At 37.6% G+C, this 65,497-nt stretch overlaps 1 protein-coding gene across 1 annotated transcript; it reads left to right on the top strand.

The window, feature by feature from the left end:
• The first annotated feature begins 32,778 nt into the window (after positions 1-32,778).
• On the top strand, positions 32,779-43,528 carry TYRP1 (tyrosinase related protein 1). Its single transcript, XM_027670579.1, has 8 exons — positions 32,779-32,943; positions 33,483-33,952; positions 36,724-37,046; positions 38,321-38,525; positions 39,508-39,675; positions 41,220-41,399; positions 42,548-42,694; positions 43,221-43,528. Exons 2-8 carry the CDS (start codon positions 33,574-33,576, stop codon positions 43,424-43,426), a joined length of 1,608 nt encoding a protein of 535 aa, XP_027526380.1. The 5' UTR covers positions 32,779-32,943; positions 33,483-33,573; the 3' UTR covers positions 43,427-43,528.
• Positions 43,529-65,497: the final 21,969 nt, after the last annotated feature.

The following is a 65,497-nucleotide window of genomic DNA, read 5'->3' as shown; positions in this document are numbered from 1 at the left end:
CCCTTCCCTTCCCTTCCCTTCCCTTCCCTTCCCTTCCCTTCCTTTCCTTTCCTGAAATTTCCTGAAATTTCCTGAAATTTCCTGAAATTTCCTTTCCTTTCCTGAAATTTCCTTTCCTTTCCTTTCCTGAAATTTCCTTTCCTGAAATTTCCTTCCCAAACCTTCCCTTTCCTGAAATTTCCTTTTCTTTTTTTTTCAGTTTCTCTGAGTTGTTGAGAATCATGTTTAAAGACATGTTTAAAAAATATTTCTTCAGTATCATGTCCTGTTGTAGGATATTTCTTGTTTGACATGTGTCAATTAAGACCAATCTCTTCCTTTCTCTTTTACCCATGCTCCACGAAGGTACCATGATGGGTCTGTTATTCAGGGATGTATGCTTACAGCACCTACCTTGGAATACTTTTGAATAGACTTTCTCGCCAGAAAATTACTGTCTTGTTGAAATGGAAACACTTCATGAAGACACATCAACTTCAATGGACTTTTTGAAGGAAGTTTTCCTGACCAATGGGAAAGAGACAAAGAGAGACCTGAATTGAGAAATTGACAGCTCTGTATGACAACAGACTTTTAAAATTTTTCAGCTTCTTTAAAGCAACCAATAATTCTGGCACCTCACAGAATCCTACTTGTGACAATCACAGAATGAGTTGTACTTGGATGGGTTTCTCCCACCATCAGTCACAGGCAAAGCAGTCTAGAGTTGGAGTATTTATTTGACTTACTGGCAGACAAAGCAAACCTCCAACCCCTGACTCAGTAACTGTGAAAAGAAAAACAAGAACATAACCATTTAGGTGAACACTTACATAAACACCTGTCTCCTCTACATTTATAAAATTTTCCACAATTTTTCTGCAGGTTATGCCTGCAGCTTAGGTGACAGGCATCATAGACAGTGAGGCTGGGGGAGTAAAGGCTTCTTTTACCCTTGGTCAGATTGTCACATCCCTTTGTCTTTCCCCCAGCATGGGTCAACTACAAGTCCCCAGGAGATATACTGCCCTGGCATGTGTCACCCATGAACACAGTCCCACAAGGTGGATGTGTTGGAGAGTTAGGATTTGGTGTCTGACCATTTTCTTTCTATTCAAACTTAATTTTCAAATTACAACCATAGGAGCATGATATGTCTTCATATTCTAAATTAAGGAGCCTTTGTAGCTAATTTTAGATGGACTCACATTCCAATGAAATAGTCCTGTAAAATTAATAATAAAAGTTGTTCAATTTAAAATTAGAAGGCATTCTTTCTTTACAGTAGGTCCTTACAGATTTTTCTTCTTTTCTTTATAAAATCTGGCAATAATATCAAGCAAAACATGGTTAAAAAAGAATAGGGTTTGAGTTTTTTAGTATATATAAAAATAGTTTTATATAAAAAAATTTTATATATATTAAAATATATTTATTATATTTTTTATCAATTCCCTAAATTCATTTCATTTCTTCCACGTTTCACCAACAGGGGTTTTTTTGATATAAAGGTATCCTCCCAGAACATTGCATAGTTAAGATATCCCTAATGCCATCTTCATCCATGACACAATCTGGATGATAATAAATTGATTAAAATGCAATTGCTCCTATATTCATAATAAACCATGTATCAGTGACCTGCTGCTATTGAATAGCATTTCCTCTATCTTTAGATCATCCCTATTGTCAGGGACTAACTTTCAAGATATTTGGGTGAAAAAAACTTATATTGACTTGGAAGATGTACTCAAATAACATACTTGGAGATGAAGAACAAAAGCTGGTGTATCTAGTAATTTGGCCAGCTTTAAGCAAAAGTATTTCACCTTTAATTTTTACTCAAAGTTCTTATCTTTTTTAATAAGAATGTTTGATATAAAGGTGCTTTCCTTCACAGTAATGCTTCATACAGTCTTTATCATTGTTTGATACAAATTGTCAAGCTACTAGATTGCATTGTTACAAAACATATTTTTTCAATCTTTTTTTTATTAGATGGGCTAGTAGAGTTTTCAGGAATATTCAGGTGACTTTTGTAGCTTTCTGTCCGCTGAAACTCCTGCTGGAGAGGCCTCTGTCAACACATGAAGGGCAGCAGAACAGCTCACCTCCTTTTCATTCACAGTAGTACACTTATGCTAATTTAAACCCTTTTGATTTCCGCTCATGTTTGGAGTCGGGAGGGGAATTTTCTAGAACCATGGAGAACATTATCAGAAACATCCATCGTTTCAGGTAATTCAGAAATAAAGTCAGAACACTCTGCATTGGTAGAACTTATTTTGTGTTATATATTAGAAAAAGGTTCTTCACCCAGAGAGTGGTTGGGCACTGGAACAGGCTCCTCAGGGAAGTGGTCACAGCACCAAGACTAACAGTTCAAGAAGCATTTGAATGATACTCTCAGGCGCATGATGTGACTCTTGGGGATGGTCCTGTGCAGGGCTAAGGGTTTAATTTGATGATCCTTATGGGTCCCTTCCAACTCAGCATATTGTGAGATTCTGTGATTTACAGGTATGTTCTGACCCATTGTGAAATTTTGCTTCCTTTAAAAGAAAAGACATATTAAAAATTATTGTCACTTTTCCATAAGAATAAAAACAGCTTGGCAAATCATCAACAGAATCAGAAACATCCCTTATCCAAGTCCTCAACAAGCAACAAAACTCCCTAGAGAGTAATTCAGGTCAGAAAATTGTTTTTTCTCCAGTTAGAGGAAGACTCCCAATACTATCACATACACTCCTCTTGGTGCTGTTGCAGTGTTTGGTCTCAGCTAGATCTGATGTACCTTCAGGCTAAGCCTTCTGTCACTCATCTACTACTAGGTTCAGTGCCCTGATAGCAGCTGAAGGGAAAAGATAATTCTGGTCAGCATATGATTGTCATCAACTCGTGCCGTCATCCAAGCTGGCGTCAACATCAAGGTTTTGGCTTTTATGATCAGAGAACCTTTGAGTATCAGGGAGTGCCACGGAGAAATATAATATCTCTGGCAAAGTGGAGCAAGAACACTTTTGTCAAGAGGCCGGCCAACCTGGTCAAAAGAGCTTTACACTAGGAAAATGGAGTAGTGAGATTGCAAAGCACAGTCAAGTAAAGAGATAAACAGTAGAAAGAAGTGGAAAGCAGAAGGTGAAGAGCAATGGTAACAAGAAAGACCTAAAGAATGATGAAGCAGAAAGTGAGGAAACCACTCTGAAGTACATGCTCACAAATATGTGCACCCTGGAAGCAAGTGGAAGTGACTAGAACTTCAGCCACAAAACTGGGACATTGTTTGAAAAACTGAGGTATTGTAGGACAGCTAGCACAGTTGCACTGAGTGATGGACAGGTTTAAGATCTTCAAGAGGGACAGAACAGGGAGAGAAGCTGCTCTTACTGTGAAGGAGCATCTTGGGTGCATGGCGCTCCTCTGCAACATGTGCAAAAGGTGGTCTGAGAGCTCATAGGGCCAGGCCAGAGACCATGCCAGTAAGGATGGTAGGATTGTGTGAACCCAACCAGGGTGTGGAGGTCGACAAGCTTCGACCATAGGAATGCCAGTGTCACAAATACCAGTTCTCAGGGTGAACTGTAACCTCCCTGACATCTGCTGGCAATGCAGTGCAATAAGCTTCAAGAACTCACGATTTCCAGAAAGTGTTGGGCTGACATGCAGCTGAATCTACTGTTTGATAACAAGGGATATGAGGTGGTAGATGTGATAATCGGTGACTGGCTTCCCTGTAGTGAGCATGATATCTCAGAATGGTTACGAAACATGATCTAAACTAATTTAATCTTCCAGAAAATCAAGACAGTGCCAGAGCAAATAGCGTAAAGGTATGTGTTATTCTGTGAAGGGAGCTGACTTTTTTACTGTGAAAAATTGCCAAGTGATCACATAATTAGAATGATGTGCTCAGATCATGCTTTTCAAGACCTCCTAGAAGTCACATAGCATTTAGAAGGACAAAATAATTTTTAAAAATAAATAAAAGAAAATAATAAAAAAGAAATGTTCTTCTTGGAAGAAGAATGTCTTTCACGTACCAATCAAATGAAAATTCTGACTTGTATATGGTGCCGAAATAGCAGGCCTCTTTTCTTGCTCTGTATGTGGCCATGGTGCGTGTTGTATTTTTAATAATTTTTATTTTAACAGCAAAGATTACTCCCTTGAGATCACATCAGAATCACATGACATGGATTTTCATTTTTTTTTTGGTGCATTTAAAGTTTTGTCTAAGTGAAATGAACTGTGTTGACTGCTATGTATGAGATGCTAAACATCCATCTTATTTTTAGCAACAGAAATAAGACAGTAGAAGAACTTTTAGGGCCAAAGAGACTGTGGAAGTGGGTAAGGTATAAACCAGCATAGATGATAAAAAGAAAAAAATACTTAAGTATACATATGTCATACTATGTTAATGTTAATTCATTATCAGTAATCAAAATATTTAGTAACTGCACAAAAATGAGTAAGCAAACTATTTATTGATCACTCACTTGACAAGCTGTTTGCTCATAGAGCAACATACTGTTACTAAATAAGAAGGACCACATAATTACAGTGATTTTGAAACATAAATTTAAATAACAACTCATAAAACGTATAAAATAATACAAAAATTGGAAATACAATTATTTATACTTACATATGAATACATTATACCCTTATATGAAATCTTTAACTGTTTGTGGTAAAGTCTTAAAAGGTGTTAAAAATCTTATGAATTGTAGAATATATTGTGTTGGAAGGGACCCTTAATGATAAACTATTCCAAACCCCTGCCATGGGTATGGCCTATTTCACTAAAACAGCTGTTCAAAGCCCTGTTCAATCTGACTTCAAACACTTCCAGTGATGGAACATCCACTTCCCTGGCCAATCTGTTCCACTGTCTCAAAACCCTTATCTTAAAAATCTCTTCCCGATATCTAATCTAAATCTACTTTCTTTCAGTTTAAAACCATTACCCCCCGTCCAGTCATTACAAGCCCTAGTAAAAATTCTCTCTCAATATTTCTTCAAAGCTGCTCTTCAAACAGTGAAATGCTGGAATGAGCCTTCTCTTTTCCAGTCTGAACTCTCTTAGCCTTTCTTCAGAGAGAGATGTTCCAGCCCCTTTGTGATAGTTTTCACTCTAGGCCTTCCTGGAGACCAGCTTGTAACTGGGAAGGAACTAGGAAGGTGACCACAGAAGTATTCCATGGTATTCCTTTACTTAACTTGAGGTATAAATAAAGCCAACAGGAGGGACCTCGCTCTCTTCTCTTCCAGCGAGGTTCGAGAACAGTAGATCCGTACGTGGTCCTGCTTATCTGAAGTTGAGGCCTGTATCGACTACTGTTGTCTGCCACACGTGAGGGGAGAGTGCTGGGCCGCATCCAACCGTCCTGCTTCTCTCAAGGGAAGTGGTGAGATTTTTCCAGTTCTTTAGTTTGCTGGTTACCGAGATTTTTAGATTGTGTATACCTGTTTTTCATCCAATTTTGCCCTTTTTCCCTTCTCCCTTCCCCTCTTCCCTTTGGGAAGCTATTTAGGGTTTCTGGGGTCATAGGTATATAGTATTTTCACTGTATATATCTGTTTTATATGTAAAATATATTTTCACTATAGCTTTGGCTGTTTGGTTTTTTTTCTTCCCTTCCTGGGAAGCAGGCCCTGTTGTCAAGTTTTGGAGACTTGCAGGAAGCCAGCTTGAAACTTGCACACCCCTGATCATATTTGTGGCCCTCCTCTGGACTCTCTCTAAAAGATTCACGTATTGATGTGGATGCAGCATTTCGAGTAGGATCTCACAAGAGCAGAGTAGAGACAGAGAATCACCTCCCTTGACCTGCTAGCCACAGTTCTTTTGATGAACCCAAGGTTACAGCTGGATTTCAGAGCTGCAAACAGACATTTCCATCTCACATCCAATTTTTCATCTACCTGCACCACCAAGTCCTCCTCTGCAGACTTGCTCTCAAGCAATCCATCACTCAGTCTGTACTGATAAAGGGAATTGACTCAAACAGGTGCAGGACCCTGCACATGGCTTTGAACTCCATGAAGTTCTTGTGGGCCCGCTTCTCAAGCCTGTCAAGGTACCTCTGATTGACCTCTCTTTCCTTAACCGTATCAACGGCACCACTCAACTTGGTGAGGTCTGCAGAGCTGTTAAGGGTGCACTCAATTCCACTATCTATATCCTCACTTGAGATATTAAATAATGTTAATCCCAGTATATACTTTTGAGAGACAGCATTTATCACTGGTTTCCATTTGGAGTTTGGTGTGTTTGCTGTTCTCTTTGGATGTCGACATGAATCCAATTCCTCTTCTGTGTAACTGTCCATCCATCAAATCCATATCTTTTCAATTTAGAGGAAAGAATTCTGAGCACCATATCACAAGTCCTGCAGAAGTCCATGTAGATTACATCAGTTGCTCTCCCCTTTTCCCTGACTGATGTAGTCATTTCATTGTAGATAGCTACAAGAGTAGTCAGGCAGGATTTGCCTTTTGTGAAGCAATGTTGGCCATCTCTGATCACCACCTCATCTTCCAGATGCTTCAACATAAATTCCAGGAGGAACTGTTCCACGATCTCAGTGGGAGCAGAGGTGAAGCAGACTGGCCAATATTTCCAAGGTCCTCCTTTTTATTTATTTTTTATAAATGGGTGTGAAGTTTCCCTTTTTTTCCTGTTGCTGGGACTTAGCCTGACTGCCATAACTTTTTCAAATGTGTTGGAGACCAGCTTGGTAAACACATCAGCCAGTTCCCTCAATATCCTGGTCTACATCTTATTGGGTGTCACAGACTTCTGTATATTCATGTCCCTCAGGTGATCTTGAATCTGATATTCTCTTCTAATGGATGAGTCTTCCTTCCCCCAGTCTCTGTCTTAAGGTTCATGGCCTTGGAGATGTGAGAAGAGTGACTGCCAGTGAAAACTGAGGCAAAGAAATTAAGTACCTCAGTCGTCTTCATGTCACTTTCACTTGCTTTCCTGTGAATAAGAAGACTACTTCCATTAGTAAAGTCTAAATATTTACTCTCGTCTACATCCAAACAGAACTTCATGATAGAATTTAAACTGTTTGACACAATGTTATTCTCCATATTCTCTAAGAGAGTACATTTGCCTTCTCTGGGTTGACACAGCTTTAGGTGCAGGGAAAGTTTGAGTAGGAAGCTGCTACTACATAAATACAAATTAGGGTATGTTCATTGATAAGACAACTACAGCTGTTTAGCAAATTCCTACCTCTACCAGGAATTCAACTGAATGAGCTCAAGAATGTAAAACCATGGTTTGGTAAATGTCATACTAGAAAAAGAATAAAATCCACAAAGTATTTCACAACATCTATAACTTTTAACCGCAATTATATTCTAATTTTATATTTTTTCCATTTAATTTGGAAGATATATTTCAGTTATACTTATATCAGTTTAAAAAATACTGAGAGACTTTCGGTTCTGACTCTTCATGTTTATAGTCGCATAAGTATTCCTTGTTGATACAAGAAATGTATGGAGTTACTTATGCAAGAATTGATGATTTGCATAAACATTTCAGTCTTAGTCTCTTCTTTTGTTTTGAGCCATCATCAAACTCCTTTTGTCTTCCTGTTTCACAGATAGATTTCCCATAAGAAATTAAATGCACTTTTCCCTTTTGGTATTCTTGACAAGAAATCCATTTGCTTGCTTTTATGAGAGATTATGTCCTTGAATGGAATGAGCACAGTTCATCATTCTGTTCCCCACTGAACTCATGATCTTGAAGTATATTTGGTCACAATGACAAATCCCACATGGTAAGATTAGAAGACAGTATATTGATAGCAATCCGTTGTAAGTACTCAGTTTTTATGAAGACTAATCTTATTACACCTCCACTGAAAAATAAACTTTTCATTATTGTTTTTCTTGTTTTATTATTATTAGAATTATTATAATATTCCATGCATTTTTACAGGATGATTACTATACTGGAAACAACAACGGAATTATTCTTTTCCTAATTTTTTTTTTATTTTTTTGAGTAGAGTGTTTTTGAAACCTCTCCATTCATATATTTGACATCTTCTAAAGCTAACATATGAGTTCTGAATACATTGTAAAAATAGCCCCAAGCATTACCGTTTCACACACAATCAGGATCTGACTGGTTTTACTTAACAGTTGGTTTCACACAATACTTTGATTCTTGCCTAAAATACACACCACTCCTTTGTCTGTAATGTATTTTATTATACATTGCAGCTTTACTTAAATGCTGCTTTGGAATGACAGTGCAAAAACAAGCTGTTAATTGAAAAAAGTTTCAAGTTTGAATGCTCAATATCTCTAAAAATCAGACCTTCGGTGTTGTTCAAGGAAGAGAGTAGAACAACTTACAGATTGAAATTAAAGTAGACACATGTAAAAAGCAACCTGTAATCATAGTTTGCCCAGGCTCACTTCTATTACTCAGAAAATAATGCTCATTTTCCATCCTTGTGATGACTTCAGCATGGATGATATTACCACAGAGACCACTTTTGTGGAAAATAAGTCAGATCTTATCACAGCCATAAAACATGGATCTTTGTTACAAATGCCCTTTCATAAAAATAAAAAAAAATTGCAATGCTTAACTCAGTTTTCAATGAAAAACTCTATTTTACATGTTTCCTTTTGGTGTTCTGCCATAAACCTTTTCCATGAGATAAACTCATGACTGGTGTCAATGCCTGCCCATATCTGTCTTAATACCTGCAAGAATTCCAATCTCCTACTCCAGCCATCACATGACCCAAAAAAACCTCTAAATGTTTAATATCTACAGTGAACATGTATAATTTCTGCCAGTGTTCAGGAGTTTAAGACCCAATGTGACATTTTCGCAAAATACTGAAATAAAAAAAAGTAGTGGAGCAATCAGCTGTTTCAATACTCTTTTAAATATTTCATGATATAAAATGAGACAGAGCTTTAAACAATTGTATAAAGCTCCAGTAGTTTTTCTCCAAACAAATATGTTCTAAAAGCTTTAAACCAAGATGATATATATTTACCACAAATTTTCTCTTGCATCTCATTCTGCTGCACTTTAGCTTAGCCTGAATCAATTTACATATAATCTCTACATGTTGGAGAAGAAACTATCTTTTTTCCTATCTTACTTAAGATCAGGGAATATTCCTACTTTGTTTCAAACTTTATTCTGCTCCTGTTACATACAAGTAATCACACAATTTATTTAACCTTTTTTATTCTTAATGTCTGCAATTTAATAGCGGGTATTTTAATGTTTATAAGTTCCAGTGGTTTTGTCTAAATAAGTTGTCTGTTTTTCAGATATCATCTCTGGGAAATGGGAGTGCCTAGGAGAAGATACCACATGCATAGTGGATGGGAAATCTGAATGCAGGGAAGCCTGTGCTGCTGACAGGTACTAAGTTGACACCATTGTAATAATCAACATGCCAGAGATTTTGTTTACACTTGGATTTTAAAATAAATATGATTTTGTTGTCTTCTTTCTTAGTTTCCTGAGCATTTGCATCAAAAAACTGTTTCTGAAAGAGGATTTGCACACATTAATTTATTATTCAGATTTATGTTGCAGCTACACAGTCTTTGAGCAACATGCTGATTAAAACAAAGCAGGACATTATATGGGGGACTGAATAGAAATAGTTTTTTTTCTTTTCTTGCTTGTGCTTGGACCTGCAGAGGACCAACTTGGTCTCTCTCTCAAATTAGATTTGCCTCAGGGATCTCAAACTGCATCACCATCAACCTCTCAGCCTTGACTTTATTGTGATGTTTGAATAAAGTATCTATTACTCAACTATATGCTTTATTTTAATGTTCTTATAAGACTTTGCTACCTTAAAGCATTTTTTTTTCATTTCCACATATAGTTCAAACCTATCACCATTCCTATTTTTAAAGAATATAAATATTCTGCCTACTCTTTGAGTTTATATTTCATTTCTTCATTTTAATTTTTCCACTATTGCAACATGGTTTAGGTGAAAATCAGGTAGTTATACACATTTCATTTCTTTGGGATGCTTAGTCATAATTCCTGTCACTTAATTATTGAGAATTAGGTACATTTTCAAAAATAATAATGAATTCCATTGGTAAAGAAAATCCTTGCTGGAACTATTTGTTAAGTTATGATTAATTTGATAAAAAATTTTGATCTAGATATTAGATCTAGAATAAAATGGAAATAAATTTCCTAGAATTTTACAGCTGTGTAAAATATGAATTTGTAATATCATTGCTGCCCAAAGGAATTCAGACCTGCTGAAAAGAACAATGTGAGGAATTCTTTAATGATTTAAGTCCAATGAATGAGGCTGCTTTTTGCCTAGTCATTACTTTTATGCTGTGATTAGAATATGATAAAAGGGCTGTTTACGTCAAAAGTGTGGGAAAAAGACCACAGTAGTCACTCTTTCCTTTTAACTCAAACATTGCTATTTTTCAATATGTTTCAAGTGACTTTGAATAAAACTGATAAATGTTCAAAGGATTTCCTTCAGACTAGAATTATGTATATGGCAGTGCTTTAAGTAAGACAACTCTATCTCAACTCTATCAGCCTTTGTGTTTATTAACATTTCTAAGCCAATACAGAAATTTGTTATAGAAAATTGTGTCTCTTCCCCAGCAAGGAAGCCTCTCGTTGTTTGACAATTCCTAGATAAAAATTTGGCCTATTCTCACTTGAGAGATATACACTTGAGAGAGAGTAGCCCTTACCCAGCTGAGCAACCATAACAGTGAAGAGTCATCCTACAAGGCTGACACCGGCTTGCTTTTTGAAAATTCTAATACCACTTTCTCAGTGAGTAAGACCTGCAGGTTGGGCAGGGAAGTGATTGAGAATAGCCCTGTGGAGAAGGACTTGTGTTTCAGGGGTGACAAAATGCTCAACATAAGTCAGCAACATGTTTTCGCATCCCAGAAAGCCAACTGTGTCCTGGGCTGCATCAAAAGGAGGCCAGTGGGTCGAGAGATTTTTCCCCCTCTACTCTGCTTTTGTGAGACCTCACTTAGAATACTGTGTACAGTTCAGGTGCCCACAACATAAGAAGGACATGCAACTGTTGGAGCAATTCCAGATGAGGCCATGAAGGTGATAGGAGGACTGGACCACCTCCCCTTCAAAGACAGGCTGAGAAAGTTGGCGCTGTTCAGCCTGGAGGAGAGAACATTGTGTGGAGACCTTAGAGCAGCTTTCAGTTTGAGCAACCTTCTGTAGTGAAAGTGTCCCTGCCTATGGCAGGGAGTTGGAACTATATGATCTTTAAGGTCCCTCCCTAAACCATCAGAAAAAAAAAAAAAAGGGACTGTCATCCTCCAGCAATCTAAACAGAGAGCTGTTCTGGGACTTGTAACTCATAAGTTTTGCTATTTACTAACAGGTGGAAAAGCATGAAAAAACCTCTAAAATTACTAACCTATATTGGAATTCATTAGTTAAAATATCTGTGTGCTTTATGACTTAAGATTGAATTAAGACTGTTCTATATGTCTAAAATAAGGCACGACAAACCTCAGGAATATGTATTACTTATGATCATTTCCTTTCATGTATTTGATGTTTCAGACTTTGACTTTTTTATTTAAATTGTGGGTATTATCTGGCATTATCACAATGATAAATAAGAAAAAAATAATAAAATTAAACTGTTGTCATCAACTACTATTATTCATTGTTGCATTCTTCAAGTAATACTTTTTCAGAAATTTGTAAGGCATATTTTACAGACTCTCAAAATGGCTGATGTTGGAAAGTACTCTACAGCCTCTGGTGCAAACCTTCTGCTCAAGCACAGTCACAGAATCACAAGATTACAGAATATGCTGACCTGAAAGGTAGCCTTAGCCCTGCACAGGACCATCCCCAAGAGTCATACTATGTACCCAAGAGTATCATCCAAATGCTTCTTGAACTCTGTCAGGCTTGGTGCTGTGACCATTTCTATGGGGAACTTGTTCCAGTACCCAACCACACCCTGGGCGAAGAACCTTTGCCCAATATCCAACCAAAACCTCCCCTGACACACCTTCAGCCCATTCCCCCAGGTCCTATGACTGATCACCACAGAGAAGAGATCAGTGCCTGCCTCTCCTCCTCATAAGGAAGTTGTAGACTGCAATGAGATCTCCCCTCAGTCTCCTCTTCTCCAGGCTGAACAGAACAAGTAACCTCAGCTGCTCCTCATCTTCCCCTCAAGGCCTTCACCATCTTCATAGCCCTCCTTTGGACACTCTCTAAGAGCTTAATATCTTTCTTATATTGTGGTGCCCCGAACTGCACACAATACTCAAGGTGAGGCCGCCCCAGTGCAGAGCAGAGAGGGACAATCCCATCCCTTGACCAAAGCTGGTGATGCTTTGCCTGATGTCCCTCAGGACACAGTTGGCCCTCCTGGCTGCCGGGGCACTGCTGACGCAGTTCAACTTTCCATTGACCAGGAACCCCAGGTCCCTTTCCATGACACTGCTTTCCAGGATCTCATTCCCCAGGCTGTACAAACATCCAGGGCTGCCCATCCCAGATGCAGAATCTGGCACTTTCCCTTGTTGAACTTCATATGGTTGGTGATTGCCCAGTTCTCTAATTTGTCAAGGTCTCTCTGCAGGGCCTCCCTGCCTTCGAAGGAGTCAGCAGTTCCTCCCACTTTTGTGCCATCTGCAAACTTGCTTAGTATGCCTTCCAGTCCTGCATCCAAGTCATTTACGAAGATGTAGAAGAGCACAGGGCCTAAGATGGAGCCCTGTGGAACCCCACTAAGTGACAGGTCACCAGTCTGATGTCACTCTCTGTACTCGACCCACAAGCCAATTGCTCACCCACCACATGATGCGTTTATCCAGCTGTGTGATGGACATTCTGTCCAGAAGGACCCTGTGGGAGACAATATTGAAAGCTTTCCTGAAATCCCAAAAGATTGCACGAACTGTCTTCCCTTGATCAGCTAGGTGGGTTACCTTGTCATAGAAGGAAATTAGGTTTGATAATCAGGACTTTCCTCCTATGAAGCTCTGATGGCTGAACAACAGCAGTGCTGTCTTTCAGGTGTTTTTCAGTATCTCCCAGAATAATCTTCTCCATAACTTTACCAGGCACTGAAGTGAGACTGACAGGCCTGTACTTTCTGGGGTCCTGCATCTTAACCGAAAATCGGGACAATTCCAGTCAGCTGGGAACTCTCCTGATTCCCTGCTCGAAAACCATTGAGAGGGGTTTTGTGATGACATCAGGTAGCTCTTTGGGGATTCTGGGGTGGATCTCATCAGGCCCAATAGATTTGTAGGGATCCATCTGGAGCAGCAGATCCAGCACGATTTCAGGGTCAACTGGGAGTTGATCATTTTCTCCATCATGGTCCTCCATGGCACTGAGACCCCCTTGGTCCATCATGTATGTTGAAAACAGAGGCAAAGAAAGCATTAAACGTCTCTGCCTTATCTCTGTCCCTGTTTGTGAGGTGACCATCCTCATCCTGTAATGGGCCAGTGATATTTCTATATTGTCTATTGATATTAATATATTTGAAAAAACTCTTTTTATTATCTCTTACATTTCTGGACAGCTGGAACTCCAGTTGAGCTTTGGCCACATGAATTTTCACCCTACAGCAGCAAGCAGCATTTTTTAATTCTTTCCATGTCAATTGACCTTCCACTGGGCATGCACCTTCCTTTTTTGCCTTATTTCCAAGAGAAGATTCCTCTTCAGCCAAGTTGGCCTTCTGCCTCACCTACTTGACTTCCAGCATTTGGGAATTGCCTGTTCCTGTGCCCTTAGGAGGTGATGTTTAAAAAGTGACCAGTGCTGATGGACCCCAGCACCTGAAAAAAACATTTTCCCAGGGGACCTTACTTACTAATTCCCTGAGCAACCTGCAGTCTGCTCTCCTCATGTCCAGAGTTGAGGTTTTGCTGGCACTTTTCCTCCTGTCAACAGAGATTTTAAACTCGATCACTTCATGGTCTCTGGTGGCCAAGATGGACACCAATCTCCACTTTGCTCACGAGATCCACTCTGTAGACAAGCAGCAGCAGATCAAGGAGAGCACCTTTTCTGAGTCGGGTCCCTTGGAATCTGTTCCATAAAGTTGTCATACAGGTTTTTTAGGAATCTTCTTGCCCAGATTGTACCAGCTGTGTGATGCTCCCAGTTAATTTTTGGCAGGATGAAGTCCCCCACAGGGACAAGGGCAGTTGACTTGGAAGTGTCCCTTAGTTCCATAGAGAATAATTTGTCGGCGTCATCATCCTGGCCGGGATGTCTATAGCAGACTCCCATGATGACATCCACATTATTTGTTTGCCTCCTGATTTTTACCCAGAGGTTCTCAACTGTGCCATTGCCAACTGTGACCTCCACACATTCTAATCATTCTATAACATACAGTGCCAACCCTGGACCTCTTGTGCCCTGCCTATTCCTCCTGAAGAGCCTGTAACCATCCAACAGTCACCTGGATCCAATTCCCCAAGACCACGTCTAGCTGGCTTTTGAATATCTTCAAGGATGGAGAGTCCACAATGTCCACAATTTAGTCTAGTGCTCTGTGACCCTCACTGTGACAAAATGATGTTCAGTGGGAACCTCCTCTGTTGATAGTTGTGCCCATTGCCTCTTTTTCGGACACTGAACACCACTGAAAAAACCCAGACTCTATCTTCTGTATTCACTCTCTACTATTCCTAAGCTAAGCATAAACATTGACAGGATAGCACTGAGTCCTTCATTTCTCCAGGATGAACAGCCTCAGCTCTCTTGGCATTTCCTTACAGAAGGCGATGTTGTAAGTCCCTTCAACATCCCTTGAACATCTCCATGGCCCTTCACTGGACTCTATCCAGTGTGTCCATGCCTAACTTGTACTGAGGAACCCAAAACTGAAACAGTACGCCACATGCAGCCTCACCAGTGATGAATAAAAGGGAAGGATCACCTTGACTTGCTGGCAATACTGCACTTAACGCATTCTAGAATTCCATTTAGCTTATTTGTGGCAAGGGCAAGTTGCTGACATATTTAACTTGGTCTCCAGGGCCTTCTCTGCCAACCTGCTCTCCAGCTACTTGTCATGTTTACTAGAAAACCTCCTTTAGTCATAGATTTGCCAGTGATATCACAGACTATCACCAGTGGTTATGATGCAAATCTTGCATGTACCACCATACTGACTGTTAATAAAGGGACCAGATAACTTTTGCAAAAAATCTAATACTGCAGCCTGCCAAACTATACTCTAACTGGAGTATGGCTTCACTAAAAGTAAGAAACTAATTGATCTTCATGAATAATTGCTTTCATTGCAGAAAAATATATTCAATCTAGTGTTACAGAAATAATTTGATAGAAGAAAAGTACTTCAAACATGTTAAAGAGTCACTTTGTGTGATGATTGTAGAGTCTAATCAAAATTTTAAAAATTTTATACATGTAAAAGGTTGTCAAATATACAGTCTAAATAAATGTCAGTAGGAATTTTGAGTAAACTTCTTTGTCAAAAGCTTAAGGTTCAGTTCATGTCAGCTAACTTTGATCTTCGACATTCAAATTAGCTATGCATGGCTCTCATTGCAGGAAATGGTGGGAAATAGATGCTGTTCAAACGTCTTTATTTTGGTATGAGCTGCATTGCATTATAAAAGTATTTGTTTCTTTCTATAGACTGTAAAATGAGCCTGCCACAATTAGTCCTCATGTTGATATCTACGGCTAGACATTGTAAATCCTAGCCCTGGTGCCTGATCTAAATTGGTCATCATGTTGAGCCTTAGCAGTTATTTCTGTTCACTTACGTATAGTGCATCATTTTCATTCCATTCAACACTTAACAGCCAAAAATGAGTCTGAAGAAATAGATAACCTTGGAAAAACACACAAAATCAAAAGACCTGGAGGCTTTCAAATGGAAAATTGCCTTTCTGACTTAATAATACAAAGACTCCAAAATTCAAGCATGCTAGTAAGTCTCAATTGTCAGAACCACCTTGCAGAAATTGCTGATCATTGATACACAGCTACAATTGCTTTTTTGTGTCAGTTGAGCTTCCAGACTAATGTTGAAATACAACTACAAAAGTATTTCATTGCAATTTGAAGAGATCAGGGCAACGAGGAAGAGCTGGTCTGAATGAAAACTGCACCAGCTGAGCAATCCTATTTCCAGGACATCTCGCTGAAGAGGTCTTCATGAAGTGTAAGAGGATGCTGTCTATACATCTGACTTCTTTAACTTCCCTCCAACTCGCTCTCTAGATACTCCCTAGAATGTCATGATTTTGAACAGGTGGGTAACAGGCCACATTCTCTCTCTCATTGATTAAACTGTTTGTGATGGCATCTCTAAATTCCTGTTCTTTCAATAAATATGTTTTCTGAAAGATGATACAAAGCACGGTTATCATCCTTTTTCTCTCTATTCAGTAAGAGTAAAAAAAAGTACATATATAACCTGTATTTTCTTTGTTTCACATTTTCTTACTATGTTTATTTATAAAGGCAGATGTAAATGTAACGCATTTGGTGAAATATTGTGTAAAAGCCTTGCAGAAGTGCATCTGATCATCCAGTCTTAATATTTGTTGAACTAACAACCTAGGTTTGTTACATTATTCCTGAATGTCAGCAGCTTATTGTATGAACTTTTGCTGCCAAAATGACATCACTGCAATCAGAGTGCTCTGAGCCCACGGAAGTCCAAGATAACTCCCTCCCTTGGAAGCATCCAGTGAACACAATTACAAAGCACATGACTTTTTATTTCTGAAAAGCTGTACCCTTTGTTTTATTCTGAGTGTCATATATTGCCATAACAAGTATTAATTGCAAATATATACAAAATTAAGTGTGCTATATTGAGCTTTAAAAAATTGTTAAAAATTTTGGCATCAAGAGTAATTTACAGCCTCTGTCTTTCCTAATGAGCATAGATGTTTTTGCATATATGAAGTACACACACAGATATGGTGCAAGAATTGTTAGGTATTTTTAGGCAATACATTTTGTTTCTCTTTATAAAAACAACATACAGTGTTTAAATACATTGTCTATGCATGGTTTTATGCTGGAAGACAGTAGAATTTTTTCTGTAGGAGAAAAAAATCTAGCTTTTTTCGAACTCAGTGAACAATTTTCCTTCTTGCAAATTTATTTTGTATTTAATATACCTGTTGTAGATGTTCAGTGACGGACTTGAATCCTGCTCAAACCCTAATTCAGCTTTTCCATTACTGAACAAGGTTTCAAATAGTGAAATATTAAATCTCACATATGTTCTCAAACATTTAGGTATTTTTAAACTGAATATTACTTTCCCTATATTTGACATAATGTTATTCCCTTATATACATTGTGTTTCTTTATCAGCAAGACATAATTAAATATATTTCTTTAAATTACTCAGTAGTTAATACTACTTATTCTGGGAACAACAGAGAATAATACTTAGAGCAAGTTGAGAACCAAATCCTCTTGTATTTCGCATAGACACATTCTATATTGTTTTCAACCCCTACTTTGCAATTAACCATTTCACAGGGTGACGGTTATGGAGATTTTTCTTTTCAATATGAACACAGGAAGTCTTCAGATTGGAATGATATTAAAACATTACATGGTTTTTGCTAATTGCACAACAACAATTTTTCATCCTTTGCATTGATTTCTCTATCCAACAAAGGCTAATTTTCTTCTCTTGGAAGAGCTTTCCCTGCCTATTTCCTTCCCTGCCTATTTCCTTCCCTACTGACCACGTTTCTTCAGTACTGTGAATAATTATGGCACCTATTTTTATTTCCCACAAGATCAGACACAATTTTTATTTCTTTGAATGCATTCTGCTTTTCCTTAGGCTGTCATTCAGACTTGCTGGATCACCTATACCCACATATAATACTTTTTCAATTATTTCTTTCACACTTTCATAACTGCAATGTCCACTAAAAAGATTAGTAATTGCTGATTTGCTATTCTGCTGAAGCTACACCCTTCTATCAAGACAAGCATTGTCCTGCGGGGGGATTCTGTACTTTTATTTTCTCTTATCTTACATCAGGTTTCATTTTGTTCAGTGTTTTTTACAGTATATGACACCACTGGTTCCTAGACAAGGCTTTTAAATGCAATAATAATAAAAATTAATTGATCATTTTATCAATAAGACCAGTGCCACCCACACCTTGCCTTAAAAGTGTAATATGAAATGTGGTTGATCCATTTGCAGCCTTATGGGAGGACGCAGAGTAGATTAACAGTGAGTCGAGAAAGGAACTTTCATCTGGAAAATTAAGAATATTACCTCCAAAGTGCTGCAATGCATTCAGAAAGACTCGGAAAGTGTTAAGAAACTGCAACATTTGAAAGGAATTTCAGTCTTCTTCTTTTTCTAGTGGAAATTACTCTCTTGTTTACTAGATAAATTTATGGAAAAATTGTCTTACATTCCTTACATTTGACAGTATTTTGTTTAGAGATTAGGTCCTTGTTTTTCCTGCATTCAAGTCCATCCCTAGATGAATACAAAATATTATTTATATACTCCGAAAAACTGTGTGGATTGCATTTAAGCAGCTCAATTCATTGAAACAGGATGTTGCTGGTGGTAAGAACTCTGCAAGTTTCAACAACAAATTGTTATTGCTACTAAAAATGACTGAAAATTCTGTGAGAGATCATTTCTGCTTGAGATGATCACAGGCTGGAAGGGTGCTGATGGTGAAATACCATCACGCAAAACAAAAAATGAGGATGATTAGGCTGGCCAACTTAACATTATTCTCCCCTCAAAAATATGAAAAACATAATGAAGTATCTATTTAATAGAAGGTGGAATACAATTAATAGAAGTCAGTATCAATATAGTAATCTTAAAAAGAGGGGGCTTTTTCTTCCAAAATCTATCACAAGCATATCAACAAGTTCATTCAAAAAATGCAGAAAGACATAAGGAACAAACTATGGCTAAATGTCCTGTCATTTATGTCTGATACATAATCAATGACAGAAAGATTATTACCTAAAAAGATCCATTTACTCTGAAAAAGCTGAAAATGCATTAACAGTAATCAACCTTTTTAGGAGTACTTCATTCAGCAAGTAGCTTAAGATTTTCTATAGTTATAAGTGTCTGCACTCATTAGGCAAATTTGCCCTACATGCTTGTTTGATTTTGAGTTCTTTCTTCAGTCATTTTCTTGAGAAGTTATCACAGAGCCTTCTAGTCAATAGATAGTATTGTGAAGTTTTAAAGGATATCTATGACATACCAATAAATCTTTCTGCATATTGGGTCAATCTCACAGCGTTTAGAAGTAGCCTGTGACCCTTGCCTGAAATGCACATATACAGTTTTGACTTCCATTATTCCACAGTAATGGAATCAATTTTCATAGCCGTTCTTTTTTATTGGGATGTGAGACCCCCCCCCAAGGCTCATATCCTAAGGCTCATATAACATTAATGTATCCTCTCTAATTTTTAAATCTTCCTTCGATTAAAGATTTCTAAGCAAGAGGTGATAGTTTCATCAAAATATTCATCAAAAATATTTCAACATGTTGTCTTTTATTAACTGCTCACAGAATCGAAGGTTAGTCAGCATTTCTCTCTCGTTTTCCTTTGAAGTACAACTGAAGGAGGACACTAAATCCACATAGAAAACCCAAAAAAATGGACTAGGTGTGTAGAGAAGTTGAAGCTGTATTCCTAGCTTGTTAGATTTTAATGTATAGGGTTTTTTAGAAGAAACAAATTTTTTTGAAGGCTAATAAGATAGCTCATAGTATTCAGGAAGGGATAATGTGAATATCCTTTAGAGATTATCAGGTACATCAAGCATTTTAGTTTGATCTGTGACATTGAGGATATCAAGCATTAGTGAGATTTTCAGGACTTGTCTGAAATGAAATTCCTAAGGGCTTTAGTTAGACTTATGAAACTTTGTCTATTAACATCAGTTAGTCCTTAACATCAATTTGTCCTTAGTGCTTAACACAAACATGTCACAAAGTTTGTATAAAACCAGAAAATCTTCACCTATTTAACTCATAAATATTAAGTGATTGTCATCAAAGCTATTAAGCTAATTTATAAAGCTCATTGAGGGGCTTAAATATTCTGTTTCTTAGAGCAAGACATTTGTGGTTGCATGTTAGGAATCCCTGTCATGATGGGTCTGGTCTACAGTCCAGAAAAGTCAAAGGAAAAACTGATATTAATTTCAGTGTGCTTTGGCAAAAACACTGACATTATTCGGTTTTCTCTTGTCTATAAGTAGCTAAGAGGCTTTCCTTGCACTGACCTGTTTTCCACTTACTTTGCAAATATGTCAGTGATTACTCTTTAAAGATAATTTACAAAACAATTAGGTATTAGCTTGGTAGGATAATTCTCTACAAAGTATTTTGATCTGTGAAACATAAGATATTGAACTATATTAACCAGTGCACAATTTATTTTCTTTAGTTAAAAGGCTATGTGTCTATCAAAGGAAAACCACAATTTTAAGAAAAAAATTAATCTTTTACCAGTATTTTTCACATTTTTCAAAACCGGGAACAAAATTCCACATGATAGCATGTATAATCCAGCAGGTCTCTCAATTTATAACATTGAAAGATTGTTTTTCATGAAAAAAACACTTTGTTTCAGCAAAGAGAAAAATACAGATTCAGTTTCTTGAAGCACAGAAGACTTGATTCTTACTAAATATAAAATTCCAAAACTTCTTGGAAGTCAATGGCCACATCCTGAACATTATAATTTGTTGGAGCTACGACAGTTTACTCCAAACAACAATCTGGCCTCTTGTGGTTTCAATTTTGTGACGTTTTATAATGGATAAGATGTGTTAGAAAAACATTATCTTTGTCCTTGAAGATGACTCAATCTGTAAGGGCAGAAGAGTAGATAATATAAATGAACAGAATCGTTTACTTTGTTTTGGGTTTATTTTGCTTAAGGTTTGTTTGCATAATGGCTTTCACATTGTTAACTTTTAAGTAAGCAGCAAAATTCCCTTTTACTTCAGTAGCTCGTGGTCTTGCCCTAAATGCATCTATGATACCCTCTTGATAAGTAGCTCCCCAGAGTGGGATCAGAGGAGGAGGAATTTCCTGAACCTTGCATTGGCAGTTGAATAGATAAGATCGTGGGGTAGCATGGCAGATGCAGAGCACTGTTGGTGATGGACGCCTTAATTCCTATAAACTCTGTATGTGTGCAGAGACACTCAGACACTCCCCACCCCCAGGTTTCACTGACAGCCATTTTGGGTTCAATGCCCATAGGAAAGCATGTTAGACAGTTTCCTGTTCTATGGTTCAGAGTTTTATGTGGCTCATCTGCCACTGCAGTGTGACAATCAAAGCAGTATCTTCACACTATATGCTCAACACAAAGCCAACTTTAAAACCATGTCTGTCCCTAGGACCATAATGTACCTTACTTCCTCCATCTTAGGCTGCTAAAAGAGTCAGATTCCATCAACAATGACTCATAAGTAAAACTTCTGATTCCCAGCTCAACAGCACTTTTTCTGCTTTCTGGAAGCTCTATATAATCTTGTGCTTTTGTAAGTCTGTTTCTCTGAAATACTGCTCTCAAATCTTACATACATTTTCAAGAGGCAATAGTGATGTGTGCTATTTTGCAGCTATTTCAAACTCTTAGACAAGTGCTACTTGTTTTTATGACTATCTGCAACACTCTTTTAGGTCTCACTCATTTCTCTGTAGGCAGTCATTTGTCAACTGTATTGCATCATTTTGAAACTGCAGATGTCTCTCTAGGTACTAGACTGTGTTTGGTGAGGGCAATAAAGGCTCTAATTACTTATATGTTTCCCTGCTGAAGGTGAACTTTTGAACTACAAAGATGAACTAAATTTTCTGCACTTAGCTTTGCAGAAGCAAGTGCTGGCTAATTTCATCTTTCAGCCGTACTTCAGCTCATTGATACGATTCCAGAACAACAAAAGTTGTAGAATATGGAGGGCACATTCAGAAATTATTAGCATTATTATAAAACACATTTATCATTATTTATTTATATAAATTCATTTTAGTAGTATATATTAAACTGTTTACAGCATATGTAAGACTAATTATGAAAATTAGATACTTTAAAGAAAAGCAATATCAATTTGTCTAAAATATTGCTTGACTTGATTTAACATGTTTTCCTTAGTCAGGTTATCAAAAGTTCAAATAAAATCTTGTCCTTTGTTTTCTTTATCTTTCCTATATATGAATTTATAGGTCAAGCTTTCAAGAAAAGTAATACCATTTTTCTTCAGGTCAAAATAGAATTTTCCTTATTTATCGAAAAAAAGACAAGTACTATGAGAAAAACATCATGCAGTCTACTGGATGAAGATGAGAAAATTGTTGCCAATAAGAGAATTGACTATTTTAATTAAAATTAATCCAGATTTCAATCTTACAATAATGTACAGTACACATGACTTCCTGGAAAAATTAGTAATATTGCTCCACATATGGGGCTTTCAAAATCTGACACAACAAAGGAAAGACACAAGGAGGAGACTGAACAATTTAAAGAGTGTGTAGAAACCTCATGCATACTCCAAACTGTGTAAAAAGAAGTATTTTTATTTCCCTTCTTTAGAATGGTATTTCCAGTTTTTTAAAGTTGTTCTGAGTGTAGTTTCATGTTGATTACTGGTTTGGCTTTCAATTGTCTAACAAAAAGAAAGATAATATAGACTAGTGCAATACATAACAGAATTAAGTGGGAATGTCTAGGACTTTCTTGTAACAGTGTTACTTTTGTAGCATTCTTGTCAGCAAATAAGCCTGATGAAGGTTAACCTACACAAAGGAGCCGACTCTTCGTTGCAAATGAGAAAATCTCCCTCAGGCTCCCTGTACTTCTCTTTGTTATTAAAACCAATAGGGTTGTGCTGATTTGCATTAGCTGAGACTGGCCCACTGCCTTTCTACTGCAGCAAATTGGTTATTTAACAGGGTGCTAAGGTTTAGGTGTCTATAATTGCACTCAGTAATTGTAGCTAGAAGTAATTTGATAAAACCCGCGGTTTGTACAGATAGGAGAAATGAGATTATATGCCGCTTATGATTATGTACTTCCACAATTTGCATGGCAAACATCAGTAAGACCACCTTGTATCAGTTTCATTGCAAGTACTAATCTAAGTAAAAGATTTCCAGTAGAAAGTTTCTCATTGGCTGTGTTTCCAGTTATAAATAGAAAATTCTCTGCTGCACATCAAATGACATCAATGTGGTTTGTTGCCCTGTCATTTCAGAATTTATTTATAAATTAATACTCTTTTGCCTCCACATGTTCAGTTAACGAAACTCCAGTGCGATATCCTGAAATCTGAGTAATTGTTGCGAACTCTGCAGCTGTCTACTGATGCCTTGAGAAAGTAGTTTTGAGTGCTTTTTACTTACTATAAGCTAGAAAAACACTAAAATGATAGGCTCTTATTTTCTTTGTTTTCCACTACTCGTCAGGGGAAAGAAATTCGGTAAATTTTGCTCTCTTTTACATTAATCTTGCTCTGTACTGTTAGAATGCACCAGCTAAAATAGAAGAAATAACCCAAAATTCAAAATATAATGTGCTTATTCAAATGTGTAGAACTGAATAAGACTATGACAACTGAAGAATTATGAAGAGACAGTTTACCTGAATAGGCAACCTTGTTCCATCATATACTCTCCATGAGTTTGGTTGATAAGGATCTATTTCCTGTCACTGACCTTTAATGCTTCTTTAAAGTACTCTTTCACAAGAATAAAAACACATGTAGCAGTATCACTACAATCATATGTCTTTTCATGTGTCAGAGAATGGAGCTTCTGAATGAATACTGTGTTCTCATACTTTAAACAAACAGATGTCTGTATTTCAGATCCAGATTATCTGCCTCCTTTGAAAATGTCCTAAAAAGCCTTTTTCAGTAGGCTGCTCTAGGAAAGAAGAGCATTTCATTCAAGCAATATCGATTATTCCAGATCCACTCTTATTTCAGAGAGAAAGTGACCTTAGACAGCAAGCCATCTGTGGTATTCAGAGCTGTCCTTCAGTCCTGTATAGTCCATTGATCTCAGATGTTTATGGTAAGACATGCTGAGCTTATCCAAGATGAAAGTATTTGAGCACACAACAGCAAACTCTTTGGAAGTCTGCTTACATTTTACTGTAAATCGATGAACCTAAGCAACTGGAGAAGAGAGGGGGTGAAGATACTACAAATTACTTAAAGTCTGGTTTGTACTTCAGCATATGATGATTGGAGAATTTCAAGAGGGAAATGTTAAAAGATGGTGATATATGAGAGGAGCAGGAGACAGTTTACTTGTCTGCCTTGAAAACTTAAATTTTACAACTAGTGTAGTATCCAAATAGTTTTGAAAGGGGAGAAAACTCTGCTAGAAATGTTTTCAGAGTATATTGCACCTAAGCACTGAGCATAGGAAGAAGAAATTGGAGATGACAGTGGTTGGATGTTTTCTCCAGCAGGTAATGAGTCACCTGCTACTGACCTGGCATGTTGTCACAGGTGACTTGCTGATTGCCAGATGCTCAAATATGGGATGTTAGAGAGATACTTTCAAGTTTTATCTGAGTCCAGAATGATACTCTTTGTTGGTCGTCCACGTGGACAACAGTGGTGCTGTCAAGGGACACTTGCACTAAATGGAAAGGTATTACAAAATTCTGGAGGCAAACAGACTACCAGAGGTGACTCAAAGCCTGAGTAGTGTTCATCTACATCCTGCAGATGAAAAGGAAAAGCTTGAGTAGAAAAGGACACAACTTGAAAACTGACAATTTTCTGAAGGGCTGGTATTACAGGTAGCACTTTGGCTTTTATAGTCACAAATGCCTGTCTGAGGCATTAGGATCATTATAAACAGAATGAATCTGCTTGACAAAGTGGAGTAAGAATATGTTTTACAACAGTTATCCAGCCTTGCAAAAAGGATTTTAAACTAGGCAGCAGGAAATCTGATAATAGCTGTTTGCAATTAACTCAAGAAATAGACATCACAGGTGATATATGCAAAGGATAGGAGCAAGGCAGTTTTTGAAAAGGATGAAATAGGTTTCAAAGAGACTTAAGTGCCTTCACACAAATGAACACAATCTTGGAAACAAGCAGGAGGAGTCAGAGCTCTTGCTATCACAGTATGTTGTATGTTGTCACAGAGCTATGCTACCACTAAAATGAATATTAATGTTAATACTAATACTAAAAGTATTCCCTGATGGTGGGATACAGGCTGTTCAGAAAAGACAGACAGACATGACAAGGAGAATGACAGGTTGCCCTGTATGTGAAGGAAGTGTTCAAATGTATGCTTTTAGTGTGATGGACTACAGGCTATGTGATTTAGTCCCAGAGCAGTAACAGTGACATAGTGAGATTGTTGCCGCACAAACAGGGTGAAGAAGTGGGCAAAGACTTCTTCAAGCCACTGGAGGAGGCCTCAGAGTCAAAAATCCTGATTTACATGGGAGACTTTAAACTCCCATTACTACTGGCAAAGCATCACGGTCAAGAAAATTTCTGTATAAGATATCTGGATATGGAGAGATTGCCAATGGCACAGCTACTCTATGGGTCAGTCGGGGTTTCCACACACAGTTGGATCTAGTATTCACTAATAAGGAAGAATTAGTTGTGGATGTGACAACCACTGATTGTAGTGACGATGAAACAGTGGAGTTTGAGGTCCTGAGGAGAGAAATGAATGAGAACAGCAGAGCACAGAGCCTGGATTTGAGGAAAATGTTGGATTATTCACAGAATGGGTATGGTAAATCCCATTGAAGGCAGCACTGAAGGGCAAAGAAAATCTGACAGGTCTTGAGAACAGTATCTTAGAGTCACAAGAGCCATTCTTCTCTACGGAAAAAGGATATACAAAGCAAAACAGCAATGTGAAAAAACACAATACTCACAACAGCTGTGACAGAAAATTAATGTGTATGGAAGGTGGAAATGGAGACTGGCAACAAAAGAGGGACAACAACTGCCTAGGTATTCCAGCATGGTATTAGGAAAACCAAAGTCCAGCAAAGTTGAAACCTTGCAAGTGACATGAGGGGCAAGGAAGAGCTTCTACTCTCACTCTAACAATAAAAGGCAAAACCAAGGAAAATTTGTCATGCTCTGGTGGGAAACAAGCAGGGTGCCACAGGGCCTAACCTGGAAGCTGTACTGCTTGACATTTCTACCAGTGACCTAGAGAAGGTACTAAGGACAAGTACATCAAATTTACAGCTCACACCAAGGGGGAGCAGTCACCAAATTGAGAGCCAAGCTGCAGTCCCTGCAGGACCTGGACATGGAGAGGAAGAAGCTGAAAAGACCTCAGGAAACTGAGCAATGAGGCCAAGTCCTGCCCTGGAAAGACAGAGCTAGGTGTGGGCTGGGGCCAGCAGGACCAGGAAGTAGCTCTGGGGGATGACTGTGGATCATCCTCTCTACTCAATACCTGTGAGATCGTTGCATTAGAACAAATTCAGTGGTGGCCACCGAGGTGGTAGGACCAGATCCTTTGTCCTACAAGGAGAAACTGCAAGACTGGAGCTATTTCAGTTAGGTGAAGGGCATGGCTTTGAGGTCACTCAACAGCAGCCTGTCAGTGTTCACATCGAAAAACACAGGACTTGCTCTGGTCTGGAGTAAGAAAGGAAAAATAGTCACCTCAAGGGCAGGCCAGAAGTGGAACAGCAGCACAGACAGATTGAGCCATTTCCGTCCTTTGATTTTTCCAATATCCAGATGTATATTAGAAGATTAGTATTATTTTATTTTTATTATTTCTTATATTATATATATTCCATATATTTTATATAATATAATATTACGTATGATACATAATACAACGCAATATTTGTCTTATGTATCCATAATAAAATATTTATTATATTTCTATAAATTCCATAATATTTTCTATTATAATTCTAATATGTCTAGTAACCTGCACAACCTGTTCAGAATACAGTGTCAACCCCTCTTTAAGCAGCAGGTTGGACTAATCAGACCAGGTCCTTTCAAGCCCCAGTGATCCTCTCATTTTGTGATTTTCCTCCCTTGGACCTTGGAACCTAAGGTTCTAGAAAGGAACTTCTGTTTATTTTGTAATCCTTCTTAAAAATAGTCCAGTTGAAATCACTGGTAATATTAAATTCAACAATTGGAGGAAAAAATAAAAGTGAAATTCTTACATGTTGAAACATCATCTTAACTACCTCTAATGTCATTCTATGAATGCATCTCACTAGTACAAAGTCTAAAAGGGTGTTACAAGAGCAAGAAAAAACAATTAAGGGCTTGTAAGACATACATATGAGGAAAAAACCTAAAGAGTAGAGAATTTAGTTAGAAAAGGACAACAAAAGTAGAGATGAAAGCCTAATTTAATCATATCTGATACTATGTTTCCTAAACTGTCAAAAAACCCGGCTGATGTTGTAGATAATACAGAACCGCTGCATTGAGTATATGTGACTAGCTCAGTGCTGCACCCACAAGTGATACTGAACCCACATTGACCTGAGGTGAGTCACATCCTATTCAAAACTGGAACTAGATCTTCAGAAATGAATGGGGCCACCAAAGAGTGGCCAGAAAGGTCTATGAGTGCTATAAATCAAAAGAGGAAAGAGCCCTGTAGGGAAAAGGGGTAAGAAACTGCGCAAGGCCCAGGACAGTGCTTGCAACAAAAAAAAAATTTTTAAGCATAGAATGGAGCTGTCAACATGAAAATGAAAAGGATATACTAGAAAGAATGAAGGAAAAAGAGCAGATCTAGAAGAAAACTGGAAAAATAACACTTTTAAAGTGAGTAGGCTGGCATCAACTAAGAAATGAAAAAAATAGAAATGCCCCTGATCCAAAAAAACCACAATTATAGGATCCAATATCACTACTGTATGTGGACAGCTTATTTCTAATGATGTAGATGCATGTGACAGGGAAGTCCTTCATTTTGAGCTGGTACACATCCATCAATGGGCATTAAGCAACATGAAGTGTGAGAAAACTTGGCTTGTACTGTGAGCAGCCAGATTTTGTTTTTTCAATCCTGATTCATACGAAGGAGACATTTCTTCAAAGGTGCCAGATGAAAAAGTAGAAGCTGAAAAAAAAGTAAACAAGAAAGGAAATAAGTTTTGAAATATTTGGGTTGTCAAACTCAGTATCCTGACATCTACTAAAAAATACATTCAAGTCCTCTGAAAATGTGCTTAGTGCTGTTATGATCTACCTGTGCTATCAGTCTCTATGTGTTTATGAAAAATTCTGCTCCTTTGAAAACTCAGAAGTTTGGTTGTTTATTAGTGTATATCTTCATTGTTTCTAAAACAGCTTTTTCATTAAACTTCTTATTTTTTAAGATGTGAGATGTCAATTGATTCCAAAGTTTGCCTAGTTTATTTCTTTAGTTTACTGAAGTAGAATGGAATTATCTTAGAGTTAAACCTGTAAAATCTATTCAAATGCATTCATTTTGAAATTTCTTTCCTTTCTTCCCAAAACTGAAATTTATGTAATTCTTAACTTTTTCAGACATGTGCTTTTCCAAGAAACATTACCAGAAATCATACTAAAATTTACTATCCCAGTGGTTGTAGCCAGGATATCTCTTGTAAAAATTATTTCTGTGTTTGCTGTGAAACTAGTACACAGTTACACCATGTATATACAGTTATTCTATGGCTTAATATATGATACTTCTGTTGCAGACATGAACATTTGTTTGGGGATTGTTAAAGCAGAAGTTGTTAAATTCACAACTTGAACCATTTGTTTCCTGTGTTCTCACACACTCTTTATCTATTTCAGATACCTAACAATGCAATATTACACTGTGATGATGCATGTAAATAGGCAAACTTTGCTACTGAAGGATGCCTAAGCACATTCCAAGAACAAGCACAGGGTAGAGTCCCAAATTCTTTCTCTACATAGCACAGAGCATCCACTGGGCATATGGCACAGGGACACCTTGCAATGATAGGGACACAAGGCTGGAAAGTGAAGGTATCAGGGAGGAGCAAGGTCTGGCTGCTATGGCAAGGGAGCCAGGAGCTGAGGGGAAATGCCAGCCAGCTGGATGCAGGTAGGGCTGCTGAGCAGCTGCAACATGGCTCTGGCATGGGAAACAGGGACAGACTGCTGAAAAAGAGCTCCCCAGGGAAGGAGGGCACCCCAGGCTTCTGGCTTCTCATCAGTGACAGAGCTGACCTTCAGCTTGTCCTACTGAGCACCTTAACCTATGGCACTGAGCCCCCAAACTTATTCCATTGAGGCCTCTATGAGAGGGTAGGTACCCCAGGGTGCTGAGAGAAAATAGGATACTACTCAGATTTTTCACAAATGTTTCAGAGGTTCTGCCAGCCTTACAGGAGGTGCTACTCTTACATCTTGCCTTTTAATTTCCTTAGAAGAAGCACCGCAGCTTCAATTGAACTTTTTTTTCTGTTTAGGAGGGGAGAGGAGGAGGAACGATTAAAATGACCTTGTTTCTTTAGTTTGAATGTGAAAGCCACACTACATCAGGAAAAAGAAAAATGCCATTTCACATTTTAGAGTGTACACATCACATGCCATGACAAATCTCAAGAAATACTGACATTTTCAAGAGGCAAAGGTCTTGCAAGACTATATGATCCAGCAGCAAACTTTAGCATACTTGCCATCTCAGGTAATTACTTTCCATTAAAAAATACAAGTTTAATTTTAGAAATTATTACAAGAAGCAGGGGGGGGGTTTCCAGTATTCTTCTGACAACTTGCCTGCACCTTCAATAAACCTTATTTTATATATGTGTAGTTATAGAACAAAGAAATAGTAAGCCCTCTGTGTTAATAGCAAAAATTTCTTTATGAAACAATGTATCCTATTCAGTGAATCAGAATGTCAGTTTTATTTACAAATATCTGAAATTATATTTCCCATTTCGAATGAAAATATGACAAGGGTTTCTCATATTCATTTTAATATTTGTGGAATGTAATGAGTTAAAACAAACTTTCCTTGAACTTTATTATGTAACACATGTAGTTGCATTCTGGAAAATTATATTTTCATGTTTTCACACCTAGAGAGAGATGAGGATTAAATGTGTTCTCATAATTCACTTTTCATGAAGAAAATTCCCCTGCATCACTTGGATTTCTTTGCAAGCCCAAATTTTCTGAATATTTGTATTTATACTGAGGTGTTTGGATATGGGAAGAAAACCAATATATTTAGAAGGTCAGTTCTGACTGCTCTTCAAAACACCCAGTTATCACTGAAGTTTGTTTTGTTTTTCATATAATCAGTATTATTTTCTTCCAGTGGGAATGAAAAAGAAACTCAAAACAATTCAAAGCTGTCTTCGCAAACTCGGGGGCTGGATTATTTTGTGAAATGATTGAATAGTGATGGTACTTACAAGGAAAAAGAAAATAGAAAAATAAATCCAAACCAACACTAACAAATAGAAGCTAAGACATTTGAGACCTAGCCAAGACTGACAGGTAATGTAAATCATGGGTCGGTTACCACCAGTTGAAGATGAGTCTGTTACCTTCATTTCAGCTGCTCATTTGCCAGCTGCCAAATTCACCCACTTGACTGCTCCAATATTCAGCTGAAAAATACTTTCAGCTTAGTGTCATCACACTAGAGGAGATATACAAACAATCGTAATAATACCAAACTATTTCCCATGCAACTTAGGCAAAGTTGGCAAAATCTGCTATTTCTAGAGGTCTATGTGTCTTGTGATTGGGAATAAAATTTTTAATGAACTGTGGTAACTCCCGAAGTATATACTATTTTAAAAAATGTGTACATCTTGGGCACTTAGCAAAAACCCTGTGGTAGCTCCCAGAGAAATGATATTTGACTGTACAGCTAACAGCATGAGGTCAGTTAGAATAAGTACCTCAGCTTTCATCACCACTGAAGCTCAAATAGAACTGGTTAGATTTTCAGAACCTTCTCCAGTAGGTTAGACTACAGACCACAGTTAAACTCTCTTTTCGGGTGTTTTAGTCCACATAGGCAATTAGTGAGCTAGAGGTTCTGGCGTTGACTTCTTCCTCATTATCCTACTTTTGTAGACAAGCCCTTTCTGAACACAGATGTTGTGCATTTGGATAATCTCCAAGGTCAAATCATTCCAAGCACAGTAGGGGTGCAAGAATCTCTAAAGGCAAGAATATAAAAATAAAAATTATAAAAAGGATTGTGTTTCACCAAACTGTTCCGCAATGTTTCCAACAGGAAACTCAAGGGAATACCTGAGGGTAAAGAATAGAAATGATCCGCAATGGAGAAGCTCTAGTAGTTTGTTGTAAAACATTCATAGGTATGTTCTATGCAGAAGGTGTCCAAAAGCTTTAAAACATGTCCACCATTACAAGGGAAAGTTTTATGATGCCAGCAAACCCCAGTCAGTACATCTGCTTGTTCTGTTTTACTGGGGCTTTGTCTAAGGAATAGGATTTATACCTTCTAAGCTTATTATGAATTTGCTGTATTTGCTAAATATTCACAGCTAAAACCTGTATGTTTATTCTTTTAACTTGGAGTTCTTTTCAGATAAAATCTCAAGAGGTCTTTTACTAGCTGTGGTTTACCTTCTGATGTGATAACAGTGAATTTGTGTCACATGTGTCCCAATAGACATGTTCAAAGAGAAAAGGTTTTATCTTGGAAAGAAGCAGAATAAGCTAGTAAAGAACAGAATATATGCTAAAATGGAGAATGAAATGAAAGTCAGAAAAGGAAAAAAGTTCATTTAAGGATTAGCAAATATTCCCTTGTGCAAATGGAGAATGTATACTAAAGATATGGAGAAGTGTACTAAAAGCCTAAGTCCCACACTGAAGCAAGCTATAGCATGTTCAGTTACACAAGGTACAGGGGGCAAAGTTCACTGCTGTGTTGCACTGCAGGTTGGTAAGAATAAAAGACAAAAAAAAGCTGTTTCTGTGTTCTGACAGAACTGGGTCCACTCTTGCACTATTACTTGCTTATAGGGAAGCAGAAGAAGAAGTAGATAATCTGTTTTCTGCTTGATGTCAGTTGTACAGTGGTTGAACCTTTTCCCAGAAAACTTGTTAATGTTTTGTCTTGGTGCCAGTTAAGATGTTTCTTCACAAAATATCTTCACCTCACTCAAATCCACTCTTACTGAAAGTTCAGAAAGAGAGTTAGAGTTTGGCCATTTTTGCTCAGTGAAAGTTGTCCTTGCAAAGGTGAAAGAAGCACTTTGTTCATTTCAGAGACGGTTTTTCTCTGTTTCATTACCTCTCTATTTTTTTGTTTCATAACACCTTCTCAGAACTCAGCATTTTGGGAAATTTCAATATGATCATTACTTTTTTATTTTAGCATCAAAATAAATACTTAAAATAAAAACTGTAAGTTTGAGATTAGAGTGTTTCATTTTACAAATAACATATCTTAGTCACTTACTTCTGACTGATCATGAAAATGCCATCTGAGGAATTTTTTTTTAAGTGTCTGTTAAATGTGATTTTCCCTAGTGTTCTTTGTCTGTTTTCAAGTGAGCCTTTCTTTGCAAGTAATTAAAAAAAACCAAAAACAAACCTTCGCATTTGTTCTGTTTTGAATTCAAGTATTTGTCTCTGACCTTTGCTAAAACTTGTAAAATCACAAGGAGATAAGCATGAAAGAAATCATGTGCTGTTCAAGTACTTAAAGTCCAGAGAAATGCACTGAAGTAGAAAGGGGATTAATAGAGGAAGGAGGGTGAGGCCAAGCCATACTGTGTTGGTAGAAGAAGGATTAGCAATCAGACTGAACCAGGAGAGAATTTAGTCGTGCTTATTTTGGGTGAGACACAGCCACAGGACGTGCAGAGATAGAACAGAATCTCAGCAGTGGAGGGATACCAGGAAGAGAGAACAGGTACAATGCATGCAGCAGTGTAACTTCACCTTTTGATCAAGCTGTCATTAGAAAACAGCAAGAGAATACAGAGGAGAACTGCTGAGTGTAGAACAAGATGCACTAGTTTAATTCAGAAAAGAAAGGCATGAACCAGGGGGAGGGGAGGGAGGGTGAAAATAAAGGGTTCAGAAAACTGGTGCCTTAATCAAGTTTTAGCATGTTGTGGTAGTGAAGCAAATCTGACCAGCAGGTGTGCGTTGTGAATGAACAATTCGTAAGAACTTAGAAGTCAATGAGCAAATATAGATCTATATAGTTACTATATCTTATGCAGGTTGTTAGAAGAGAAGAACATTAACGTCTGTGGTCAGAGTTGTTTGCCTTTCCAGATGGTGTATTGAAGTGTAGAGTTAGAAGGAATTTTCTGGGGTGGAAGGGGTAGCCTACGGAAGAGATTTGTATCACTTGTTTTCATTCTGCTCTCTCTTTCTCTCTCTCTTTCTTTCTCTCTTTCTTTCTCTCTTTCTTTCTCTCTCTCTTTCTCCCTTTCTCCATAGAGGGACCTGGGTGTCCCATCACAGGAGAGGAAAGTCAGCGTGTGTGGACAGCCAGCTCTTGGAACGAGCCGGCTCTGCTTGACCTGCTGTCATGCAGATCCCCACGCTGCTCTTCCTTTCCCTGCTACCACTTAGCATGTTGGACCAAGCTGGAGCTCAGTTCCCTCGTCAGTGTGCAACTGTTGAGTCCCTGAGGAGCGGCATGTGTTGCCCAGACTATTTCCCTGTGTTCGGGCCAGGTACTGACCGGTGTGGCGTGTCCACGGGAAGGGGCCGGTGTGTACAGGTGACTGCGGATTCACGCCCACACGGCCCACAGTACATCCATGATGGGCGAGATGACCGTGAGCAATGGCCCATTCGCTTCTTCAACCAAACCTGCCGGTGCAACGGTAACTTCTCTGGCTACAATTGTGGGTCGTGTCGACCTGGCTGGACTGGACCTACCTGTAGCCAACAGATTAATATAGGTAAGAGCATCAGAAATATGAGATAAAAACTGCCTTGTCAGCACTTGCTTCTAAATGTATCTGGCATGTTTCTCTTCTTTAAAATACAAAAAATCTCTTATATTTATTTAGCAAAGTTATGTTGCTGTAGGGTCTATTAAGGCAGGTGCTAGATGAGCTGTACAGCTTGTGTATCAAGCACTTACATTTACTACCCAATAAAAAGAAGAAATGAAACCTGTAGGCAATGCAGGGTTAGGACCAAGTCCATTAAAGGATAGAACATCTAAGCTGAAAAAAAAAAAAGAATTATTTGAAATTACTTAAGAAAATAAATATATTATTTAGAATTATTTAAAAGTAAAGCAATGTTTATAGACATGTATATGTGTTTGTGAGTATGTCCGGGAATAGTACATGTCTTGCTATGTTTAATACCTTATGACTACTTTAAGTAGTAGTGACAGCAGCTCTTTTCATTCAAAATTTCTTAATATGTTTCTAAACTATGTATATGGCCTTGTAAATTTTTACTTACTTAGTTGCTGTCAGTACCTTTAAAGGTATTGAGTCACAACCATGAACTGTTCAGATGAACAAATGAACCTTTCTGAGAGTTCTTCAGTTTCAGTTTAGTCCTGAATATCAGTAAACAAATGTCTAAAATTTTTTGAAATGGATATGCAATCCTTTCAGGAAAAATGTTGAATACTGTAGGTAAACAGAAAAAGACAAGAGGGCTTGGGGAGAGATCCTTATTCTCAAGTCAAAACCATCTGAATGAACGAGGTTTCAGCCTTTATTTTCAAACTTACACACTTTTAATTTTAAAGGTATTATTGAAATCCTGCGAAATCCATAAATCCTCAAATGAGATATGGGTTCTGTTGACATGAGAAACAAGAGGTTTCTAGCACAAATGTGCAGTGCAGAAATAGATATCAGCACTGACATTATTTTCACCAGATAGAAAATGTTCCATGAATATGAGTGCATGTTCCAACAATGGCTAACAAAGCACCGCTTACTGAATCAAAATTTTAACAACAAGATTTCTTTAAGAAAAACCCCTGTGGGTATAGGAAAGATCTTAGGAATTTTTTTTTTTCATCCTTTGAACTCCAAGAAGCAAGTTAGAAAGCAGAAATTATGACTCGTGTCTTGGATCAGCCAAGCCGGGTTGTACTGTCTGGTGTTCTGGCCTGTTCTGTATTACAATGATGATAACTCTGAAGGATAACAAAGAAACAAATGTTAACATGCACAAATTTAGCAATGTAAATCTAGAGACAGGCAAAAAGCAGATTTAGCTGATTTTCTAGGGTATACAAGAGCACTTTTCATTTTTCTTTCTTATTAAATCCTTTACTACTCAGTAAAACCCCAAGCAAACCAGATCTATCATGCATAATAACATGAGTTTAAAGAGAGTAAATTAGCTTCTTATTACGCTTTAAGTTTCTCCATGGAAGTCACCTCTTTTGACCATTCTTAGCCCTGGGTCTATCTGCTCAGATTTTAAAAATAATTACTGGATTATTGTTAGCATATCCATTTTAAATAGCTTTAAGATGCAGTTTGATGCCTTCAAATCTTCTCAATTCATGACTAATTTTAATAATAGTCACAATTATTTCTTGTGGTTCAGGCACATACTTTGAAAAAGAAAAAGGTTAAGAAGTATACATAAATCAAAATTAGATGGATATTTGTAGTTCAGTACTTAAAACACCCCCAAATAATTCTTCAGTGATAAGGGCTAGCATATCACTTCAAAAAAAAGTGCAAAAAAAGAAAAGCATTTCAGAATACACAGTCTTGAATGAAATTCATGTTTTACAAAAGTATTTATTTAAAGTTCAAAAAAACCAAAATATCCTCCACCCAATCAAATTTATCTAGTGAAACAAAATTCACTTGTATTCTTCATGTAGATTCATGCTGAAGACCTGTTGCTTCTTGTGTCAACATAATCTATCACTCATTTGGACAATCATTGATTTTTACAGTATTTTTTTATAATGAAAATAAGTACGTGTTGAAGAACAACTGTGAGGACTTCTACCTGCATCTTAGTCTAAACTTAAACCGAAATCTTCTCAGACCAGATGAAAGAGGGGCTGAGGTGGTCTGAACTCTGTTCTGCTTGCTGAAATACTGGTATTTTAAAGAGTCAGTTTACTTCCTTGTTTCACTTTCTCTATGTGGATAACAATATTTTTAAATTATTTTGAGTATATTAGTAAAAAGGACTAATATATGACTACTGTTAATAATGTTATGTAATGACATTAAAGAGACATATTGTACTGTAATAAATTCACAATAATTCACTGGTGAATATCCCATTTTTCCTACAAAGGTTCAAGCATAAACGATGCACTTCTTCACTATCTTGCCAAACATCAGAATTTCTGATTATTATAAATTGCTTTATAGTATTCTTTTCTTGTAGAGTACTACCACAGGAAACTGATGAAGTTCTGAAAGGTTTGTACCACAAAGCACTTTGTCATTACTCTGCAGAATGGAAAGATAATCTGTAACAGTACTTCTAAAAGCACTAAAATCTCGAGGTTTGAGGCTTTATTTTTATTTGTTTCAGCCTTTCTCATAATAAAGAACTTTTGCTATTTATGCTTAGTGAATTGCCCCAGTAAAAAAAAAAAAAGAAAAAGATGAATTCTTGAAGAAAAAGGGACTTATACAGAGATATTAGGAACACAATAAATTAGTTCTGTAAGTTCAGACTTGAGCAATTTTGGTAACTTGCTTCTTCTGTATTATCACAGTCAGAAGAAATCTTTTGGATCTAAGCGCAGAAGAAAGGAATCGTTTTGTGAATGCCTTGCACCAAGCCAAGGTGACAATCCACCCTGACATTGTCATTGCCACACGAAGACGTGAAGAAATATTTGGACCAGATGGCAACACACCACAGTTCGAGAATATCTCCATTTATAACTACTTTGTGTGGTCTCATTATTATTCTGTCAGGAAAACTTTCCTTGGTGCAGGGCAGCAGAGTTTTGGAGGAGTTGATTTCTCTCATGAGGGACCAGCTTTTGTCACATGGCATAGGTACCATCTATTGCAGCTTGAAAGAGATATGCAGGTGAAGTTAATATTACTTTTGTGTCACATGTTCATGCTATGTTTTGTACAGTTAAAAACTTCTCTCTATATTACAACAGGTAAAAAAATGATAGCAGCTTCTTCTACATGTTGAAATAATTCTGCTTCAATTTCAGCAACTCACTGGGTACACTGAATTTAATTAAATGTATTTAGATTTTAGACAGTCATTTTTATAGAGATTCTAAAAGTAATATTTTAATCAGAGTAGTTACATAAAAATCTCTCATAAAAATAGATACAAATTCTATATACATCTATATAAGACATTTTATTGGACCAACAAAGTTATTTCTGGTGGTATTTTTAATCTAAAGGTCATGATTCTTGAATAAAAATGACCAAATCATCAGAAATTTTACAGAAAGGGAAAACAGAGATGGCTTAGGGATTCAGAATCATATTTTATTTTTGTAACTGGTTAGAGAAATTGTTATACCCTGTTCCATAAATCAGCAATTCTCGTTTCCCTTCTCTTATGCAGACCTCTCCATAAATAAAATATAGCATTTTATGGACCATCATCCTTCTTAAAAAAACAAGAATTAGGTTTTCAAGGTCATGATTAAAAGATGCCTGAAATCACTTCAGCATTTTCATCAGCTTTAGTGGCTTTACTTTAGATTGAGGCACATACTCTCTTCCAAAGCTTGTATTTGACATTGGTGTCATTTCACTACGTGAAAGTCCTGAGAAGTTCTATCTCTTTGTGATTTAATATATACTCCTATTTATGTCACTAGACTTGATCATTAGTTAAAGTAATTTGGTTTGCTAACTCCACAACTGCTCAACTCCAACCTGTACTGGAACCAAACCACAAGAATTTGAAGAGCCAGTACCCCTGTTCTTTACTTTTCCATCAGTCACTCCACAGTTGTCTTAGTTATTGTGTGTGCTACAAAAACACTGCTCTTTCTCACAGGCCATTAAAAATATTTGGAAAATGGGGTCTCAGCATAAATTTCTGTTTCTTACTATTCACAGTATGGTTTCATGGAAGAGGTACTGTCTTATGAATGAGGGAGATCCATGACGGTTCAATAGTCCAAACATCTGTTCTGTTGAAAAAGACATCAATGTGAAAAACCACCAAAAAGTTTTGCATAAATTTTCCATAGAGTTCCTCTCCTCTATGAGGCAATCTTCTGACTCTTATTAAGACGTATTTAACTGGTTTTAACATCCTCTTAGCAGTAAATATTAGAGCTGTCTGCATCACATATGTAACAACTCTATATTTATGTGGTTTAGAACATGCTACAGGACCCCAGTTTTGGACTGCCCTACTGGAACTTTGCAACAGGACAAAATACTTGTGATATCTGCTCAGATGACTTGATGGGAGCTAGAAGCAATTTTGATGTCACTCTTATCAGCCAAAACTCAATCTTCTCTCAGTGGAGAGTGCTATGTGAAAATGTAGAAGACTATGAAACTTTGGGAACCATCTGTAACAGTAAGTATGAATGATAGAAGAAATCTGGAGAGAAAATTCTTTTAATAATAAATAAATACAGTACTTTACAATGCAATGGCTTTTCCCAGTGAAAAAGTCTTAAAGTGTTTTTTTAAAATATTCTTAAATATTTTCAATATTTAAATAAGAATATAAATACATAAAGAATATAATATTAATATTTCATATTCTTAGTCTTTAATATTCTTATGATACATGTTCCATCATCTGTCTTGCACCAAGACACCAAGCACTTCAAAATTTGATCAGGAACTTGTAGCAGAGGAAGAACAAAATTCTTCCCTTCCCTTCTTATGGAGTATCTATTCAGGTCCTGCACTATAAATAACTAAATCTGATAGTGTAATTTCTTAAATGAAGCATAAGTGTTCTTCTGAATACTCCACTTATCACCCTCATGGCATTCTGCACCTAAAATGCGAACATCAAACAAATCCCCATGTTAACTATGTGAAGCATGTTTGAATGTGAGTAATATTGGAGTCTAGCACACCTGCCCAAACTAAAATAGTTTAAAAAATCCCAGTAGGTTTCTTGTACATTCATCACCCTTAAGCCACAACTCAGCATTGTCATGGAAACAGGAGACAAAAATAGGAAAAATCCCACAATATTGGATTGGTCATACACATAATCAGCTATAGCCTTTTCCCCAGCTATTCTGTCAGGATATCCTCAAAACTTGTCCTCCATCTCATCAGGAAATCACATTGAAAATCTGAAGGGAATTTCCCCAAAGCACTTAGAGAACAACAAACTTCAGTAAGAGGCCTCTAGATGTTTTTTACATCCTGGTGCAAAGGTTCCAGAACACAGGACTACATGAAGATTCTTAGCCTGACACAAGGAACTGACCCATTCATTCAGTGTAAAGTCATTTGTGAGGGATTTTTTTCTCCATGGTTCAGTCATGCAAAGGATACTTTCTGTGTATTGTTTTCTCTCTTCTCTCCATCCCCAGGCACTGAGGGTGGTCCCATCCGAAGAAATCCTGCTGGAAATGTCGCACGGCCTATGGTACAGCGTCTCCCAGAGCCTGAGGATGTTGCCCAGTGTTTGGAAGTTGGTGTATTTGACACTCCTCCTTTCTATTCCAATTCAACAGACAGTTTCCGTAACACAGTAGAAGGTAAACATGGCAAACAAAAAGACCTGTAACAACTCCAAACAAGTCAAGAAACAGGCTTGCCATTATTCCTACTGGAAGTATGAGTTTGGAGACAGGCTATTGGACACTAAGAACACATTGTTCTTAGTGTTAAGTATTAGATTAGTATTAGGTGGAAATAAGCTCTGGCTAAATTGCATTATAGATATAGCTTGTGTCTCTTAAAATGTGTAAAAGCCTCAAAAATCTGTTGCTGGCATAGTAAGTAGAAATGTGCTGAAATCAAGTTCTTGAAACACAGTTAATAGGTTGCTGTTGCTGGAAGTAGACAGTCCTTCCCTGCAGATTGATTCAGCTGCATCTTTAAATGAGGCAAACATGTGCTTCTAGCAGTGATTCTTGTATCCAAATTAAAACAAATAAAAGAAAGCAAAATAAATTTTAAGCTTTGTTAGTATTTAGTGCAGTGGTATTGAGATCTGGGTATAGGATTTATTACTAAATATGTTAGTCCTACTCTCTGGACCATATAACTCTGTTCTTCTATAAGCTTTACACATTTAAAATTAAATTTTCAGTCACTGATATCTGAACAGATATACCCCCAACAGAGAAACTAGCTTAAATATTTGATTTATACTGTTCAGCCGATATCCTGAAACTTCTTCTGTACTTTAATAATCCCTATTTTGTAACAGGAAGAGATTACAAAGTGACAGTTCAGACCCCTGCCAGACCTCCCATAGATACTCTGTCTCTTTTAAAGAAGCGTTAACTCCTACTACACGGAGGATCTGCTCCCTTTTCTTTCTCTTGAAGAACAAATCCAAGAAAATGCACCAACCTTCTAAGTATATCTGAAAGTTCTGAATGCTTACCAAGTCTGACAAATGGGCTATCAATACCTAGGTATCTAAATACGGCTTTAGCCAATTAACTGTATGTATCCCTCTCTGGAAAGACTGGCCAAAGCTTGAAAACAGGAGGACTTTTCATGACGTTTCAGATCCTGGCATCTGACATGAGGTATGACGTTTTGGGCACTAACAAAGTTACAGAGGCACTATCTTCACTGAAAAAGTGAAAACAGAGCATGTGAAGCTTTCTGACATGTATTCCCAGTACACATGGAAATGATGTATGGAAACTTAACAGCTGGCTCATTAGAATAAATGCGAAAATATACCCACTTTAGTCAGCAAATAGAAAACACGTGCAACTATTTTAGTTATGCTGAAAGATATGTTAGGACCTAAATATGTACCTTTATTTTCATGCTATGATGTGGTTTATTTTATCCATTTTTCCATTAGATCCCAGCAGCCTTGCACTCCATATTGTCAGCATTCTTTTGTAAAGGCTATTTTAATCTGAAAATTATGCATGCTAGGGACATTTCTCAAATGCCAGTAAATAAAGAATTAGCTAACCATTTATTTTAAGCAAGGCAACAAAACAACATGAAACTCTTTCAGAGAAAAAAGGAAATGTTCATCTGGGAGCGCAGATTCCAAGCAACGTCTTCACAGGAATTTTTTTGTGTTACTCTTTTTTTGCATATTCAGGATACAGTGATCCTTCTGGAAAATATGATCCAGCAGTTCGAAGTCTTCACAACTTGGCTCATCTATTTTTGAATGGAACAGGAGGGCAAACTCATTTATCACCAAATGATCCCATTTTTGTCCTTCTGCACACATTTACAGATGCTCTTTTTGATGAGTGGCTGAGACGGCACTCTGCAGGTAAGATGTTCTCACGGACAGAGGCAGGGTGGGTGGTTGTCACTGTAACCCTGGAAGGACATTCCATTATTTTGTGGATGAAATACTTATGTTTCTTCTTGTCAAAGAAGAACAGATGCCATGTAGATTCATTTTTACTACATCTGTGATATACTACCAGTATTCAATAACCATCTCCATGTACTTCTAAGGAATGATCACTGTTGCAGCTCTTGTTTCTTTAACTCCAAAAAGAATACAGAAAAGTAATAAGGGTGAAAGTGAAAGAGATGGGGAAAGGGAGAACAGAAGGAAGGAATTGCAAGGAAGGAAGGAATTGCAAGGAAGGAAGGAGAAAAAAGAAATAAAGAAGGAAGGAGGCTGGTATCAGCGTACTAGGGGGAGAATTCTGTATAACATTTATGTCCATGCGTCAGTCAGCACAATGCAGCAACTGTATTCCTCTTGGAATAATCCATCCCCCTCTTCCTTCTTCTATAGAAGACAGCTGTTGTTGCACAACTGAGACTTCTTTGTGTAGTTTCCACAACAACCTACCTCATGTAATTTTCCCACATAGCTCTCAGAGAGCAATTGTATCCCCTTGTGGTACTTGCATGAACTATCACAAGGTTTTGCATCATCTTACTAAGGTGAATTTTCTTTTTTTTTTGTTCTTTTTTGCTGGAGGTTGTTTGTTTGTTTGTTTTGTTTTACTTCAACTTTCTTCTGATTTAACAAAATGTTGCAAAAAAATTCCACTGGAACCTACATTAGCTGTCTTCTGGAACTGGATGAGATAGCTGTTCACCACTGTTACAACCAGGCAAAACCAGAATGTAGAAAAAAGCCTTTCCCAGTCCTCCATGTATACATATTTCTCCTTTACTACATGAGAAGAAATTAAAAGCCCAACATGGGCAGAAATTTTTAGAATTTATTGGTGGTTTCCATTAAAAAAAACAGAGATATCATTAGTGATCTTTCTTTTGCACAGTGCAGAGCCCTCTGCTCTGTATGCATCACACTGGAAAAACAATCCTCCTGAAATAGCTTAGGTTAGGAAGAAAAAACTGAGGTACTCAAAATCCTGAGTTGGAAAAAAAAATTAAGTAGGGCAAGTTACTTTAATTTTGTTTACAGAAATGTGATTTGAATTTAAAATTTAGATATCTCAACATATCCACTGGAGAATGCCCCTATTGGACATAACCGACAGTACAACATGGTACCTTTCTGGCCTCCAGTTACCAATAACGAAATGTTTGTTACTGCACCAGAAAACCTGGGATACAGTTATGAAGTCGAATGGCCAGGTAATCTGTAATATCTAGATACTTTTTCTTCCTTTTTTTCTCATCATGTCTTTGTCCCTTTTAGTTTATGCATCATATAATAAAGTTATTCAAATTTCACAAACAATACCTGTTGTCTTTGTAAAGGTCTTTTTCTCCTTTCTGCCTAACTTTCCAAATGGGTTTTTGGCATTTAGTATAGGTACTGATCAGAGATTGTTTCAGCATGAAGTTCCCACTATCCACTTCAATTCTGGGAGAAGTGCTCATTTGGATCTTAACCTTGCAGAAGGTCCTTCATTAAATCACAAGAGAGAATGCAAATGCCTCACAAACCAGTGGGAAGAAGAAAAGTCCAGAACTGGCTTTAGGGTGGAACAAGATAGACTGAATTTCCTCACGTATTATCAAACAAAATTTAAACAAATTCCATTCCACAACTCACTGAATAATGACAGATGCTGAGCTTTGGTTTGTCCCCATGATGTTTATACATATAGTTTACATTTACTTTTAATAATTATCTCTTTCATTTTTCTTCCTGTAGGTCGGGCTCTCCGTGTCACAGAGATGATAACTATAGCAATAGTGACTGCACTGGTTCTTGTTGCAATTATCTTTGCTGCTGCTGCATGTATTGTGCGCGTCAAGAAAAATAAGGATGAGTTGCATCAGCCTCTTCTTACTGACCAGTATCAGCACTACTCAGATGATTATGATGGTGTACCAACACCAAGCCAGTCTGTTGTTTGAAAAGATGACACTTTTTTGCATCTGACTGAAACTGTTTATTTTTGCTGTATTTCATAAATGGTGGTTATCCATCTGCTTTAAAATAAAGAGCATAAACCGTCAGTTGTCTTGATATGTTTGCTTCAGGTCTCACTTCCTCTTTAATCACATTTAGGTATCAATAAGTCACCTTTGCAATGCTGATTCTGTGTTGATTTTAACAGAATTCTTCAAGGGCCACCTGCAAGCCTTTGCCATGCATATTTCTGTAAAATCTGGTAAAATTTAGTTGACTTGACAACAACAAATGCCATCTGACTTCACTTAACCTTTATATCCAGAATTCTTTTATGAGGTACTTTTGTGAAAAGTCAAGTCTAGAACAGGGTAGAAGCTCAATACAAAATTCAAGTAGACACCCTAAGTGCCTAATTGTACCTAAGTGACTAGAAACGTGTTAAAAAATACAATGGACACCCTGGCTAAGTGAGTAGAAATGTGTTGCAGTATAACCAGCATGCCAGGCATGGAGTTAAAATGGAATTCTGAGGGGAACAGTATATTTGAAATCAACTTTATTCGATAAGTTTTGAACTCGTTGCTTTTATGTTGATCTGTGAAAACAGATTCACAGTTGAAGCCACTCCAGTATTTGGACACTTCAGCTCTATGTTCAGACATAGCTGCCTGAAAGTGCATTCATTTGAAAGGACAGCTGGCACTAGCCTTTGCTTTATTTTTATTTTTATTTTCATTTTTCATTCTCATTCCCCTTCTCTCTCCCACTCTTCCTATGGCAGTGCATTTTTCCCAGCAATGAGAGACTTTGTTTCAGTTGTCTCATGTTGGAATTTAAACCCACTCTTGTGCTTTGAAAGAAGGCCCTAGGCATGAGGTTGTAGAACACACTTGGAAAAATAGCCTTAAGCAGCTGCTGTTGAATTTATTCAACATAAGCCAACAGGAGTGTAACAAACTGTTTCCTGAGCTAGGGCTTGAGGAATCTGGCTTTAAGCCTCACGTCCTCTCTCTCATCATAACTGAGTACCAATTAATCATCTGATTGTCTTTCTATGATGTCTTATTGAATCTAATTTAGCAGGCCTAAGCTGGCATACAGAGATGTTCCCGCTTTCAGAATAATGAATCCCACACCATGTACTCAGACTATAAAATCAAAAAGACCCTTGTCTCTCTGTCTGAGACCAAATTCAATAGAAATGGTATGTAACTTGGACTGAGCTCCTTCAGTCTGAGGCAGCCCTCCTAGACAGTAAGTTACTAGGCAGAAGTAGGGTCAAATGCTGTGCTAACCCCAATGGTTTCAGTGATTACCAACTGTGCTCAAGGCCCACATGCTCAGTTGCAAGGAGATACAAGCTTATACATTGAGAATGATGTAAGTAGGAAGACAACTACTCTTGGCTAAGAAAGTGGTAGATGGGTTATCATCTCAACCTATTTTACCAGGCATGAGGTACGGACAGCAACAAAAATTTACAAATATAATTGATAGTTAGGAAGAAAAATTTCACTTGTGGCACCCATGGCACAAAAGCTAATTAGACAAAGGTATTTTATGTTGTGCTCTTGTTTTTACTTACAGTCTAGCCAATAAGTACTTCACATACACAAGCAGCAGCTTGTGTTCCAACTTAGATGTCTTTTCCTGCCATTCTTGCTTGTACTGAGCAGCAACTTATCAAGTCATCCACTTTACTGATTTCAACAGATTAAAGCAGGGTGATACAACATATTTCGGATTGGGGTCAGGAGAACTGAATTTTATACTTAGCTGTTACTGACCTGATGAAAGTTCTTAGCTAGCAGATTTTTACCTGTGTGACTCATTTGACTCATTTATAAAATGAAGATAATAAAGATTCTTTTCTAAAGTGTTTTTACTTCAGTGGATGAGAAGAATCATACAGAAGCTTGAGAGCAGAAGGAAAATATCAAGATGAAATCAGATTTTGAGAAGAGGTTGTTAGACATTAAAACTGTTCAATCCTTAAAGCAAAAGCATACATTCGTGTTTTGAGCAGGCCACAAGTCTTGAGGGTCAGAGACTGAGGAGAACTGCCTGCTAGATAGAGCTGCCACACATAAATGAAGGAAGAAAGGCAGATTTTTATTACAGAGTTAAAAAGAAAAGGAACAGCAAGTGCAGGAATCAGAGAGGCAAGGAAAGTGGAGAACTGTGTGCAAGGAAAGTGGAGAACTGTGTGCTTGACCCATTCTTGATAATAATCTCACAAGTCCTTCTTCTTTTGGTCACTATTTGCAGTACTCTTAACTATGTCTGGGTGTGGAAAAGAAGTTCCTGCCTTTCACTGAAGCTGCCTAGTGCTTTTTCCTGATGGGGAAAATCTGGTTTAAGTTTGAAATCTGAAATGGCCAGCATATGAGAAAATTAGGAAAAATAAATAAAGACCAGAAAATTGAGTGTGTGATAACTATAATCTTTAAATTTTTCTATGGAGGCAAACCCAGGTAGGAAAAATTGCCAAAAAAGAAGAGAGGAAGTGAAAAGCTGAAAAAAGGTACTAACTGAGAAGTCCTAGGTGCAGCAATTCTGAAGCATTTGATGTTACTTTTACCCATGACTTTTCCTCCCTGTTCTTCTCATGAAGTCTTATTCTTATAAGAGTTGTATAAGACAGCTGTAAAGAATACCTGGAAATGTTGAGAAAATAGAGCTAAATTCATGGTGAACAGATGACCATGACACCACTAAGGAAAAACTGAAAGGAGTCTCCGATTTAGATACAATTACACATCTTCAAAGTTTTGTCAGACAGGAAATCTCACACGAATCAGAATTGTGAAATTTATGTATAATTTGGAGACTACTGATTAAGTATTGATAATTATGCTAAGGGAACCAAAACCCATGGATCTAATTGGTGATGGGCCCTGTTTTCACAAATAGTTATTATAGCATACTAATATTCTTTCGACTTAGATTGCAATGGCTGTGTCACAATAAAAACCAAAACAAACACAACAATTTAGGCCACTTAGGCACCCCCTACAACTGGGGATTTTAAATACTTTTTACATTAACTTGCCTTCCTAGCTGTCTATCAGGGTCTGAGTTTGGCTTTTGTAATTTATTTCTCATATAAAAAACAAGTTAGTATATAGTAACTAGTGAATTCAAACAACGAAACAGTAATCCAGGTTCTCTCCAGACAACATTAAATGAATAGAGGTTTTGAGAATATTCAAGAGAGGAATGGAACTAAGATCAGGAATTTTAGAAACAAAAAGAAGGCTGCAAAGCTGCATTTGACCTTGGAAAGGAAATATTGAAAAAGTTCTTTAACCGTATAAATGAAAATACAATAAGTGTAGAGTCAAGATTTGCATGAGACAGATACACTTTTTAGTGCCAGTGAGAGTCTATCTCTGTTTTCAGTATGAAGAACTGTGCCGATCTTGTACAGAAAGAGTTAAAGGCTAATGGAATGATAGACAGAAATTGCCTTACAAGTCAGAAACTAAACAATATTTCTATGTCAAAACAGTTCATAATTTTCATCCAAGAGCCTAAAATTTACTTACAAAACTGTAAGTCCATCTGTAAAGTGTCTGAATAACTTTGTCATGTCAGCTGAAGTATTGTATAATTAGGAATAAGGATATTTTATGGGGAAGAGAAAGTAAAAATGTTCTGTGCAATGACAACCATTAATTTAGACTCAATAGTGTGCAAGTCTTCAAAACAAACCATAGATATCCAATTGAGATTAAATATGACACAGTTTATCAAAGATAGGTCATGCTAGGTAGCTTAATATTTTTCTTTGATGATGTAAACCAAAGATGTTATTGAGGAATTACGTTGATGATGAAGGCTTTGATAAAGTGTCATCTCAGGCACATGACGTGACAATGGGAATGGTCCTGTACAGGGCTAAGGGCTGGACTTGATGGTCCTTGTGGGTCCCCTCAAACACAGCGTATTCTGTGATTCTGTGATAAGTGCTTAAGCCTGAAAAGTTAGGAAATGGAATGGGATCTGTGGATTGGGAAGAATGTTAGCTAGAGCTAGTTAGCTAGAGAGGATGATTCAATATTGAAAGAAGAACTGGGGCTACAGGACTAGTCTACGTAGCAGACTTATGAAGATTGAATCAGTCTTATTTAGTTCTTTCAAGAGAGATGTTGATGCACAAAAATGCACTGAGTGCACAGTCACCCCCCCCCAGGGCAGTACTGGAAGAGAACATGCAGAGGGATAAGGATAACCTGCAGAATACCTTGTGAACCTGAAAGGTGAAGAAAGGTGAGAGGCAGGAAAACAGCACAGTCTTCCCCTACATTCCAGTGAGAAGAATTCCATTCCCACATGTAAACTTTTCCAGTAAGGAATAAAAAAGCATTATGAACAAGCTTGCAACAGAAAACCTTATGACACCAATGTGATACTAGTGTGAAAACAGCAGGCAGTTGGCTCCAAGATACCGCATATTTTGTTCAATAAATGTACTATATACCCTGGAAGTTTAAAAGATTCTGTAAGTTGGCTGCCTACAATAAAGGCAGCATCTGGGGAAAAAATAAAATTTCCATACAAACTGGTATTTCTACATGAAAGAAAAGATTTTCAAAAGCAGATCAAAGATTTTAGTGAAATGTGGTGGGTGATTAGGCTGTCCAGTTAACTTCCTCTTAATGGTAGGCAGTAAAATAATAACTTTCATAAATATTTGCTCTGGGCACAAAGTTGAACTATTTTTATACCTTAGAGAAACATTTCTAGCACCAGAAGTCTCACCTCTTCTGTGTGTGGAAGGTCAAAGCAACACTGATTCATAATGGCCTCATGTTGACATAGAAGGAGAATGACTACCAAAACAAGATTTCTTGTTGAAGTGTATTCTGATTGCCATCTTAACACTCTTTAATGTCCAAAGCATGCCTACTGGCTAAATATTTGACTACCAAAAGAATAAGCTGGTAAGGAAGCCTGAGTAAAACTAAGATGTTTAGATTCAAAATGTAAATTTGAAACAAAATGGATAGATCTCCTCTCTCAAAACAGAATTTTAACCTGATATCTCATTCAACCTTCATTTTAGAATAAAAGTAATGGCTTTAGTAGATGTTTCGGGCAGGTGCTGTTTTAAGGTAGAGTGAAAGGGAAGTCACATTATTAATATTTTCTTCTTGCTGCTCATTGGAGGGAATCAGAGTAACACAGTTTCAACTAAAATAAACCTTGGATTGATTTCTGTGTAAATTTTTAAACATAGAGCACAGTGTGCATTTCTTTGTGTCATCCTTCCAAACCCATCCTTAATGACCAGAGGATTTTTAGGTAAGGCATTGCCAATTCCAGTTATCTCCTTTCCCTCTTCATCCCTCAAATGCTGAGGAAAAAAAGAGGAGATCTGAACCATAATTTTAAAGTATGCTAAGTTTGCTTGCACATAGAAACTGACTTTAAGACCTTTGGCAATCAGCCAAGCATGGATTTAGATTTCATAATTAGTAAGAGCTCTTCAAAGAATATGGGTGGTATCTTGCTGAACTCAGTGCCCCTGTTCAGTACAAGAGCTTGAAGCAAAGAAATCTGCAAAGGAAAATGGAAGCGATGCTGCAGAATTAAACAACCTTAATTTGAGGCTGAACTGGTGATAGGATGACTGCCTAAGAGGATTTTTAAGTTATACATTCAACCTGTCTGTTTACTAGTAGTGTTAAGTTTTATTTTGCTCCAGCTCAAAAAGTTTCAGAGAAAACTACTGATAAAAGGCCTTGTGTTGAAGAGAATTTCTCCAAATAAAAAATCTCAAAGGAAAAGAGAGGAGAGTAAGAAAGTGTTTGTATAGAACCTGAAAGTTATGTTGTAGCTAAAATGGACTCAGGCTATTAAATTTGAAGTTTGTAGGAAGAACAATATCTCTCTTGAGACTACCAGATAATATACAACAACAACAACAAAAAAATTAAAAAGACCCCTCCAAACCATATCGCTGCACCTAAGGCCTCCAAGTGGAATTTTATCTTTTAGTAACATCTAAAAATCAATGTATAGGAACAATCCTCAGTATGAGCAGCCTAGTTAAATACAAAGAATGACATAAAATTAAATAACATTGAGTAATTGAAAATTATTCCTGGCATTAATCAAAATTAAGATTCTGGTTTCAGTTGGACTTCGAATGACAGGGACTATCCATACGCCTTATTTTTTAATTTATATGGGGGAAAAATATCACCCTTGTTGACTATTACTAAGAATTGCATTTAGTATGACCATAAAATGAGTTTTACTTACACCACGGCTTCAAGTGCGCAGGCAAAGGAATCCCCCCGTGCTGCGCCTGGGCCCTATCAGGGAGCTCACAGCGCAGGGAGCGCTGCTGGACACAAGGGAGCGCTCCGCCGAACGAGCTGGGTTGTTCTCTACCATGGAATAGAAAACTACGGAACTAAAACGACACTTCAAGTTCCAAGCACAGTTTTCTGGAGAGATAACTTAATTTGTGTCCCTCATCTTCCTGTTCTGAGGGAAGTTTAGTTTCTTTTACTCTGGGACATTGTTTCAATTGCTGCAGCTCATTATTTTAAAAACAAATGCTTAATGGAAACAAGACATGCCTAAATGTCCCATATCTGCAATTACTGGTTCACAACAACAAGTAAATGCTCTCCACTGGCGAAGGTAAATATTATCAGTAGTAGTAGTAGTAGTAGTAGTAGTAGTAGTAGTAGTAGCAGTGTTGTTGCTGCTGTTGTTGCTTTTATATTAATACATTATTATATATCTATCATTATTATTTCATAATATTAATAACAATATTAATTTTAATAAAAACCAATAATTTTATTATTTTTAACTAAGGCAGAGAAGTGATTGTCATATTGTGTTTTTTTTATCCCTGCACCTCAAGTGGTAAGAAAATAGTGGCCTGTCAAATGCTGATATATTGTGATATTAGAAATTTGTTGTTTGAATTTGTCTTTGGCAGTCTTGAAGACTAGTCAGCAGCTGCAGCAGCAAGGCCTGTAAAAAAAGCATCACTACTTTAAGTGAATAAGAAGCTGTCATTCTTTTTTTGAGTAACTTTTCCAGATGTTCTGTCATCAGTCTCAGGCTTGTTATAATTAACCTTAATGACTCTTTAAAGTCCCTTTTCTAGATGTGGAGATTTGGGATCAGAGAAGAGAATACTTCACATTACAGCTTCCCCACAGACAGCAAATGGTGTTTCTGCTCAAAATTACCCCAAAACTATTTCTGATCCAGAAGAAAATGTTCATAGATGTTAATTATAGCTCTTACCCTTACTCCTGTTTGTGAAGTGACAGGAAAAATAAGTCTGTCCTGTTAGCTAGGGAAGATAAGATGATGCAAAATGATGGACAATGAAGAATAATGACATGGAAAGCAAAGTTTAAATATTGTTTTTGGTAATCAACAAGTAGTGGATATCTAGAATGAATGCTGTGAATATTGATTTCTCACGGTCACGTCCTGTATCATCCTCAGGGGTTGCATTTTCTATGATTCTACAGTTTTACTTCCCATGGAGCAGAAGGCTCAGCTCTGACATTTGCTTGAATCATGGGAGGCTGGAGACACTTTCCAGGTCCCACTACTTGGTGACCAGTGATTCATCTCCTGTTAGTGTGTAAAGACTCCTCCGCCTTCTCTCTTCAGCCTTTACTGAGATGCAGGCCAGCAATACTGAGCCTAGTGGGCCAGACCACAGGAAAAGGGAGAGTTTGTGGCTCAAACTTGTCATCAGCCTGCAGATTGGAAACCTGCAACAAGTTACTGGTCATGCCAATAATGGAGACATGGACAGTTGAGAAGAACTTCATAAACAGGGGAGAGAGGAAGACTAATTACTTCTGGTTCCTTCAGGGGGAAATTTATGTTTGTGCACGAGATCTGTTTACTATATTTTCAACGGACCTGGGATAGCTGGCATCAGCTTACTGAAAGCAGGTCCTATGCATGTGGATGAACTTCACTTATTTAAAGGGAAACTTTAACTTCTGCAAAACATTTTCATCCAAAGTTTGGACTTGAAAATTTCCATCCAAAGCATGATAATTGAATGCTTTGCTGACCAGTGAAAGGAAAACAAAACAAAACAAGCAAAAAGATGAAAAAATGAAGGAATCAAAAAAAAAACAATTAAAAAATTAAGAAAGCTTAAGGGATGGGAAGCCATATAGGAAAATGAGAGTTAAAATGTATATGAGTATTTCTTGTTTTAATCAAGTTTTCAGATTACGTTTAAAAAAGGAGTAATGAGTATTCCATTGTGGAAATACTTGCCTGTCTCTAAACAGCTGTAGTTTCTTTTCCTCCTGCATGAGCCTTTCTGTTCAAGTAGCTCTTACTCTGTCACTCTAGCACAGCATTGTTTTCAGGATAGCAAAAAATCCTGTTTATTTTTTGATAATCATGTGTATTATGCAAAAATATTGTGCTTTACCTTCTAATAACTTTCTCAAAAGCTCCAAATCCAAACTGAAAAACAGCCTTTTCTTATCACCCCTTTCTGCAGGCAATAGCCTCTCCTAAAACCTCAGGAGGAAGCAGGCAGAGAGTGTGGCACTGGATGCTTATTGGTCTTCCCCATGAGCTGGACGTAGCAGCCAGCACAGCTGTTTTGTCCGAGGTTGCTTTCAGGGCCAAGGCCTGGGACGCTCCAGACCCTCTGCGTCTCATTGTAAGCCTGCCATAAACAAGTGGATCACCTTCAGCCCCTGTGCTCCAGCACTTCTTAGCACAGTTTCTGCTTTCTCAATCACCTTGTGTTGTTTTTCCAGACAGAGAAGCAAATGGAGCCCAGTAGTTCTCAAATAACACTGTGTTGATGTTCCAGGCGTGCAGAGTCTGGAGGAGAAGAGGGAAATTTTAATCATCTGTCACCAGAGTTTGGTGACATTGAATTTTCACTTGTGATAGTCCCCGAGAGATGAGCACATGATAGATGGTTTGTGTAGACATGGCTCCTTCAACACCTGGGAGAATGAGACCAAGATACTGGGTAAAGGGGTGAGATAATGACTGTAGTTTGGGTTCTTCCATAGGAACAAGGGTCTGGAATGACATCTGTGACACTATAAAAATACGCATTGAGGTATTGCATGTTTTTCTGGACTTGCACTTACTTCAGAGAAAAGGGTCCATAGACCAAAGATTGTATTTTAGAAATAAAACAGAATTTCACAGTACCACTTTGTGGCCAAGAAAGTCAAATGCTTTCTTGACTATTTGCTTGACATCACCAAGTATTTGTAAGTGAATAGATACTTCCCTAAAGATTCAGATTTTTAAATTATTTTATCATTGTATAAGGAATATGCCATTAGTGTCTAACTCAAAAGACTTTCCTTATGTCTAAACACCATGTAGAACCAGTCTGTAAAACCTCCACACTTCTCTATCCCAGGCTATTTATGGGCACTGACCACATGTCTGGATATCTTCATGAAGCACAGAGAGTAACTTCCACACAAATCAGAAAGAAAACTTAAATTTCTAAAAGGTTAGAATTTGTGTTGACACATTCTTCAGCTATGGCTAAGCATGGTGTTCTTCCATCTAAAATCAGTGCTTTCAGACAACACCTTCCTAGATACGGGTTATCAGAGGAACAAGCATAGGATAAAGCAGACCATCTAAGGGAAAGGTTGGTGCCAGGAGATCCTCCAAGAACTACAGGTAGGATTATCTTGAAGATGGCAAAAGTAGGCTTGAAAGGTCTCCCTGTATTTAAGACTTTACAGATCAACCCGGAGACACTTGGAAAAATTTATATCTGTAGTGATAACAATTATCTGGCTGCAATTAACCTGAGCCTGAAGTCAAACCTGATCTTTAGTCTTAGTCACCTCCTGAGGCAGCAATTTGGCTCTTCTCCCAAGGCAGACAAAGTTTAATTAGGATCAGGAAACATCCAGATAGGTGATTCAGGCTACAGTCTCTGCTAGATAACTGCTGTCATCAGAGGCTATTAATCTTTTTACTTGCTTAACTAAAGCAAGCTATAGATTAACCATTTCAAGACAGTAGAAGGATATCAGCTGTAGTTAGAAAGCTGGGCTTTGGAGGGGCTGCCTAGAAGTTTAATGCTCACAGTGACTTCTGTTAACTACATAATTCTAATCTAGGCCATGCAAGCACCAGCAGCTAAGGCAAAGCAGTGGGGTGATATCACGGTGCATGAACATGTAATTGCAGATTACTGCTGATGGTCTAAATCCAGCTGGGTTAGATCTGCTCAGAGGTATGGGGGTGGACACTGGAAGGGGACTCCAAGAAATGAGGATTACTTTCCTGGGCTGTATTAGAGACTTAATGGAGGCTTCAATAATTGTGCACGATATTATAACTGGTTTGGAAGGCTTCATCCAGGTCTTACCTTATTTTATAGAAAGTGGGTGGGTTAAATTAACTATAGTATTGGGATTGATATTTGTTCTGGCAGGGAAGAAAAGCACCAAGAATGACTTCTTTGAAGAGAAGAGTTTTCAAGACTACATTTTTGATTAGTGAGGGTAGTGGGGAAGGGTACGTGGCTCAGATCATCAAGAGGTATTTAAATATAGGTCATTGTGGTCCTGACTGGGATTGCTGAGTATATGTTAAAGTGGATGCCTTTAAGGGATGTTTTGTAGAAAGGTGTGTTCTAAGATATAGATAATGTCAGAAGCAGATTTGTTAATGTGGATTAAGGTTGCTTGTTCAAAGAGAAAATACTACAAATCAATATGAAAATAAATAAATCAAATTATCAATAGATCTCCACTTCCCACAAAACCAAAAAGCATCACTAACAGAGAATGTTATTTTGTTTGACCTTAAAGGACACTGGTGTTTGCCATTAGTTTGTTTATACTTAATAAGGGTGTGCTTTGCCTATCTGGACAGGAAATAAATCAGCATAGAATTTTTTTTTGTCCCTCAATCCCTACCCATAAGTGTTAAAGTTACTGTTAAAAGATGATAAAGACTATTGATATCACTGTGTTTGTTCCAGGTTAAATATTTTCCTGGGAGCTGGGAAGGGATGGAAGCAATTCAAGACACTTAAAATAATGAGTTATTTCCTCTCCTTATAGCACTTAAAGTAATTGTCTTGGGGGAGGGTGAAGACTCATTCCTGGCAGTAATTGAATGAGTTCTCTTCATTTTATTCTTTTTGAAAATATCAACATTGTCTGTACTCACTGACTCTTCTACACCTGACAACTTTGATAACACTGTTCACTTCCCATAATAAATAGGATCAGCCTTCAGCACCACTTTCGTTGACATTTATCTTGTGACACTGTTTTTTCTAATCAGTGCAAGGGCAAACACAGACCTTACTGCATTTTTGACAGATCTTGAGCCTGACTGTATAGCTGCTATTGCAGTGAATTAACATCTGTCCCCTTTATCTAATAAGCAAAGAGTAGTTGACATCAAGTGGTGTGCAAAGGAAAAAGAGCGGAAGGGTTGCATGACATCTTTAAGACGTCAAAAGTAAATCTTTCCACAGCAAGGTAGAAAGTAGGACAGCAATATGACCTGCTCTGCATGCACTTCCTGACTCCCATGATCTGGGGACAGTGAGAGGCCCTGTGCTTCAAATAATGAATGTGGTATCTTTGCTAGGAGAGCCTACAAGATTCATGCCAGTTCTGGGTTTGAGTTGCTGTCATTTCCCTGGGAGGCTCTATTTGCAAAACTTAGAACTGGCTCAAAAGCTGGTAATATGCTTCCAACAAGAGTACGTTTGTCCTACTTCAGAAGACAGAACCTGTCTGCTATTGTCTTGAAATTTCCAAAGAATGAAGGTTTGTCTTAGCAGCAAGCCAATTCACAGTTGATAGCAACAGTGAGTTGATACTTACTATGAAATCTTGTGAATCCAAGAAATTATTTTGCTTATGTACTGAAACAAATCTTCTTCAAGGACAGGTTGGATGGGGCTTTGAGCAAGCTCATCTAGTGGAAGATCTCCCTGCTCATGACAGGAGGTCTGGAACTAGAGGATCTTTTAGGTCACTTTCAACCCTAACCATTCTGTAAGTCTATGGATTCATGAACTGAACTTATAAAATACCAGAATCCAGGGGATTTAACAAATAAAACAACCTAATATCTTGTCTCAAAAATTTATCAGCTTCATTCACTTACATTTCTAATGAAAGGGGGGAAAGGCCATTGTACTTGAATTAAAAATAATAGTTTTTCAGTAGAAATTTTTTGAGACTGGAAAGTAACCACACCTTTAGAAGCTGTACAGATCGAGTGGTGCTTTCAAAAACATTTTGTGCCTTTTCAGTCTTCCTTCCACCATCTTTCCATCAACCTTCCCACAGTGGATGGAAACAGGAATGTTTTAGATGGAAGTTTGACCTGTAAATCAGTTTCTTGATGATGTCCAAAAAAAAAGGAATTCTTCTTAGTGAAATTAAATATGGAACAGAAATGACTCCTGAACTTTTCAGCTATTCCCTCAGAACCATGATCTGGCAAGAACAATCAAAGGTTCTGAGGATGGAAGATCAATGACAAGTGTAGAGATCTGTTGAGCTACACTGCATGACTGCATGGAGGCATTCGTGAGGAAGACTTAAGTGGCAGAAGGAAGTACTGTTGCAAGTGATGAGCAGTTTCCTGGGGTAGTGGGGAGAACTAGCAAGAAGTAAGGGGACAACACCTAAATAATGGAGTGCACAAGTTTTACGTGTACTTTTGCCTGATGGGAAGCAATCCTAAAAGAATTTAAACAGGCTTAATGGGTGTCTCAGTGTCAAGCTACATTCCCTGGCTTCATTGTGCTAGGAATTTTAGTGTGTGGACCTCAATAGCTTCTTCATATACAAAGAACTGAGGAGCACCCTCTCTAGAGACTGAGTTAATGGATGCTGAGAATAATATGCCTTAGCTTCTGTTGAAAATGTGTTGAGCTCTGGTCAGGGTGATATATATATTTTGTCCTTTATGACTGTGATTCTTTTTCTTTGAGTTATTTTTGCCATGAATACATGACCAGTTTCGACTGTTAGGAATATAGCTAACATTTTTTTATATTGAAGTATAAAAACGAGCATAACACTGATTCTAAACATATAATTAAGAACAATCCTATCTTCCATTTCTTACATGACAAATGTGTAGAATACTTCACACCTACACTGCTGTAACAACAAAAACAGGAGTGAGGAGTTTGTTCCCTGACATTTTGCTAAAACTGAAAATATGCTCCCTCAAAATATGCTCCTTAATATTACTTAGTTTCATGTGATAGGAAGATGTCAGGATCTTGAATGTCTTCATTGTTCCAGACAGTAGTAATATATCACAATTGGCTTACAAAGCCGGGAAGTTTAAAGCAGCCATCCAAGCTGAACAAAAAGAAACTTGAATGGCTTTGCAAGTCATGTTCTCCTTACGAATCTGTCTAATAAAAAGACTCTTACACTACTCTTTGTGCTATTATTATAGCTCTCCTTCGCATTAATGCTGCCACTTCCCATGCTTTCCTCTTTTAATTTACATTATTTAATTTTATATAATCGCTATTATTTTACAAATAAACAGATTTTATTTCACTTCAATATAATATGAAAAGATCCTTCCATTGTAAACGCTCATCTGGAAGGCAGGGTGTGGTACCTACAGCTTACCCAGTAAGTTTGATCTAAGTGGCCTCTGAACCAAACACTATTTAACTGCTTTGGCATTTCTCACACTATTAGAATGGCTGTGCTCCCAGGAGTAGTTTACTGAGCATATGAATTCCTTTTAACAATTCTTCAGACCCTGAGTAGAATCATATTTTCTACAGTCCAGTTCTAGGCCTAGCAGCAGTGAAAGCCCTTTCTTAAAATACAGCCTTTCTTCACCTTGGCCCGTATTGGATTAATATCTGAAAATAAATATGCAAACACTAACATGGGGAAAAAATGGCTAGTTCTTAGGAATATTAGTTCTTTCAACTTCTCAGTAACTTACTGTATCCCAGAGGCCTAACTTCAGCCTTTAAATCTTAGTTCTTTCCAGGGTCAAACCACAAATCCTAAAGCCACTGAATGGTTTTTTTTCTATAAATCTCTTAGTCTAAACTCTTTCACAGTACTGAAACAATGACCAGATGGGAAATGACCAGATGTCTATCCCTTTCCATTAGCAAGGCTGAAACTGGAACAATATTGGCATCACTAAAATAGGAAGCAAGCTTCTAGGGTTCATGGTTCTTCTGAGCTGGCCCAGGGAAATCAGTCATGGCACTGACATCATTTTGGCCTGTTGGGCACAGTTCACCTGCAACAGCCTTGAGCAAGTTTATGTAGCCTAGTAAAATAGAAGATTTTCATGGCAGCTACTGAAATAAGATTAGAGAAGTTTTGAAGGTTTGGGGTTTTTTCTCTCTTTGTTTAACAGAGGAGAGGTAGAAGAGATGTGGAAACTCAAAGAAACACTTTTTACCATGTAGAAGAAAATGGAGGAGGTACTAGCTAAAAACCCAACTAACAAACTGACAAGTCAATTTTTTTACGTTTGGATATATGTTCATAAACTGTTTCTTCTCTTCTCGCACTTCTTCACTTTACACCTAAAATATATGTAAAATACCCACAAAGGCTGTAGACCTGACTTTTGTTGATGTTGATGTTCTAGCATCTACTGATGCTAGAAAGATGGAAAATAAACAGCTTCTTGGTCTCACATGATGCTTAATGGCTTGGAGTTATAACAGGGAATTTAACAGCTCACTGGGCTGTAAGTGAAAGAGAAGAAAGAATGAGAAATGGGATTTCGATTCTTTTTTTTTTTTTTAGCAACCTAATCTAGTGGATGGTGTCCCTGACCATAACAGAAGGGGAAGCCTAGGTGTTTTTTAAGGTCTTTTCCAAACCAAACCATTCTATGAATTTGTGATATTATTGTTCTTGGACTGGCCACTTCATTGGCAGAATGGAAATCAGACATTCATCAGTTAGCTGAGGGCTAACAGAGTAAGAAAATTAAGACTGAAACAACAAAGCTTAAAAGAGGGCAGGAACTGAAAGACGTGGGTGAGAGAAACTATGTTGAGTCAGGAAGCAATTGAATGTAAAAAAGTAAGATGTGGTTGAAACTAAAGCCTGTGATCACATAATTAATTGTAATAGAATACAGAACAAGACAGTTTGAGTTGCACTTCACAGAGTTATAGTCATTCTTGCAACACTTTCCAAACTTCTGTGTGCTTAATTTCCAGGACTAGTACTGCAGTGCATATATCCTGTTTGCAGGAAAAGGTAATTTTGTTAACAAGGAGAGAGGTAGCAGGACTAAATCTTAACTGAAAACTTACACAGCCTAGTGACTGCCCTTTAATTGCAGTTGTTATAGCAGAAAATGTGTACATTTTCTCCGAAGACTTGAACCAATGCATAAAGACACTGGGTTCCAGTGTCATAATCCATGTGGTTAGAATGTTTTCATCATATGCTACAGGGGTCTACCATTTTGTCATGTATGTTAATCTTGGAGGTGGTGAGTAAGAAAAGTTTGAAGGATTCATCTGCAAGGGCATGTTTATCCCATGACTTACCTTCCCAAGTCTTTTTACAGAGAAATATTTCTTATATATATATAGTAGGAAGAAATGAAGTTTCAGGAACAGCAGTGATAATGTAAATAGTTAGTAGAAAGACAAATTAAGTCAAAGCAACTGTTTTTCACAACACAAAATTGTGGAATCATAGAATTGTTTAGGTTAGAAAAGACCTTCAAGGTCATCAAGTCCAACTGCTACCAGCAGGGACTGGAAAATGCTCAGTGATTGAGCCAGGTGCAAGGAATCTGTTCAACCAAACAGTTAAAAATCACTGTAGAACAGTTGCTTTCCACACCAGTGCTATCCACCTGGAGCGCACTGATGTTGGCAGAGACCCTACTGAGAAAGTAAGATGGGGCTGTACAACTAATCAGCATCCTCGGCTAATGCTGAAGATACAAAAGGCACAGACGTACCTGTACTTTGGCAAATGCCCAGAAAGCTTGAATCAAGAAACAGTGTACATTAGAAATGTAGACTTTCTAGGCATCTCTGTCTTTGGCACCCACAAAGATTCACTGTATTACCGAGCCAAAAAGAACTGGTACAACATTCTTCACCTGACCATGACCGATTCACTTGGCTGTGCCAGGACATAGCACAGGACTCAAGGCCGAGACTCAAGGCTGCAATTCAGTATGCAGTGTTGCTGACACACCCTGAAAAGAAGGGGAATGGGAAAAAAGAGAGAGAAGGTAGAAGGTTAGTATGTTCCTGTGGCCCCAGGGGAAGTTCTCCAAAATCATTTCTGATTTGTTTGTTTGTAGGAGTAAGCAGTAAACAGAGCAGTGTTTGTTTGTTTGGTTTCTGAGACCACCTTACTTTACTGTCAGCCAACTCACCAATTCCTTTCTTTAGAAGTTGCTAAGGAAATTTTAAAGAAACATACTGATTTTACTGTTTGATTTTATCTTGCTAAAAGAACTGAAAGTTGTACTCATAAAAACTAAACAAAAACTGTTGTTGTAGGAAAGAGTATTTTTGGTACCTCGGTGGGATACACTTGATGCTTTCACGAGGGCACATGAGGATTATGTGAGTGATGCCTTAGGATTTTTAGGATTTTTAGCTTTTTGTAGATTTTAGTATAGCTGTGTAGTTTCTCACACTTTGGAATAGCAGCTGACACTTACTCAATCCTATTCTTACACTCCATATAGAATTTTCTAAATTCTTTAGGCCTGTTTAGGTTCTTTTTCAAGGAAAGTCTATAGCAAACACATCCTGTTTAAGAACATAGGCACTCTAGACTGGAACAATAAAGTATCTTGTACCTAAAGCAGTGTTGAAGGCCCAGAACCTTGAAGAAGCTCCAAAGATAATATGTGCTGGAAGAAGATGCAGGAAGATGAGGAAGAAATGGGTCTTGAGACCCCTCACCCAGTTCCTGGGAGGCGTGCCGGGGGGGCAATTCCGGGAAGGATCTGGGGGAAGTTAGTTCTCAGATTGGATGGATAGTACCATAAAATTGTAGAAGCCCCAGACACGGTGCATGCCTTTGTATTCCTTGTGCCAGAAGGCCTTCATTAAAGAAAGACCTGCTCTCTATCTTATCTATACTGACATTGTCTGCTGAGTCTTATTCTCCTGATTTTTAAGCAACATGAGGAAAGACCCTGCTGTTCCGAGTCTCACAAACGTTGTTGCTTTTTTAGGAGCATGGAAACTCCTTCCCTTTGTGAACAGAGATAGACAGTCTATATTTGCGAAGCAAAGTACCAGAAACTGAAGTAGTGATAACCTCTGGCAATAATAAAATACTTCATAATTCTACATCCAGATAAGCAAGAATAAGGCTTGAAAAGTTTCTAACTGAGAGGCCAAATTGAATTCACCCCATTGAGAGGGACATGGTACATATAGAACTGAAGTGGGTTTCCTGAAGGTCTCAGAATACCTGAAAAGAGAACCAAAGTTTCCTGAACACTAATTCATTGTTATTTGACTGTGTTATACTAATGCATCCAGCTTTTTCCCCTGAGGTTTTTTTCCCCTCTTCTAGACAAGAAGTGATCTTCAGGTAACATTTCTACCTCCATATGTCACAACAAAAAATTGTCCCCACAAATTTTCTCTAACTTACGTGTTACACATCTTTCACCTGATCTACCCACTGTGGATGCTGGATAATGTTTTCTCAATCACTGCGCAGGCTGAGATTTTTAACAGAATAAAATTATTGGTGCTTGGGTCCAACTAGGTCAGCAGTAAACATGAAAATGGCTCCAGCAAAAGACTGGTGTCTGGAATTCGTGTTGCAATAAAATAGTATTAAATGTCATAGCAAAAAAAAGTGCTCATACTCAAGATTTTTGTTATGATTCATCTATGATATTAGAAGGGCTGACAGTTGAAGGATTTAGAAATACAACTAGGCAACTGTCACATTTCCTCCTGTAATGTGTCAGAACTGCAAAAGATGAGCATAATTCATAGGATATTGTTCTTCTACTTCCTTATGTGTCAGATCTGACTAATTCTAGAAGTTCAATTTGTTTTTTGGTGTAAGTGTGATGTAACCCAAAACTTGGCCATGATTTGAAGGTATTGGCATAAATCTAAGGGACCCTGGAAGGTTGAAATTTTTTTGTCCCAGAAAAAAATAAGTCTTAAATTTAGATTATTGCATCTAGAGGTCTCTTGTTCATTTTATTTGTAAAACTGACACACATTATTAATTTCACAACAGCTAAAGGACTCAATTCTGTTGGTGCATGGTAGCACAGCTCAATGAAATAGTTTTTCAATCAGAGGCTCAAAAATCTTGGGAGATCTGTAGACGGTTTCTTAGGCTTGTTTTGCTAACTTGCCTGTATAAACTACCGTCAGGATATTTAAAGCTATCGTGCAGCAATGCATCTTTATGCAGGAAAATATTATTAGGTTTGTAATTGGGAAAAAAGATTAAACCACTGGCCTTGGAGGTTGTTGAGATGGCTGCATGCTCTTGGGTGTTGCACAGAATTCTACATACAGTCTCCAATGTTGCTTACAGCCTTATATAAATCAATCCCGCTGTAACTCTGATGCAAATGACTACCACAGCCTCTAAGCTTTTTATGCTAAGCTTGACCCGTAGATGTAGTTCATTGTCCCATATATTTTTAAAGTAAAGTGGATTGTATAAATGGTATTTACAACCTCTGCCTAGTGGCGGTAGCACCTAAGAATCATGTATGTACATGGGCAAAGCAGCAGAGAAAGAATAATAACGCTTTAGATATGCTTCTATGTTCTCTGTGTGCAATGATTAATGCCTCTGAAGTCAGCAGGAGGCATTGGTACAAGTTGGTGTGAACACATTGAAAAACTGGACCTTCTGTGTATGCCTTGAGTTCTGATTCATCTGGGTTCTTGTACAAGCCTGTGAAACAGCAAGTGCAGCAGTCTCATCTCCTCCCTTTAAACAAAGGCAAGAAAAAAATAATCTGTGTTTCTGAATGCTGTTACTGCTTTCCTTTTTCTGCTCTCTTCTTCCAGACCATGGCAAGGAGTTCCAGAAAGGAGATTAATAGCTTTTAGAAGGTGTCACTGAGACAGTGTGCCAAAACTAACAGAAATAAAACGGTCTGCTACTTTCTCATCACCATGGTCATGTTCCAGTGTTCCCTGGAATTTGGACACAGGACAATCCATAGCAGTGGTATTCCTCCTGAGGCTGCTGTGGAGGTAACAGTGTGTCAGAGCAAGGTGCTTCTGATAGCTATTTCAGGCTTTCATAGTTCTTTTTCTTACAGCTTCACACAGTCAGATTTGGGGAAAACCTACTTTGGAGTGAACTTACTACACACTGAATCCCCCACACAATCTGACTTTGGTTAGTATGACGCAAATTTATCTTATTCTATAAACAAGCACCAGACTTTATTTTGTTAGTGGATTTGAGGGATAGTCATCTTGATGATGATTATTAATACCTCCTGTTAGTCTACCTGACTTTACTCATCTGCAGTCATTCTTTCATTATAGAGTATCTTCATTCCTCCTAAGGGACCCACTTAAGAAGTTCATCTTACCCTCCCCAAGCAGGAGTCATGCAATGTGACACCAAAGCATGAGCAGCGAACATCCCTCTCAAAACACTTCACCCTCCTCTGGGTGTTGGTTTGAATAAACAAATAATGATTGCTTCCTAGAAGCATCTGACAAAGAATACTGGCATTGTGACGTAACTGGATGAAAGCAGGAAAGGCAGGACTCCTGTCTACCACACCCTGTGTTGTCATGTACTTGGAATTCTCTTAATGCTCCTGCAGCCTTTGAAGAGAAGACAAAGGCCCCATTTCTGTAGCCCATACTTCCAAGGGAAGGTTATTATGAGAAATATATTATCACATTATGAGAAATAACTCTCACAAAACTGGCTGTCCTCCAGCAAATTAATTTTTTAAAAAACCTTCAACATTCACAGTCTAATATGACATAACTCCAGATTAAATATCAACCAAACTTTTTGCTGTACTGTAGGAATCTGTCTGACACTGTCAACATATTAAGGAAATAATAAACTTGTATAGGCTTAAGGTACTTGCTGGCTACCTTCCAACATATTCTTCCAACATATTTTTATAAAGGGGAAAAAGGAATGACAATATATACAAGCATTCGGGTCAGTATGGTAGAGCATTTTATGTCAGCCAAAAGGTGAGTTCTGACTGATTGCCCAATCAGTCAGCTGAAAACTTTGAGCAGTCTCTGAATTAGGTTAATGTTTATAACACCAGTGAGTCAAATTCATCTTGGATGGACTCTAGTTGAGAGAGGGCTTGACTATGGGTACCCCCATTTGGATCTGGCTTCAGCAAAATTCCTACGTTTTAGAATCGTATTACAACTAGTTTTACCCTCTAAGACATCTTAAAGACTTTATTTAATGGAAATTGAAAGAAAAAGTATTATAAAGAGATCCATTATTATTAAAATCAATGATATAAATAACCCGAGTTGTTGTGTCTCATCCCTTAAGTATAACACCCCTTAAGTATATCATCCCTGTAAATAAATTTGCTTTTGTTTTGTATTTCTTTCCATTTTGAAGTCTAGCACTCCTCAACATGCATCTTTTGTGGAAAGCAAAAAAAAGACATATACTGAGAACAAGACTTTAAGCCTCTTCTCAAGCTGCCCGTTGTTGTCCTGTTTCATGACTTTTGTCCTCTTATTTCCCATGTGTTTATCTTCAACAATCACTCAAGAGCTAAATTTGCAAAGAAATACCATTAAAATGAGGTTCCCATCTTACAGGCTTGAAAGTAGTTACCTGATTAAACTACATGCCTGAAGTTCATAAAATCAAGGTCACAATATGGTCTTCAGAAATACAGGTGCGTTGTATGATGGCACTATGGGTTTTTTACAGTATTTTCACCCTCCTGGACAAAGACAGCACCATGTTCCGGACCTCAAAGTTCTAAGGCATCAAGAAAAATTAAACAGCAGATTAATTTCATTTTACTTTCAAAATGTTTAACATAACACCCACTCTCCAATTTCTTATGTAAAATCATGGTTTGGCCTAAGGCAAGTCTAAGGCCATGCTCAGTAAAGTCATGTGAAGAAACTTTTATTCCTTCACTCTCACACCCTGAAGGGGATGCATATGAGATGGTGTGACAACAGAGAGCCTGTCCAACAAGAAGCTGAACAGCTTCATCTCATATACAGAAGAATTCACGCTTTGTTGGACTGAAATATCAAGACTTCTGGCTACAGAAAGAATGAAGGGGTTGATATGAGACTTTAACAAGGTGTTAAAATTGGTGAATATGTCTATCTGGACTTAAAACAAAAACAAACAAACAAACAAATAAGCTAGTAAAGACTGATCTAAATTACCTTATTTAGAGATTCAAAGTAAGAGATTCAGAAAGCTCTGAATCTCAGATAAAGATTAGACAGCTCCGGGCTGAAGAAAACAGGGTAACACAGAAAGACAAGAGAGATACTGTTCACACTGTAGAGAGTAAATTCATGTGGCCAAAGCTCAATTAAGGTCCAAACTCAATAGCACTGTGAAGGACAACAAAAGGGGCTCCTTTGTTAAATATGTTAACTAAAAAAGAAGAACCAGAGATAATATTCGTCCATTATTCAGTTAGGTCAGTCACCTCAAAAACAAGATGTAGACAAAGCAGAGGCATTTAGTGCCTTTTCTTCCTCTTTCTTTGACACCATTGAGTCCTGAGCTCTGTTTTGGAAGACTGTAATTGGGGAAATTATAAACTCCCAGCTGACTCTGAATTTTTTTGGGACTTGCTGTTTCAACTAGATGCACATAAATTTATGAGAACCACTGTGACCCTGACAGTAAATAGCTGGCCAATGTCATTGCAGAACCTCTCTCCACTATTTTTCAACAGTATTGTGTATCTAGAGAGGTCCCAATCAACTGGAAGCAAATGATCTCCCAATTTTCAAGAAGTGTAGGAAGGAAGACTTTGGTAATTACAGGCCTGTCAGTCTCACTTCAGTGACTTGTAAAATTATGGATAAGTTTTTTCTGGGAGTTAGTGAAAAA

This window comes from Neopelma chrysocephalum, unplaced genomic scaffold (assembly GCF_003984885.1).
Source record: "Neopelma chrysocephalum unplaced genomic scaffold, ASM398488v2 Primary Assembly neopelma1_96921, whole genome shotgun sequence".
NCBI lineage: Eukaryota > Metazoa > Chordata > Aves > Passeriformes > Pipridae > Neopelma > Neopelma chrysocephalum.
The sequence above is the reverse complement of the archived record's forward strand: the minus strand, read 5'-3'. Positions and strand labels throughout refer to the sequence as shown.

What these genes read in the sequence shown, in the direction of transcription:
- TYRP1 (XM_027670579.1), top strand. Translation starts at nt 33,574, where the DNA reads ATGCAGATCCCCACGCTGCTCTTCCTTTCCCTGCTACCACTTAGCATG. An exon ending in TAGCCAACAGATTAATATAG is followed by an intron (nt 33,953 to 36,723) that starts GTAAGAGCATCA and finishes GTATTATCACAG; the next exon opens with TCAGAAGAAATCTTTTGGAT. An exon ending in TTATGAAGTCGAATGGCCAG is followed by an intron (nt 42,695 to 43,220) that starts GTAATCTGTAAT and finishes TTCTTCCTGTAG; the next exon opens with GTCGGGCTCTCCGTGTCACA.